The sequence below is a fragment of the Crocodylus siamensis genome, chromosome 1, assembly GCF_052110815.1.
Source record: "Crocodylus siamensis isolate JL-2025a chromosome 1, ASM5211081v1, whole genome shotgun sequence".
NCBI lineage: Eukaryota > Metazoa > Chordata > Crocodylia > Crocodylidae > Crocodylus > Crocodylus siamensis.
In genome coordinates this window covers 415,139,687-415,200,634 of record NC_143395.1, presented here as the reverse complement: position 1 = coordinate 415,200,634, position 60,948 = coordinate 415,139,687, and the positions used below count along the sequence as shown (strand labels likewise).

General features: G+C 49.8%; 1 protein-coding gene across 1 annotated transcript; it reads left to right on the top strand.

Moving 5' to 3' along the window:
• Positions 1–1,215: 1,215 nt before the first annotated feature.
• On the top strand, positions 1,216–46,488 carry MOGAT2 (monoacylglycerol O-acyltransferase 2). The gene is made up of 6 exons (XM_090031780.1): positions 1,216–1,371; positions 15,636–15,814; positions 36,771–36,975; positions 41,798–41,972; positions 42,613–42,812; positions 45,695–46,488. The coding sequence occupies exons 1-6, from the start codon at positions 1,278–1,280 to the stop codon at positions 45,847–45,849; spliced, it is 1,008 nt and encodes a 335-aa protein (XP_089887906.1). The 5' UTR covers positions 1,216–1,277; the 3' UTR covers positions 45,850–46,488.
• Positions 46,489–60,948: the final 14,460 nt, after the last annotated feature.

Sequence of the window (60,948 nt, the reverse complement as noted above, 5' to 3'; positions counted from 1 at the left end):
GAAGGGCACTGGATGCCTGAAAGCTTGCCCACCAGTCCTCCCAACTATACACTTGGTCAAATAAATGACGCCACCAAAAAATCCTTGCCACTCAGACAGTTTTCTGGACCATCACAGCTCCAACCACGCTCCATTTTAATAAGAAGTGGTGAGAAATTCTCTCGTGGTCCTAGGAGCTTTACATATTGGTCCCTCTCTCTCTCTGCTTCCCCAACACATGCACACTTGTGCACATGTGCATACACTCATGCATGCATGTGTGCACACGCACGTATGCATGCATGCCCACGTATCAGATTTACCCAAAGAGCCATGTCTGCATGTGCATGTGTGCGCACACACACACACGCATGCACACTTTCATCCCATGCGTGCTCTGGTGTAAGGGATGGGGTCAGCTCCCCCCCACACAAACACACATAAGATGCTGCCTATTACAACACTGTAGTTGGCTCACCTTAGAGTCCTCTCTGGGCTGTTTAAATTACTCCCTGGGTTATTTGCACACACACACTCATCCCCCCCATACACAAACAATGCACTTAGGATACTTAGGACTAAGGCTTTTTATATCGCGCTTTATATCACAAAATCACTCCATCACAAAGCCCTTCCCTTCTCCCCTTGAAAGGCCATCATCACCCTTGGACTATGGTCCAGCCCTTCTTTAGCGCCCTTGCCTTGTCTTTTCAAAGAAGACCTAAATGGCTGCAGAACAGCACAGCTGGAGGAGGCCTGGGCATGGGTGTCTCTGCTGTACACAGTCTGCCAACACAAGAGACCTTTACAGCCCTGACAATGGCCCTGGCTGTGCTCAGCCCTGCTGTAAGGCAAGAGGGAAAAAAACAAGTATTCCTTAGTTGTGCAAGGAGTATTGTATGAAGCAGAAAGCGAGAAGGTCTGTGGGCACATCTGGATTGTGTGCATGCAGGCTCCAGACACCACATCTCCTAGTAGCAGAAGAGCTGCCAAGACCTCCCAGACATGCACAATGAACCGTCAGGGCCATATCCCCAGAGAAGCCTGCTTCCAACTTCCACCCGGCTGCCTCAAAGTCACTTTAAATCACAACCACCCACACAGCTCAGATAACACCCTTCCCCTCCTTCCTGGAGCAGGCGGGGTTTGCTCACTAGTCTCCCAGCTGTCCAGACGCCTAGGGTGTTGCACAACACACTGTGCTGTGAAGTTGGGTAAAAGCAGGAGGAAGACTTTGCCCTCTGCCACTCTCACTCCAGGTCTGCACTCTGCCTGTCAAGCTGTCTCAGCAGTCCAAAATGAAGATTCAATTTGCCCCTCTCTATATTCCTTTGAAGAGAAGGTTTCAAACTGCTGCAGTACTTCAATGGATCTTCAGCTTCTTGTTCCTAGGTAAGAGACTTTTTTTTCAATATGTGTGAAAAAGATGCTTCTCTGCAGGGGGGAAAGCACTATGCATAGGCACCTTGCAGAACCACCTATTACACAGGTGGGAAGTGGAGGCAAAATAAGAATAGCAAGGTCTCACCAAAGATTTTACAGCTGGCCTTTAGCACGGCTAGATGAGCACTCACACCCCAGTGTTATCAGTGCTTTACCGTGCTACACCCACTGTAGAGCAAGAGCAAGAGCAAGAGCAAGATACTTTTACAGGGAGCAAATGGCATAGGGTCAGGGGAATTTTTCCCTACTAAACTATGCCCCTACCAGACTTGAAACATTCGTGATCTTAAGAAGTCATCATGGAAGGTGAGAGGTGCATGTGCACGCACGCACACACACGCACACATGAAAGAAGAGAAATTCAGAAAATTAGGAAATACAGTTTTAAGAACGGAAGTGATGCTAATCTTCATCTGCACTCAGTGCCCAGATAGCCCAGCACATAGGTGCCATTAGGAACACCTTGCCTGCATGGGTCCTCCTCCCTTTTAGGTGTTTATCCTCTACTAAATGCAAAGACAGAGATTCGCCCTATTTACGGAGACCTGCTTGTGTGGCTCCATCTCATTTGGGGTTCCACTTCATTTAATTAAAACTCTCAAACTAAGCACAGGGACTTTGGGGGCGTTCCCCTGCCTGAGTCCCTGTGCTTGGTCAAGCTCTTGCTTCTAATTTAGCATCTTTTTGCATCTAATTTCTGTGGGAAGGATTACATGTGCTCTTCTCTTAATGTGATACAGGCTTACTGCCCAGTAAAATACTGTGCAGTAAAATACTGTGCAGTAAGCCTTCCCTGGGAGTGTGTTTACACATGCACCCTGTTGGGAGCAAACCTGCTCCCAATGGCCGTGTCCAAATGAGCGTGACTGTGCGGTACTAGTGCCACAGACACTTCTGTGACACCACATACCGCTCATTCAGGTGTTCTCCGCACTGCAAGGAAGCAGCACAGAGAGGTTTTTTTGACTCCTGGATAGCCAGGAGTCAAAACACACGGAGAAAAAAAGCGGACCAGCACACCTAGGGACAGCACTGGCCAGTCGAAAGCAGAGCCGGGCCACCCAGAGTCATGCTGCAGCTGCCAGCCAGGCTCTCAGCAGCAGAATTGCCACTGCTGCAGCCCCAGGAGGCCCCCAGGACCCTAGGTATGGGTGCTGGAGCCAGCCCAGCACTGGCCCCAGCCTCCCCTACCACCCCTAGAGTAACTTGCTGTGCACCACTGTGTTCCCTGCAGACAACTAGCAGTGGCTTGAGCCAGGAGCAGAACAGGTTGCATTGCTGCTAGTTGTCCCTGGGGAACCAAGCATCCACACTATGTGTGGACGCATCCAATGGGAGCAGCCTGGTACGACATTCAGGGGGAGCTCTAGGCCCCCTGGGGTGTTACCTGGCAGGGGCACAGGGGGCCGTTCCCAATGTGGATGGGGTGGGAGAACTCTGTCGGCTGCAGTGGCAGCTGCCTCCTAACCCCGTGCACATTGGGGGGGTCCTGATGTGCATGGGGCCAAAAGACAGCTGCTGTTGCAGCCAGCAGAGCTGTCCAAGCCCCACGCGTATTGGGGGATGCAGCTATCAGTGAGTCCCGTGCCCGGTGGGGCTTCCCCGCCCAGTGGGGGGGGGGGTGGCTGAGACCTGTTTTGCTCCTAGGGCAGCTGCTGGCAAACCCCTAGTGGGGGTTGAGCGGGGAAGCAGACAGCTCCCCAGTCCTGGCTATGCTTGGCTTCTGGCTCCTGTGGGGAGCTGGGAGCCGCACGGTGCCGGGACACTGGGGGTCAGATCCTGGGAGAAGCCGGGAACTGAGCAGCCCCGGCACAGCACATGCTCAGGCAGCATGCCCTTGCAGCATGGAGGACACCAGACTGCGCAATATGTGGCGCCGCAAATGCATTTGCAGTGCTACATACTGTGCGATCACACTCATCTGCACGCACCCTAAGGCTTTCCCTGTTGCTGGTCAAAAATAGACCCAGGCTCAGGGTTAGCTGTAAAAATGGGACCACAGTGCACGATGTTCATGTTGTGAGCATCTACAAAACTGCAGCACAGCCAACCATTGTAGAAGATCCCAGCGTGTGCCACCAGCAGCGGTGCTCTTTTGTTAGACAAACAAAAAAGGGCAGTTTCCAAGGAAACAGTACAGCTCTGGAAAGGAAGCAGTGGAGAGCTCAGGAGCCCGGCAAACTTGCTGGTGCAACGCTCCTCACAGGTTAGATGAGGGTGTGATGAAAATGAGACAGGCGTACTGTTTAATTGAGACCGTGTTTGCCGATGGCGTGAACATGGCCCTGGGAGACCGGACACCTGGGGGCCAAGTCAACAGTGGATACAAAAGAGCTTGACTGTGCTGATTTACACCAGTGCCCAAGAGCTCTTGATTTTGCCCTTGTCCTTCAAGCCAAGCCACTTCACCTGGGATCGTAATCTGGTCAACACAGCGTGTTACCTGGGCTTGGACACTGCTGTTCGGGCAGGGGACACCAGGAGTCAGGAGGCAGCGATCTCCGTGGGAAATCCAGGCCTGCAGACAAAGCGTAGGCTGAGCTTTGTTTGAAATCAGAGCTTCCCAGACCTTAAATGCAGGAGGATGCAAGTGAAAGAGGAACAGGGGAAGACACCTTGGTCAGACCCAGGTCACTCTCCCTTTCAGCATCCCCTCTCTGCCCCTGTGTGACACTGGAGACTGGGCTGGATGGACCCAGTAAATGGCATTGCTTATGTTCTACGTTCTTATGTTTGTGAATGACTTTTTTGAACTCGATGCCCTGGGCCAGATTTGGGCTTCTAATGTGTTGCTGTTCTGGCAGTACACTGCTGCTAATCTGCCCTCCCCAGCTCTGGGGGGAAGGTGCTGAGCTGAGACAGCCATAGCTTGCGGGTATGTTCAGTGCCTGCCAGAGTCCTTCTGTGCTCTAGTCTAACCCGGGGGGTTCTCAACCTTTTTTGTACCAGGACCCATTTGTAAACATCGATGGCCAGTCTCAACCCCAGTAAATAGTTTAAGTAGAAAACAGCCCCTTGGGCCTGCCAGTGCCCCTCACTCCTGACCCATTGCTCCTTGCCCCCAGGCTCCAGCTCCCCAGCTTCCTATATGCTTGCGACCCACCTTTGGGTTGTGCCCCACAGGTTGAAAAACAATGCTTAGGCATCAGCAGCACAAGTTAGAGCAACCCAGAGGCTGTTTCAATCCATACCAGTACCCAGTAGCTGTGGAGTGAAGAGTGGAAAGGTGGCATATACGGGCACTGGTCCTTCTCCCCCATAAAAGCCCTGCACAGGGCACAGCTCTGTGAAACCCAGACAAGGCAGGGTCTGCTCAAACAAGGCCCTCTGCTCCCCAGTTTGTAAAGCAAAGATAATCACAACCTTCCTCCCTGGGAGCGGACAAGTTAACATCTGTCAAGGTATGGAAATCCTCCTGCCCTGAGGCCCTGCACTGTGCTGGGGCATTGACAGCACATTTGTAATGGAGTGAGCTGTTGAGAAGACCTAAGAGAGGATGTGTTCCTCCCTAATTAGCAGGTACACTTTCCATGGATCCAAATCAGGAGTGAGACTCTACCAAAAGCCAACCGAGATGTGTCTGTTTTAGAATGGGTGAATGAACAGAATAAATCCTGGCAACTTCTGCTGGGCGACTGCAGACCCATCCGTAGGGACCAAAACACAGCATGGTCCGTTCCATGGAGAAATCCAGCCTTGACCTTCCTTTTGTCCCAAAGCAGAATGAGGACAATAATGTGGGTTTCCCACAGAATTAAACCAACCATTTTAATTGTTGGTGGGGGGGTGGTAATGGTTTTGGCCAAATAGTTCATTTTTATTTGAGAGAGAAATCAAAATTAAAACGCACTGGAAAATATTGCACATGAATGTTTCGACATTCGATTTCTGCAATAGGCGTCTCCGGAGGGGAAGGCATTGCCACACAAAAACCTTCCGCCTGGTCTGTATGGGGAAATGCTGTTTATTCCCAGGACAGCATGCCTAAGTACCCTCCCGGCTCACCAATTCAGGGTCCAGGCAAGCAGAGCTTGGCAGCATCCTGCTAATGTCAAGACCACAAACGTTCAGGGTTGAGCTGGGAGGTAACAGCTCTCAAGCTGGGCTAGGGACAGAAGTTACGCATAGACCAGTTTAAGTGATCAGAAACTGGTTTAAACCTGTAGCAGAACATAAGTTCAGTGCACATAAACCAGTTTCAAAACAGCCAAAACTGGTTTAAGCTAAACCTGCTTGAATATAATATCAGAATTAACTGATTTGGGAAAAACCAGTTTATGCAACTTCTGTCCCAGACCTTCCTATTTTAAGTGAAATCGGGGTCCCCCAGCTTCCCTGCATGCTTTTCAGTCATGTGAAAGGGAAGGGAGGGCTTTCTTTAGCCCCCCCTGGTGCCTAGCCTGAGCCACTGCAGGCATGTGGCTGCGTTTCTTGATTCAAAAGTGAACGTCTATCCACTTGCAAATCGGTTCAAGCTCTGCAGGCTAGACTAACTTGCAAAGATTGAATCAATTCAGGCTCGGGCTTCTTGAATGCCTGTCCCTAGAAGGGACAGGGACCTGTACAGACCTTTAGCCAGAGAGCTGGGCAGAGGCCACTCAGTTTTGCTGCCTCCGGGTTATGAACCAACAGGGCAGCTGGGAAGTAGGGGGCACTGGGACCCCCTGTTTTTAGACAGGGTGCTGGCTAGCTCAGTGCGTAAGCATGGCTATCTGACCTGCATGGCTGTGCCAGCTCTGGGGGTAAAGTCTGCTGCCACCTCTTTATTCAGAGGATAACATTATTTGCATTGCCCGTCAGCTTACATTTGCTCTTGGCACAGTGGGCACGTGAAGACAGGGAACAGCAGGAGTTTCCTTTGCTTCACACAGCACAGGGATCAGGGGAGAGGAGAAGAGGATCTTAGACACTTGTGAGCAGTTCTAGTCCCACCAAGCTCAGCAGTTTGCACCTCACCCATTAGAGAACTCATTCCACCACCCTCAGCAGAGACCCCAGCTGGGTGGGCTGCCTTAGCTTGGACCGCAAGCCTACTCCAATTCATTGCCTCCCTCTGCCGTCGAGGTAGTGCAGAGCTGACTCCAGGCTGGTCATGAGTCTCTGCCAGTAAGTATTTATCCTTGTTCTGCAGGCCCAGAGAGGACCTGGGTCAAAAATGCATTGGGCTCCTGGGTTTAGCCCCTGTATCTGCAAACTGCCAACACTGCCGTAGACCATGGCTTTGGCTGTCCTTGACAATGCAGATGTGGTGTGGGTCAGTTGTGGGCACTAGACCCAACTGAATGGCATCTTTAGCAGGCTGTTGGTACTGGACTAGGGCAGGAGCACAGCACAAGGCCTGCATGCCCAACTGCCCCATCCCTGTCCTAGACAGGGCCTTGATGACTCTCTACATCTTGGGCCCTCTTCAGAGGGGCAGATTTCACCCTGCAGCCATTAGTCCAAGCTCAGGTGATGGGGAGGGGAAGGGACTGGGACACAATTGGCATTGATGCTTTCCCAAAGTGCCCCTTTGGCACCCAGTTACTATGGCACTGGGCACCTCACAATTGCTTAGGAGGGCAGTGTGTATGGTCATCTCATGTGTATAGAGCCACTGCTCAGCTGGGTGGGACTCGAACTGCTCACAAGGGTCCATCTATCTGAGATCCTCCTGTAGACCAAACAAGGCAGCCCCAACAGGGAACTTCAGTATGCCTTGCTTCTGCTTGCAGTACAGGGGTGTCACTTTAAGAGCATAGTAAGGCTGGCAGGCCAAAATAATCTACTTCCCCATGCATGTGCGCACACACAGACACATACACTTGCACACATGTTATTCTGCATCAACTCCCCTGAATTGCAGGGTCAGCGGGAAACACCGGGCACAAGAGAAGCCCGCGGGAAGCTATATAAAGTTGCCCAAGGCATTTTTTGGTGTTTCATTTCACGCCGCTGCTCCAAGCAGATCTAAGGGATCCATCAGTGCAAGGTGGCCCTTCGGAGCTTCAGCGGCTTGGCAGGGTGATGCACACAGGCTCCCCCGGGGCCTCCAGTCTTCCCGGCCAAAGGCACAACCCTGTGTGCACCCTAGCTACTAACGCACCAGAGGGAGTCTGAAGCAAAACAGCCAGGAGAGACTGTGACTCCTGTTTCATGTATGATTAACTCCTGTTCCTGGCCAGGGTGGTAGAGACAGGAGCCTAGGGATCAAGGGGCATCTTAAGAGTGCCTTGTAGAATCTAAATTAGTCTCTCTCATACCACGTAATTCATTAAGTGTTCCCATTGCCATGCCAAATATAGTTATCCAGGCCCTGTGCTGGGTGCTGGGGCTAATAATGTGCCTACAGTAAGACACTTTTATAGCACCTTCCACCTTAACGCTCAGCAGCTCTGCCCCTCACCTTGATACCCCAGATAGGCATTAGCACCTTTGTTTGAGAGCCGGGGAACGAGAAGCCCGGAGGGAGCTATGTAACTTGCCCAAGGTCACACAGTGAGGCAGAAGCAGAGCCAATGGGTGAGACTGTGCTATGCTTCAGCTCAGGAGGAGGAAAGCTTTAAGGCTATCTTGCCCAGTCTCTTCAGTGCTGGGAGCTCCTACCCCCCCGACAGGTCAAGCTCAGCTGCTCCCACTGTGCCTGCCCCAGCCGAATCCCACTGTGGCAGGACAAGGGGCTTTTGTAGCCTCTGTCTGCCCAAGCCTTTCCCTTGCCATGAAGGGGCTGGAGTAGGGGTGAACACCCCGGGTCCCCTAATTGCTGGGCAATGCTCACTAACCACCCATGCTGCGTCAAACAGAAAAGCCATCTAGCTCAGGGGTGCTCCACCCCCAGCCCACGGGATGAATGCAGCTCATGGAGCCACAGCATCCAGCGCCTGAGGCTCCCCATGGGTGAGGAAATTCAGAGGTGAGGGAGCGGTGGCAATTCATACCATCACTCCTCCCCTACTGCCAAGTCCCCAAGCACTGGGCCACCAGATCCACGTCACGGCTGGCCCCATCGGACATGTGGGGCAAAAAAAGGTTGAGCAGCGCTGATCCAGCTCAGCACCCTGGCTCCAAAAGTGACAAGCAGAAGATACTCTAGAGCAGAGGAGTCAAATTCCTCCTGCCCCCGGGGCTGGATGCAGACCTGGCAGTGGCAGGGCAACCAGTAGTGGTGGGGATGGTGGCGGCAGGGCTAACAACCATGCCCGAGAGGGCCTCATAGCCCTGGATCTTGCAGCAGGCCCCACCTCCAGGTTCCCTGGGCCACCAGTAGCCCCTGTCATTAGGGGTGTACCAAACTTGAGGAGGCAGCTGGCCAATTTTGTGGGCAGATTGCATGATCGGACTGCAATTTTCACAGAGTGGCCAGACACCCCCACCATGAATCTGATTGGCTGAGGGGCCCTGGCAGTCCCGCCCCTCCCTGCACATTGCCAGGTGGCCCGAAACCATGGCTTAATTACTCTGCTTAAATTTGGGGAAGCCATTCATCCATGCATTATTCAACATGGATTACTGGCTTCCCTGGGGCTTCAGCAGGGTAATTAAGCTGCCATTTGGGGCCATCCCCAAGCAGGGAGGCTGCAAGCAGATGCACCTGGGTCCTGGGCCAGCTGTGGCAGGGAGCCTGCAAGTGGCTGCACCAGCATCCACAGAGCCCCAGCCCATTGCTGGTGGCAGGTGCTTTACAGCCCTAGCTGTTTCCCTGCCAGCTGCCCTGATGCATGCACCCGCTGGTGGCAGTGAGCCGGACCCAGGCTCCACGGACCCTGATGCAGTTGCCCATAGGCTTCCCACCTCCAGCTGTGAACCACCCTGCTCTCCCCCTCCGTGCTCCAAGACTGTAGGGTGCACCAGCCTTTTCTTGGCTTGTTGGTAATTTTATTTATTTGTTTTATTTTTTGCAGCAAGCCCACCAAAATTGTGGAGCCTGCTACTTTTCGCAAAGCCCACCTGATTTAATATTTTCCACTTAAAATACACAATCATGATTTTGATAGGTCCCTAGTACCTGTCGTCCTCCACAACATCCTGGGCCAGTGAGTTCCACGGGTCCACCCTGCCCTGTGCAGAACGGTACATCCTTTCGGTTGTCTGAGACTTCAGCAGGGGCTCCCCAGTTCTCCTAGACTAGAGCAAAGGGCCTGATTGCTATGGTTACAACGACGTGAATCTCCATATTGAGCTTTTAATAACGAGCCAGGCGGTGTACTGGCTTCAGGAAGACTTCACGCACTGAATTACAGCAGCTCTATATTCCACTTGCGCTACACCTTGCTAGGGAGGTCTTTGTTCCTGAGATTAATTTATTCACTATTTCATGGTTCCCTCCCTTCTGGACTGTAGGTTGTGGGGCAGAGTTGCAGGAGCGGAGGGGATTATGGCAGCAGGTATTTGCAAATGAAGGTGCAGGTGGAGAGTAAATCATGTACAGCCACTACCACTAAGCAGCATCTGCTTTTCTTGTTCTCCCCCCTCTCTTAAAAACAATGCTAAGCAAATGGAGCAGAGCAGCATTATAATCATGTCCCATTGCCACTTGTGCCTGATGAGCCAGCAGTCCCTAGCTGATTCAGCCCTGCCAGGAGTCCCCAGCACTGCAAAATCCAGGTCGTCTAGTGGGTTCAGAGGACATTTTCTAATGAGCTGCATATGTTGCAGATTCCTGCCCCCTCTACCTCCCCCGCCAACAAAAAAAAATGAGTTAGGCTGTCATGTATTGCAATGGCACTTTCAAAACCTGCAAGCCCTCTGCAAATATGCGCTGCAGGTACAATGAACTAGGTCCTCAGCTAGCTGGGGGAAAAATCAACATAGCACTGTATACATCAGAGCTTCTTGGCTGTTTCCCCTGTGCTTCTTAGACCCTCTAGAGCAGTGCTTTTCAGCCTTTTTTCATTTGTGGAGCCCTACGAAATTTTGAATGGAGGTGCAGACCCCTTTGAATTGTAAGTGTGGGTATTCGTGTACTTCTGATTGATCGTAGTCAGCTTTCATGGACCCACTTAGACACAGTCTGCAAACCCCTGGGGGTCTGCGGACCACAGGTTGAAAACCACTGCTCTACAGAATGTATCAGGCAAGGGGAACACCAGCATTTTCCAGGCCAAGGTTAAATGCTTCCATGTCCCACACAAAGGAGATCTTTTCATGCCAGTAAGGAAGGATGGGTGGACCTGTTAACATGATTCACAAGAGAAGGATGGGCGGATCCTCTTTGGACAAGCCCCAGGCATGTGCAAAAAGGATCCGCTGATCCCATGTGATCCCATCACTGTTTGAAGTTTGCTTCTCTGAAGAGCTCCCCACTGATTTGGACTGGTGTTAGGGTTAGGGTTAGAGAGACCAATAAACAATGACTGTGAGCCTCAGCACTTCTTGGTCAAGTCATGGCAGAGCCTGTTCTCCTAATGCAGTCATTCTCAACCAGGGTGCTGCAGCACCCAGGGTGCCTGGAGATCCTTTCAAGGGTGCCATACCATGTACTGTTAGGTTTGCAAATATAATTCACAAGATAAACCCAGCGATTTCAAATAGGAATCCATAGCTGTGGGCTTGCTGAGTTCTTTGCAACAGAAAAACTGCTCTACTGTTTTACTGTAATCAAAAAAAAGACTGAAAACTAAGAGCTGGCTTTTTCTGTGGGCTGCCACAAGTCTAACAAGATTGACAACCACCGTACTAATGGTTCTCCCAGCCCAGCCAAAAGCCTCTGGACATCTACCAAGATGGGGTATTTCAAGTCCCATCTTCTTCCTGATGCATCTTCTCTGCAGTATTTTCTTTCAGGCAAGACCTCAGCCACAAAGCGATTAGCTTCCTGACTAAAATCCAAAGTTGTCTCGGGTCTCCCCTTTCAGCTGAGTTGCTTTGAAAAAGGCACCAGGAAGCTCTGAAAAGTAGAAGACAGGAGAGGAAGAGAAGAGCACTTGCAAGTGTTAGGTTCCCAATGCAAAAACTATCGCTGTTCCTCGTGGCCAGTCCAGGCCCCTTCTCTACTTACAGGCACGGAGGGAAGGGGATGGGCATCACATGAGTTTATCACGGTCTTTGGGAGCACGTTCCAGTCCAGACTCTGCTCTTGTTTGCATGGACTCTGTTCATGTGCAACCAAAACCAGGATTTAATCAGGAGCTCGGTAACAAGCAGTAACCTTCTTGACTGCCATGGAAACCAGGTTGAGCAGTCCCTCAGTGGGGATGCTTTGTTCAGGGACACAAAGCCAGCTATGCAGAAAATGGAGAGAGATTACAGTATAGTCAGAGCAGAGCCATTTCCCTCCACCTGTGCACTCCCCTCCCAGGCAGACACCACCGGCCGGTTCACTGAGGACCCAGGGATCCATCGCGGCCTTCTAGCACAACACTGCACAAAACCCTCCGAGAAGCAACAGGCTCAGACCAGACACTCAAACCTGCCCTACCCATGGTGGACAAGTAGAGACAGCCAAAAAACCGGAGGCTGAATCAATTCAATCTTCGCAGGTTAGTCTAAGCTGCATAGATTGAACCCAGAAGCAAGTGAACAGACATTCACTTTTGATTCCAGAAATGCAGCCGTGTGCCTGCAGTGGGCCCAGGCCAGAAGCCAGGGGGCGCTAGAGCACACCTCCCTGCTTGGCTGGAGCAGACAGGTTGAGCCAAGGCTAACCTGCCCACCCTTTAAGGGGAGGGGTTGCAGAGGAGGTGCAAAACACCCTGGGATACTGGGGGACTTTGCATTAACAGGAGAGGATTTCTAACAGAAGTTCAAAAGACCAATTTAACTTAAATCAGTTACATCCATCTGGGTTTATCTTAAACAGGTTTTGGCCATTTTGAAACCAGTTTATGCGTGCTGAACTTCTGTTGTGTTACAGATTTGAACCAGTTTCCAATCACTTATACCAGTTTATGTGCAGTTGCTGTCCCTAGCCAGTGGGTCTGGATCACAGTGATGTCTCCTATATGACTAGGTGATAACCCACTTAGAGATCACAGTAACCTAGGACGACTGTCCTAGACAGCGCCAGGTGAAGGAATCCCAGCCAGGCCGAGGTTGGAGCGGTGACACAGTCTAGTGACCTGTCGATATGACTGGAGCCAGGATTTAAACTGGAGCCAGGACTGATTCCAGAGCTGGGATTTAAACCCTAGTGACTGGCATGCAGCATAGCAGCAAGTACCAGTGGCTAGCTTAGATCTAGCAGCAGCAAGGGTGCATAGGCAATATCGCAGGGTGCCCTCTCCTTTATGTGTCTGCCTCAGCAACTCATCTGGGTTGCAGGGGTGGGGAGGAGATGAGTGGAAGAGTAGAAGCATTGGCTACAGTAGCAGCTGCCTTCCCTGTGCAGAGACCAGGCAGGTAAGACTTCCCTTCTCCCCTCCCCACTCTACACAGGTCAGCATACCTGCCCCAGGTGCTGAATGACCTTGCGGTGCCTCTGATACCCTGGTAGTAGGCAAAGACCTGGCTCTGCTATGTTCTCTCTCTAACACATACCATACAACAGGATCGTTGCTTTACTTCCCTACCAGGCGCAGCACCATTTCCACCTCCCAAATTCAGCAGAACAGCCCCTGTAGGGATCGGTTATCCAGATTGTAGCCGTATCGGTCTAGAGGCAAAAGGAATCAAAACTCATAGTAGAGGTGATATCTTTTATTAAACCAACTAGATTTTTGCAGAAAAAAAATTCTTGAATTGCAAACTTTCGGGCACAGGAGAAAAGATTGTAGAAGTTTTCCTGGGTAGAAATGAAAGTTCGTATTTCATAGGAGAGCTGAAAATGTGGTAATTCTCCTGTTTGGAACAGTTCATTTTATATGCAATTTATGCATTTTATATGCTTCTCCTGTGCCTGAAAAAGATATCACCTCTACCACAAGCCCTGATTCCTGTAGGGATCATGTCTTTGTGTCTCCAACTGGGGAAGTGACTTCATTCTGGCCAGCACACAGCTAGCAAGATCGAACCCTAAAAAAAATCTTGTTTTCTCTGCTTACATCCACTGCCACCAAGATGCCTCTAAGGCTTGAAGTCCACGCCCAAACTGAATGCCTGCATCCTACCCAGCAAAACAGGCTGCTGTTTACACAGAAGTGGAATTTAATGAAACCCAGCCCCAGCTCTGCAGCAATCTCCCATTACAAAATGAGAGATGGAGAGCTGAAGAAACATTAATCAGAAAGGGGTAATTGCAAGATTAAAGTCTCACTTTGCTGATCAACAATTGAATCTAGCCAGGAACAATACTGCTTTCTTGTAACATGTACTTTGAGCTTTGCACACTGTAATCATAAAGGGGAAAAAGGGGTAATTAGATATTACACAATTTTGCAGCAGATTAGTTTACATGGCTCACTGGCGCGTTAGGAAGAATGCAGCTGACGGTGTTCTCCGTCTAGTGCTTTCGTACATCGGCTGGTCCCTAGAGTCTCATTTAGCTTTGGGCAAAATGTTCCCCTAGGGTTACAACTGCTTCCTGCACCTGAGTCACAAGAGGTCATTTGCAAAATGAGATCTCCAGGTTTTAAAGGAACACTGCCAGGCGAAAGGTCCTGGATCCTTCCAGCCTGGAGCGCTGTACAATATTCTCACTAAGTGCGGTGTGCTCGCCACCGGTAAGGTTTTGTACGTGGGCTGCTGCCTGGGTATGCTCATCCTTTGTGATGCAATTAAGATGTTGCACATGTGAGCGTTTCTGTCAACCCTAGGAAATTTTGGGACGCCATTTTGACTATCAAGAGGATTATATGACCCGTTGCAAAACACGTGTGCTAATCCAGAGCTACGTATATTCACCCTGGTGGAAACAGTCTGTTTTGTCAGGGCTTATACAGCAGAGGCAGGCAAGGTCTGGCCCACGATGGACTTCATGTCCCAGCAGGCCTTGCCTGTGTTGCTGTGGACAATTTCCGCAGAGACCCCAGGCATTGAATAGTCAAATACTGGCACATGCATAGACGCTGAGTACGTGGGGGCCTGAGGGAAGAGGGTAGGGTGGCCACCTGTCCCTAATTGGGCAACCGTCCTGAAATGGTAACATCAAGTCCTGGTCCCAGGTTGCATAACTCTGGGACAGCATTTTTCCCGGATTTGCAGTATTGTGCAGGCATCCAGATTTTCTGCTCACTGCAGAAAAACGTGGGAAAGGGCAGGCTTCCTCTTGCAGTCCAGCAGATTTCCAGCCTGCAAGGGGCTGTGAGGCGCAGGAGGGTGCCATGTGTACATGTATGCACGCGCACATGCATGTGGCCAGGAATACAGCCCCAGGCAGAGGTGGAGAGCAGCTCCCGCAGCTGCCTGCAAGGAAGTCTATGGGGGGAGCAGATTGAGGGAGGGACTGGGGCAAGGGCTGACCCTGGGGGTGCTGCCCAGCCAGGGTGATGCATGGGGTTTGGGGGGCATCAACATAGCCCCGGCAAAAATAAAAGTTAGCACCTATGGGCACATTATGTGATGGAGCTGGGAGGATACCCATCACTGGAAGGCTTTTATCAGGTTAGACAAATATTTTGGGGGAAGGGGGGGGAGGGGGACAGTCAAAGTAAAGGGTTCCCAAAGTTTTGCCCCTGAAGGGCTATTGCCAAGATGCAGCCCTGGGTGGTGGGCCACACTGGATCTATGACCTTGGGTGGGATGATCTAGCTGGGGATAGTCCTGCTTTGAGCAGGGGGTTGGACTAGATGTGACAGTCTAGACTAGATTTTCTTTGATACTATGACTCTGGGATGCTGTGATTTAACTGGTCAAACAGTACTGCCAGGCTGTGGGCTGCATGAAAGGGGATGTAGGAATCCTGGACTTCAGGGGGTATTCTTGAGACCAAGGAGTTAGACCGGACAATGTCTTCAGGTCCCTTCTAGCCCTATACTTCTAGGACTTTTTAAGCTTGCATAGACCCAGGTTTTAGCCCTTCAGCAGTGCCCCTGGCGCCTGCCCCATTTAGAGCTCCAGGAAACCAGCTGCAAAGGCCCACGGGGCTGGGGTGCTCCCTCCACATCGACCCCTCGCCAGAGGGACTCGGTGATGCAGAGAACCCAGCATCCGTTGCGTCGTGCTAGAGATTTCCCTTTTAACCACAGAATCGAGGCATTAGCCCCAATCTGCTTCCTGAGACCTCTGGCCACGGTGGGGTATCACTTGTGGTCAGCCGGTGTCCAGCAGCGACAGAGAAAATGTTCTGCAAATGCTCTTTCTTTGCCTCGTAACCCCAGCCAGGTCCAGGTCACGTGCTGACCGCCCTGTTTTTGTCTCAGCTCAGTGCTGCATGATCCTCTTCGTCGGCCTCCTCTTCACTCGCTTGTGGCTGGTCAGCATCTTGTATGCAGCGTGGTGGCTGCTGGACTGGGACACGCCGCACAAAGGCGGGAGACGGAATCACTTCATAAGGAAAAGCATCGTCTGGAGATACATGAGGGACTATTTCCCCGTCACCGTAAGTTCACCCCGAGCGGGAGCCCATCTCAACACATGCTGAAGCCAATAGAAAGGCCTCAGTTATTCCCTTAAAGCCTTGAGAGGTGGGACCAGGGCTGCTTAGCACTGGGCCTAACAAGTCAGAAGGAGACTCAGCTGCATCCCAGTGGCTTTGACGGCCGCAGCCCAGGGCACAGGGGAGGAGTGAGGAGCGCCCGGTACTTTTCCTGGTGCTCAGACTTACAAGATCTTGCAACAAAACTTAGCGTGGCATTTTCACAGCCAAGTACTTAAATCAGCCTGGCTTTAGGTGCATGGCATTAGGTGTCTAAGTAATCACTGTGCAGTCCAGAAGAGAGGAGAGACATCTCATTGTCCTGTGTTGCCATTTGTACGGCTAAAGTTTTATCCCGGTGCCTTCTTCTTCCTCGATTTTCCTAAGTTTACAACAGCGTGGTATGGCAAGGCTGGATTAGGTCTCAGGAACTCCTGTGCTTGGATCGTACCGTTCTGTGTGGAGAGGCAGCTGTTAAATTATTGATGTTGCAACAGAGAAGTACCCTGGAGAGTCTCAGGGATTGTGTTACCCCCTCTGGAAATGCAGGTACATGGCATTAACATGCACAGCTGGATTTCAGCTCTGTTCTTTATACCACAGCCCGTGGGTGGATCTAGGATTTTCAAAAGTGGGGTGTAGATGGAGTGGGGCGTCATCTGTGGAGGACTGGAAGAGGGCCAATATTGTGCCCATCTTCAAGAAGGGGAACTGTGAGGACCTGGGAAACTACAGGCCAGTTTGCTTAACTTCTATTACAAGAAAAATCCTAGAAATAGTCATCCAAGAGGCTCTGTTCCCCCGGGCACCACTAGGAATAATGGCCACAAGGAATAATGGCCACAAACTGATTGAGAGCAGGTTCAGGCTTGATATCAGGAGGCATTACTTTATGGTTAGGGCTGCCCAGCTCTGGAATGGGCTCCCAAGGGAGGTGGTGCTCTCCCCTACCTTGGGGGTCTTCAAGAGGAGGTTGGATCGATATCTGGCTGGGGTATTATGATCCCAGCACTTGTTCCTGCCCAGAGCAGGGGGTTAGACTTGATGATCTGTTCAGGTCCCTTCTGACCCTAGAAACTATGAAGTATGGCACATATCTGTCTCCACTTAAACAGAAATTAGTAGCTTTTATTCTAATAGTCTACGGGCCTACTGCTATATTGTCCAGGTTAAGATCAAAGCAAAAACAACTATAACTTTATTGGACTGTCTACTAATTTGCTAGACTCTATATCCAGTTTAAAAACACGCAAGGAAGTAGGCCAAAAAATGGTTAAAATAGTCCAAAGATAGTGTACTGTTAGTTCTCTTGTCATTATAGTTAAATGTACATCCCTCATTCACATTTGTAAAATGCAGTTTGGTCTTCCAAAGCATCTTCACAGTGTCACCAAGACTTCCCCGTCAGGCATCTCTACACCTGAGTTCATATGACTACACCCAAGGTAACGTTTTTGGCTAGAGCTAGAAACAGTCTACAGGGCGGTGAAATAAAAGAGACGCAGTACCAGGAATGGCTACCAGGCAGCAGCACTGCAGAAGGAAGGATACTTTGAAGAGTGGACTGGAGAGACCAGTGAAAAAGAGGGAGGGTCATTAACACCTGTGGAATGAAAGGAGATTAGTAGGAACGAGGTGGATTAGAAAGCACCACGAAGTCAATTGCCTCTGCACTGCCTGAATAGAAATGCCACTGCCCCTCCCAGGCAGTTGGTTTTCAACTTTTAAAGTTTTAAAGTTTGGGTACAGCAGGAGTCAAAGGGGGGGTACAACTACACCACCGCACCCCCCACCCCCAGCTCCACCCCTGCCACAGTCGCAATTTCCATGAATGCCTGGAACCATCTGCAGGGCCCGTCACAAGCATTTAGTCAGACCGAAGTCAGCACGGCAAGGAAAAGCAACATCCTACAGAGTCGGCGAGTGAGTGACTGGCAGAGACCAGCCTAATTGAGAGTCTGGGCACCTACAGGTCATGCAGCCTCTTTAAGAAACCCTTCATGAAGCAAATACTGTGTCTCTACTGGCTCCACACCACTCCCAAGGGACCAATCTCCAGTGGGGTGGCAGGGGACCTCTCTGGCATGTGAGGGGGGGCAGAGCTAATTTTTCAGTAGCAGCTCTAAGAGCAGCAGGGAGCTTATATAGACATACCCAAGCAAAACAGCCTTCAACCCTCACCAAATAATACTGCCTCCTTCCTCGGGAGATCCCTAGAAGCAGGGCAGGCAGCAGAGGCCTCAGGCATGGCCATGCCACCGAAAAGCAGGTCCCCGTTCACTCTCCCACTGCAGATGCCACATCCCACGAAAGGAGCAGCGTTGGCCGCAGAGCGCTGTCAAGGATGTGCCTGGTTCCAGCTGACACCAGTTGGATCTGGGAACACGGCCTCCAGTGTAGCTCATGGAGGCACAAAACACGTCCCCTGACCGCCCCCGGCTACTAAGCCACAGTTCAAAGCACGTGAATCGCCAAGTCTCAGCCTTGTTACAGAGATGGAGACAGGCCTTGGCGTGCAGTGCTTGGCTTCATCAGCACAGTCCTGGCATGCCTCTGTGCAGAGCCAAAAGTAAATACTTGCAGGGACCAGGGATGCTTGTGTTTGGGGCTCGTGAGTTTGGCCATTACCCTGGCAAGACACCCAGGGCCGGCACTGAAAGCAGACCGGTGAGATAATGCCAGATGTAGGTGGGTTTGCCAACCCATCTTTTGTAAAACAGTCCAGAATCGCATCTGGCGTTTCCAAGCTGCGCAGGGGGGTGATGTGTCCCCACAGGCTGCGCCTCCTTGCATTTTAGCATTGGCTCCCCCACACCTGGCATGCTTTGGCTTTGCACTTTCCGTTCATGAACATTTAGTGAATAAGTCCGGCCTGGCCGAGCGCTCTGTGCCAGAATGGCAGCATGGAGCAGTATTTTGTAACCAGCAGGCAAGTGAGATTGGGTTTTTTTCTCCCCTTGTTACTAGCATTGCAATACCAAAAAAGGAGGTGGAAATCAGGGAGGTTCATTTTCTCCAGGACACGGTGATTCTGTGCATCCAAGGCTGGAAGGAGGAAATTATGTCTGTTTTTGCTCTCTGTCCCCAGCGTAGAGGTCAGCAAGGCCGAGCTCCGCAGGGGGAAGGAAACAGCAATAAGACGTGGTCAGCGCTACTTAAGTGGCATGTGGCTCTGTGCTATCAGGGACTGCTCTCCCAAGACCGCTAGGTAACAGCTACGCCTGCTCTTGGTCAGGTGCTCACAGAGTGAAGCAGCTTTGCTGTCACGTAGCCAGTCGGTATCAGATAAAGGGAGGGTGTGCGGTATCTGCAGTATCTTGAATTTGCACCAATTTCAAAGTCCGCCAGGCAGAGAACAGCATATCCCGCCTCTAGCTAATGCAGTTAAACCAGAGTAAGTCTGAGTCAGCCTGTTCAGCTAAGCTTGCTGCCCCGCCTGCCAGCCTTCCTCCTCATATCAAAGGGAGCTTTTCTACCAGTTTTCAGGGAGCCCCAAGCTGACAAATCCTCTTTTCCTTTCCCGCAGCCCAGGCACCAGGGAATCACATTATGCTCGCTCTGGGAGAAGGAGGAGCACAGCCCCTGGAAGCTGGCATTCGCTAAGGCAGAGTTTAAAGACTCTGCTGTTTTAGTGGGGGTTTCCATCGAAGTTGCCTTTGCTGCACATAGAGAGCAACAGGCAACACCAGTTTGTGGGAGGGGGTTTTTTAAGCGGCACCACGAGTGGTGCAGTACCATCGCCTCGCAGTAAAGCAGCTGCTGCCTCAGTTTCCCTGCAGCTGTTATGCTGTGCATGGACTCCTCTTCTTCCTCGAAGGAGCCCCCTTGGATCTCAGTGCTGGGACCTGTCCACTTCCATTTTGGCTCAGGGCTCACAGGCTCCTTTGACATGAGGCAATTTGTGCAGCGTCCCAGGAGAGACGCAGAAACAGTTCCCATGTTCCCATAATGCTTGGCTTTCCAGCTCAAACCACCCCACTTTTCCGCAGTTCCCTGGCTGCCCACGGAGACTTCCTATCTTGTCCCTTTGCCAGACCGACCCAGCCGTTGCTGCTTATATTTTCCAACCCCCCCCCCAAAAAACCACACAATAAATGCTCCCTCTTCTTTATTTGGTCCATCCTGCTTTCTGCAGTGAGCTCTTATATAGCTTTGCTCTATTTCCCAGAATGCATTGCTGCCCAGCCTTACAACTCCCATAGTCATTTTGAGTGAGAGCCAGGATGCTGTGGCTCTAACAAACCAGAGCACCTGGCCTAATACACCGCCTGCCCACTCTGGGATAGCTAGACTTCTGGAAAAGAGCAATTGTATTGTATTGTACAGGCTGGCTAGGAAAAAAAGAACCCTTGGAAAGTTACTATTTGCTTTTATTTCTATACAGATTGGGTTTATCTTGTGGCTGTCATTGTGCTGGGCTTTGAATCCCATTAAAACAGACACAGGGACAGGCCTCTAAATGGGCAGCATGAATGGGAATTCACTTGCACCAGGCCTGATGGTCCCAGAGAAAAAGTGTTATCACAATACGTAGGCCGTTAGGTCTGGTTGTGTCAGGGTTGAGGGTATTTGCAGAGGAGTTTAGATTATGGATTGTATGGGATAGTTTGAATAAGGAGGAGGTTGGACTAAATGTGACCTCTGGAGGTCCCTTCCAGCCCGACTTCTCTCTGTTTCTATAATACTTTGCATTTTTGGGGGGTGTTGGTTATAGCTATGTGGGTCTAAGGACATAAGCAGACACGTTCTTTGGATAAACGTGATATCTTAGGCCAACTAAATAGTGGGAAAATTGTTCTTTGCAAGCTTTCAGGTACAAAGACTCCTCTTCGGGTTTAGGGAGAGTGTGCTGGTGTTCGTGGAAGGGGGGATCTTGACCAGTGATAAAATGTAGCTGGTAAAATGTAGAGCGGTTACCTGGGGGTTTGGGATGGCAACCCTTCCTACCTGTCTTGCACCTATTAAATCCCATTCCCTCTGATCTTCCCTGCCAAGCATTTGCATTTTCACAGACCTGCATTTTGCATATTTCTGTTCCACCCAGGTGAGCACACAAACACCAGCAGACACTCCCTACACCTGAAGAAGGGCGTTTGTGCCGGAAAGTTTGCAGAGAACAAGTTTTCCAACTATTTAGTTGGTCTAATAAAAGAGATCGCATCTACCCAAAGAACTTTGTCTTTCTATAATACTTCATGGGTACTTAAAGTAGGACAGTGGGCTAGTACCTCTGTAGGATGCCAGAATAAAAGGCTGGGGGTGACGGTGGGAAGGGAGAGGGGAATCCTCCTCTCTGTTCCTCTTGAATACGAGCAGAAAGAGCGGAGTCGATTTAATTATATCTCCCTGCATCTCTCTCCAGGCGGCCAGTTTGCTTATTCTCTACTCCATCCCAAGGTGCAGCCTAGGAGATCTGAATTTGTGAGCAGAAAATAGATGTAGAAAATAGATGTGACCAGAAGAGGGCCTCTTGCCTTTAAGTTTTACTCCACGGCAGCATTTCAGTGCCAGTGCTAGGTGATGCTGCTGTTCTCAACATGTCGCGGCAGCTGACGAAGTAGGCTCTTGCCTAAGGAAGGTTGTGCATTTCTGGACGGGTTAGTCCAGAAGGTGCCACTCTGCCCTGCCTTTTGTTTTCTGTGCAACCACTGGACAGTGCAGCAGAGCGATACGCCCCATACAGCACTTGCACGCATATGGCCTCCAGACTGCATACAACCTGTCTGGGCAATCCCAGGGGCCCATCATAATCCTTTATGGAGACAAAGGGTTTGAAAAGCCAGCCGGTGAGTTCTGTGTCCTCACTGCACAGCGATGGGTTGATGTGACCTTGCCCTTGGGTGCGAGGTCCAGGTTTCCACTTGCCAACATGCATTTGATCCGAGTGCAGTGGCAGCCCTCCATTGGAAAGTGCCCATCCGAGCGACCCTCTGTAAAGGGACCGATGGCTTGAAGTTGCAGCAGTTAGATCGGCTGTCGGGAAACACTTCTTCACTGTTTGAGCAGGGCGGCAATGCAATAGGTGCCTCGGGGGGTTATGGGGTCCCCATCATGGGACGTGTTCAAGGACAGTCCCTGGTTGGGGATGATCTGAGCGCAGTGACGACTGTGTCCTACTATAGGTATTTCCCATGCTTCTGGGTGTTGCTGGGGCTGGAGGGGAGTCCTACTCAACCATCCCCTTTTCTGCTACATTTGTCAGGGTTGGGTTTTTTTAAGCCTTCCTCAGAGGCTTTGGGTGTTGGCTGCAGCCAGGGTTGAGGATTGACTGGACTGGGACTTAAAGCCAGAGGTTCCTGGGTACTGGAGGGTCTTGCCCCGCTGCTCAAGGTCTGACTGATCATCCTATTTGGGGTCAGGAAGGCATTTTCTATGGAGGTGTTTGCCTTCCTCTGTAGTGGGAGGCATGGGCCTCTTCCCTGAGATGACTTGAGTGTATATTAGCAACCTTCTCCAGCAGCAGGACGTGGCTGCTGTGGTCCCCCTCCTTCACTTGTGGCAGGTTAAGTTGTGATGTCCTGTGTTGTGTAGTTTTACTAAGAGGTTGGGCAGTGGAGTTGCACGGGATGGTTTGGATAGGGATGATCCTGCCTGCGGCAGGAGGTTGGACTAAATGATCTCTGAAGTCTCTTCCAGCCCTTCTCTGATTTCTGTGGTTTCTGTGAAAGCATACGTGGTACACCTCAGCAGGGGAACTGCATAATAACTATCCCCCCGAACCCCAATTAGGTGCCTGAGTCAAATACCTTATTTGCTCGTGTACAACACACCCGGGAATATAACGCGCCCCTTGTTTCTGGAAGGGAGAATGAAGAAAAAAAGATGTTTCCTTGTAGTAAGCAACTGAGTCACAGCAGGGAGGGAACGGAGCCTGCTCTTTGCTCTGCTCCCTGTGGGTTGCTGCAGATTTTGCTTTTCAAATACAGCCAGGAGGTAGCAGCACCTGCTTCTACTGTATTTCTCATATATAGCGCATACTCCGGTTTCCAGCGTCTGGGGAAAAGGGCATGTATTGTATGCCAGAAATGACAGTAGTTTTATTCCCATTGAGCAAAGCATTTCACTTCCAGGGACAGTATTCTTGACTTGGTTTTGACATTCAAGTGGGCTAAATGTAGTAACAAAACCTTTCCACGTGAAAAATCAAAGGGTCTTAGACCGTATTTCCCCTCCGTTTTTGGCTGAAAGGGGGTGGCAGATTAACCACTAATTAAGGACTTCTTTCAGCTGCCCTCTGCATGCATTTTTTTCTGTGAAAAAAAATAATTCTTTTGCCCCAAATATTTAGCTGCAGCTACAGCCAAATAGTCCCTACAGCACTTGGTTTACAAGCCTTTTCCAAACACAGGTGGGCCAATGCTCACGACTGCAGGGAAGTGCTGTTATCCTGCAGGGAAGTGCTGTTATGGTGGAGATTACTCCATCTCACAAGGTCACAGAAAATGCCACAAAACCTGGGGCTAAGGGCTTTTAGTAAAAAATTAAAGCCTGCATAGAGCTTTCCCCACTCAGCCAATCCCAACCCCAGCAATCACGGAGGATGGGTTTGACCGAGCGAGAAAAGTGGGACTTTTTGCCTTCCGGCCGGATCTGAAACATGGACTTGAAACCTCTTCCCTGCTCAGCCAGACCCTTCTCTGCAATCTCGGCGGAGCGGCTGTGGCTGCACGAAGACACCCGACTTCCCCACTTCTGGCGAGGCACCCAGCGCTGCTTTTCTGTAAGCAGGGAAAGTGGGCACGTGCTCCGGGGGCATGAGGGCCCTTCAAGCCTCAGAGCACGCGCCCAGGGGGTGCAAGCAGCACAGTTTTTATGGAGGCGTGAGCGAGACACAATGGTGGGAAAGCGCCGTTCCCACCCTCCCAGCGCTGCATTTGGCAAGGCGCTGGAGGCAGAAATGGCCGCAGCAGAGCGTTCCCACCTTAATGGACTGAAACAAATGACTCTGCTACTTGCTCCGGCCCCACCTCGGCACGCTGCAGCACCGGCGTATATTGAGTTCATTTAGCGTGACGGGATTAGTCGCCTCTGGAAGATTAAAAGCACCTTCTGATCCTCCCATATCCTGGCAGCAGACCTCACGGGGGTGAACCGTGGGTAAGCCAGCAAGACGAGCCGCCGGTCTGCTCTGCCCAGTGTTATTTTGGGGAGGGAGTGTGAAGGCTCCTGAAAGATAGGGTCCCTGAGCTCGGCGGCTGGAAGGAGGATGGGAGGGAGGGCTGGCGCGTGCCTCCGTTTCCTTGGGGGCGTCCGAGGGAAGGAAAGTCCCCCTCTGCAGCTATAGGTCTGCACAGGACTGGCTACGCTGCCATTCGGGGAACGATGGAGGGGCGCGGGGCTTGCCAAGATACTGCAGGGCAGGCTTCCCCCGCTGGCACCGAGATAGCAGAGTTACCCAGATAGGACTTTTCTTTTAAACCAAGGGCATCGGCCCCTGAGCCCAGGAGGTTGCATCCGTGCTCTGGCCAGTGCACAATTGCTTCTGAGAGCCAGGGGGGGAAATCCATCCGGAAGGCACTGAAAACCCACCCGGTGCAATGCAGACCCCCCGGCTCAGCTGAGAATCGGTCCTCGGGGAATAACAGTTGCCCCCCGTTTCTATCCTGCCCCACTCACGGCTCTCCACACCCAGCATCTCTACCCACCCTACAACCTTCGAGGGTGGCTGGGTGCAGCAAATGCAGCTGGAAGGCAGGTGCAAATGACTGAGGCAGCGGCACAGGGTGGTGAGGAGCACCAGGCCTGCTGCGGCCGACAGACGGACTGCGCTACGCCACATCCATCCACACAACCCCCTTCAGTCGGGGACAGAGCTGTGGTCCTGCCTGGAGCAGCGGTTAGAGCCGAAGTATAAAGGGACAAGCCACAGCCCGGGGATGAAATAGGAGACGGGTGATATCAGTAAAATGGCCATGAACACGGGCTCCGGGGGCCTGATGTGGCCTGTGGGACAGAGGTTGAGCACCACTGCACTACATCAGTGTAAAGACATGGCGATGCAGACACGCTCCCTACCCAGACCGCTCGCATAGTGGTCCGCTGACTAGCGGTGAGAGCAAGAGACTCAGTCCTGGGCTCCAAACCAGCATGGCCATTAAGTCATGGCCAAACCTCACTTCACCGATTAAGAAATGCCTGGGTGAGATAACACTTACCACCTTCACAGCCTTATTTCTTAGAAGGTGGTTAGAGATCTTCAGCATTTTAGAAAGGCAGATACCCAGGGCTAAGTGAGGCCTGGAAAGGTATAACTTTAAGGACACTGCCCTTATAGCCATCCCCTTCTGCCAATTAGTCATTTAAAAAAAAAATCCATCTCTAAACTGGCTGTTTCTGGTGCTGGCACCAGCACTGGTTGAAGCAACAGGAAGCAAGAGCCCTGCTGAGCTCAGATGGGGAAATCCATCTGCAACGTCCTTGTCTTCAGAGTCAGGTCTCTGTAACCGCAGAATAACCCTGACACACTGCAGTAGCAGCCATTTTGCTGGTTTAAATTCCCATTCACAGCTTCCTTTTCTGCTTCCCTCTACCCACTGCTTTTCCTTTGTGCAAAGCTAGAGGAAATGTCTGTTAAACACTGGGGTCATCTAACTGCACGCTCCCTGTTATCTAAGGCAGCTGGCAAGCTCTTAATAGCTTAAAAAACCCCCCAAACCACTAGATTTTGAATTTGCAACTGAGAGCTAACATCTAGCCTGCCGGTCTTCAGAAAGCACAGCTTAATCCCTGAGAGCTGCCATTCAGGATTTTCCAGCCTGTGTCTCACTCATTCTCATAGCTACATACAAAAGCCATGACCTGAGTTACTTAATTGTGTCCCCGAGGCAGCAGTTGGTGCGTTGGGTCCTAACCAAAGCACTTGAGTTTAAAAGAAACCTGCCCATTAATGTCCAGAATCGTTCAACATAGCCTGGACAAAATGCTGGCCTTATTTGTAACTGGGAGCGCTTATACCAGGGTCCACAAAGTTAACCATCAGCTTTTTAATTTCTAAATGCGTTGGCCATTTACTTGACTTTTCTTTGATTGGTAGGAAAAGAAAGAAGGGCCAAAAGTAACATGCAGTCAAGCCTCACAAAGTTTCTCTTTCCCTTCCTGTCAGATCTCTCTGTGTCAAAAGAGCCTGGCCTAATCTGGGCCAAAAGTAACATGCAGTCAAGTCTCACAAAGTTTCTCTTTCCCTTCCTGTCAGATCTCTCTGTGTCAAAAGAGCCTGGCCTAATCTCTCTGGGCTGGATGCTCTGAGTCAGAGGCACCAGACTGATGCATCATGACGGGACGGACCGGGTTGCTCACAGTCACATCCCTCCCCTGCTCAGGGATGAGGCAAGCCTAATCTTAATTCAGTATTGGCATAAACCTGCATTTACTGGCAAGGATTATGTCCATCTTGAAACCTCTATAGAGCTTTGGAAAATATCTAGTCACAGCAAGTGCAGCCATCGCAGAGAACGACAAAGCACTAGTCCTTGAGCATGGAGGATGGGTCTCCAGCACCCCATAGACCCAGACGCGTATATGCAAACCACTTGCTGAGTAGGAACGTAGCATTTCCCAACCTGGATAAGACAAGTGGCCCTTCTTCACCAGTATCAGTCCTTGGCAGCAGCCATTGCCAGCTCCCTGAGACAGATATGCAACCAGTTCTGCAACGAGCCATCGTGAAATAACCACTCCACATAGCAAATGTCCTCTTGACCCCCTCAATGAGAGCCCGGCTTATGCCCTGGAGCATAAATAATAAGACTTTTCAACACTGAAACCCCGGCATATACAGCAGCTAACCAATGTGAGCGCTCGGCGCTCCTGATTCTGTCGGGGGTGTTCACGTGGTCCCCGCTACACTCGCCCCTGAGCAACTCAAGCAGGTGAATGCGTTTATCCTCAAATAATAGTGCGGCCGGGCAGTGCTATAATCCCCCCTTTCCAGATGTGGAACTGAGGCAGGGGACCAGATGTTCCAGCTCAGATCGTCAAAGGATTTAGGCGTCTACCTCTCACGCAACTTCACATCATCCTTGGGTTTATTTGTATTAGAAGAGCTAGGCCCAAAAGGCTGGATCCAAGTCACACAAGATGTCCATGGTCGAGCAGGTCCCTTATAAAGGACGCTGGATAACCCTTCCTTTGGGTCTCGCCCATTTTCTAGAGCTGCCCATGGACAAATGGACGGAGGGGAGTCTAGGACCAGAGAGGGACACTTTACGCAGAACACCAAATGCCAGAGACCAGAGGAAAGCGAGGTAGTTAGTCGTGTTAGTCATCAGGCAGAAGGCAGGGCAGAGGTGCACCTTATAGACTAACTAAAGAAGACGCGTATGGAGCATGCAAGCTTTCGTGAACGGTGACATAGAGATCACGTGAGTCTATGCGTGATCGGCAGCTGCTTCGCCATAGCAGCGTGCTCCTCTGTTTTAGTGCGCTGCCCCGACAAAGTAGCAGCAAAATCTAGCCCTGCATCACACACGTGGTGCAGTATGGGCAATTGCTGCCCTGTGCTTCAGTGCGTCCAAAAGGAAGGACTAATGCATGGCGCTGCAGCAACATGACCATATGGTGACATGTAGACATGCCCAATAAGTGGGAGAAGAGGAGGCAGAGGAAGTGGGGAGGGGGACAGTGCAGGGAGAGACATGCAAGCAAAGAGCCCATAGGACCCATAGGAACAAAGGGACTCGATGATCTCCCGAGGTCCCTTCCAGCCCTAATGTCTATGAAATCTATGAAAGGGGTCCCAAAAGCTGGTCCAGGGGAGAATCCGTAGCCCCCGTGTAAACCAAGCTTAACACCACCAAGTCTGCGGACGGTTTCTTGCTCTGCAATTTCCCCTTCACGCTGGTTTTTACCATCTTGCTGCCTGAGGACAGCAATCCTGAGGTCAGCGATGGAGGGTCCGGGGGGTTTGAAGGGTTCTGGGTCTTCCTGCAGCCGATGTCAGAGTGGCGCTTATTCAGCCTTGCACGTAGCCATCTCCCTGTCTGCCCAATGTAGAGACATGCAGCGGCCCGGGGACAGAGGGAGGGAGATAACCAGAGCTCAGCTGTTCGATAAACCTGATCAGGAAGCAGGACTAGACCCTCATGCTGGTGCCAGTGGGAACAATGGGAGCATGACAACCCCAGGGAAGGGTTTCTGTGACCCCTCCATCTTCCATCTCGGTGAGTGGGCACCTGTCCTGGAAGACTCTTGCCAGGCTGCGTCCCTGAGATAAACTCAGCCCGGAGGAGCAGGTTGTGTGAAATATTAACAGTTCTGGCCTCCTTCCCCATGCGGGATCTGCATCCAGCAGGAAAACATGTTTACGTGCCCGTTTCGGTGCATGCTGCGGGGCCTTTCTCCGTTCAGACTCAAGGTGAAAGGTGGGGTGGTATAAAGGGGAATGATTAACCAGCAAATAGCACCTACTCCACCCGGCTCTGAAGAGCAAAACAAAGAGCTGCTTGCATTTGGGAATGTGAAGGAGCACGTCCAGAAGGCTTGTTTCTCAAGCAAATACAATGCCTTTGGGGTGGGTGGGCTCCAAAGGCCAGGATACTCGCTTTTGACAGGATGCAATACGAGCACGGTGGCCCATTTCTGCTGGTGGATGCAGACAGTTGCAAAGTCCGTGCTCTTAGCAGCCTTCCCTGGGAATCTGGCAGGACTAGTCTGTGCCCACATGCCCCTGTGTGGATGGATGTGCATGCAAGGGGAGTGGGTTGTATTGGCACTGTATGGGCTTTAGAAACAATAAATAAGTGCTAATGAGAATAGATGGGCATAATGAACATGGCCAGCCCAATGTGATTTGGGTGAAGCATCCTCCTTCCTTCCCTGGCTTCTACAAATGGAGCAGGACTCTTTCCTGGTGTGTCTTATTGTTTTGAGGATTTTATGTCTTCTGTTGATTACTAGAAGAAACCCTGGGAAAGGGGCAGGGAACTGAAGGTGACAGGTTGGCCTTTATTGCAGCTGACGAGTGATGAGTTTTTCCCTGTATTTGGGGAAAGCAAGAGCAGAAGTGGAAATGAAGGTGAGTACAGTGATAGACTAAGCCTGAGCACGAGAGAGAGTCAGGCAATGTAGCGGTCTTCTACCAGCAGTGTCTGCTGGTCCATTGAATAGTCTCCTTAGGAGACTTGCTGATGCCTAGTGACTAGAGTAAATAATAATGGCACTGAATTGCTGAGGGGTGAAGAGCATCTTAGGTAGCAATCAGGAGAAGAGGACCTCGCCTCTGGTTTTGCAGCTGTGTTGATCTGCGACCTACTCGGTCTGGCCCCGGTCCTTAAATTGCTGAGCTGTTTTGAGGTGGAGAGGGACACTCATTGCCGGGGGTCACACGCGTCGTTCCTTCTGCAGGCCAAGCTCATTGCAAAACCCCTGGGATCCTTGCGTCCTCCTCTTCTCCTTACAAGCCTCCTGGTTTCACCCTTATGTGACCTGTTTCAGGGCCACCCACTAATGCCATTGCCCTCTCCCTCATGCCAGGGGCTCCGTCTACACTCGGCCAGAAGCACCGTGTCCCTCACTGTCCTCTGTCCTCCATTCTCTCTTTGGGCTTTGCACAGCCCCGTTTCTATCCCCTCTCAAGAGCTCTCTCCATCCCCCCATGCTAAGGGCAAGACAAAATCCGAGCTGTTTTGCCCTCCGGCCCCCACACATTCACAAAGCTAACCAGGACATTCGCGATTGACCTTCTCGTAGGCTGCAAGAGAAGTCATTCAGGATGAACCCAGCAGAGAGAGGCCACCATGCCGAGCGCCAGGCCACGCTTTGCCCTGCCAACAACCTTCAACTCAAACACCTCACAGCAGGGACAGCTGTGCTCAGTCCTACCCCAGCGATCAGTCTTTGTCGGCTCCTCTCCCAAAAGTGTCACCCGTGTTAATGGCAGAGGTCTGGGCTATACTTCAAAGCTTTGTCAGCCAAGCTGTGCCGGTTCAGAGTGAAAATGCTCCAAAATATAAGCCTCAGTTATATGGGGGAGGGAAGAAGAAGACCGTTCCTGTCACTCCGCACCTTAAATAACCAGGCTAAGGTTGCCACCCCTCCCAGACTGGCTGGGAGTCTGCCCGAATCGGCACTGATCTCTCGGTGACTATTGAAAGCCATCCGGGAGATGGATATTGTGAACGGGACGAGCGTACGATTACATTATGTTGGTAAAAAAGAAAAATCTCCTGGAATAGCTGCAGGCAAATTTGGCAACCTTAACGCAGGTGCTCAAAGTCGCTGCAACCTTTGAGGTGTCCACGAAGATGACATTGCGCAGCAGCCAGGCCATATCATGCAACTCCCCTCCCAGTGTGTACACGTTGTGCCCACGACCCAGGTATAGCCAGGAGCTCAGGAAGAGCCTGAGCTCTGAGTAAGAGAAGAAAAGTGACTGAACGAAAAGGAAAAGGAAAAAAAAAAAAAGACTCAGGATTGAATCATCTAGTTATTGTACTTACGAGATCCCGGGGGGAAGAGGAAGGATGGTTGATGGTGACGGCACTAAACCTGGGTTTAAATCCCCATGGAGTTTCTGTGCCTCGGTTTCCCATGTCTAAATGGGAGATATAATAGCACCACCTTGCTTCACAGATTGGGGGACAGGGCAGGAGGATAATTGCACTGAGCATCGTGATGTGCTCACAGCCTCCGGTGAGAGGGGATAGATAGTTGGGCAGCTATAGGGGTCAGAGCAGAAAGTAGGGTCTCACCCATGCTGCGGGCTCCAGTAATAAAACTGACCCAAATGAGCAGAGATGCTTTGAACGCGGGCCTCTGGCTTCTCCACTGACTTGGGCTAGGTAGATGCTTAACGTCGGCGTGAAGAAACGGCCCATCCCTCTCCAGAGCGCAGAACTGGTTGCTCCAGATCCCTCACGCGCCATCGGGATGTACGTGCATAGTAAGGTCTGTGTCCTCACAGTCGAAAGCAGCTGCTCGACAGACAGAGGGGATCTCTTTTTCCTACAACTTGGAAGCAGAACCTGGGAACCAAGGTGCCCGCGGGCATACAATTAGTCTATGCAAAGCCAGGGCTTAAACCCCAGTCCTAGCAAATGCCTAATTATAAGACCAGCCTACCTTTCTGGCTCCTGTGCCTTTTGCCCGCTGTGCAATGTGAACAAAGGGGCCTTGGATGATGTTCACAGATTCACCAAGGTTTAGGGCTAGAAGGGACCCCGTGAGATCATCAGGCCCACCCCCACCCCTGCTCTGGGCAGGAAAGACTTCCTATACGGTGGGGCTGTAGAAAAGATTCACCTGGTTGTACTTCACCATCCCTCTGGGGTCTGAGCAGGTTGGCAAGTCTCTTTCCCAGCAGCTCTTGCCTCTGCGCCCAGTAGCTCCTTTTCAAGTACCAACTGCTGGGACAAAACCATGTAGGTATATCCAGATAAGGAACCTGATTTGGGGGTGTCTAGTGCTGGCACGGCGGTAGATGGGGCAGGGAGGCAGGCCGGAGAACTGAGGTGCTAGAGAAAGCGCAGCTCGGGATAGAAATAGGGTTGTGCTATATCAAGTATGTGGATGCAGGGGACTTTTGTGTGACCAGGACACATGCCCCGTTGACTTTTACACCCACGTAAACAAAGAACGGACAGACAAGTAAGGCAAATAGGGCTATTACTAGCTTTCCTGTCATTTGATGGCAAGGCGCAGTAATAGCAGCCGACAATCTGCTCTCCTAGGCTAATCCACTTGTCCGTCCATTCTGGATCCTGGTGTGTTTTACATGGCTGTACAAACCCTGTAAGCGTGATGTGTATCCAGGCTCTAAAAATGACTCCGTCTATGGCCGGCGCGCCCAGCTAGGAGTGCCCCGACAGCTTGGGCAGGATTGTGCTGGCAGAAGCATCATGCACAAGCTCACTCCCCTTGTTGGGACTGCAGAAGTGTGAAACCAGAACAGGCAGGGCTAGAGGTGTGAAGAGTGGGTAATATGGGGGTTGTCATGTGATGGATCGAGCTGGTCGGCCTTAGACAAAGAGCAAAGTCCTAGATCTGAGTGTGGGAAGGGGAAGTGAATCCAGCTGAAAAAGTGTTGACTCCTGAGTTGAGATACTAAGCTGCTACGATGGCTGTGGTCCCCACTGGTGTTGTGAGCTGCAGACCCCAAGTTTCCCATTTTATACAGGCAACATTTGAGGCCTCCCATACTAGGAGAGGCTGCATGGAAGATGCAGCCACATGCAAGGGAGGACAACGGTTGCTTGCTCTTGCTCACAATGCGGCACAAGGGGAGGAGAGCTTGGTTTTGCCCGTGGGGTGCTGTCACCGATGCTGAAGAGACAGGCGTTGTCAAGTGTTATCGGTGTCATTGCTATTGTCCTCATTGGGTGTTATTGCTATGTTGTCAGGGTTGAAGTCGCGGGAACCGCGGTGTCGACAGTCACAGCCAGGAGATCCCAGCACTAATCTCGGCTTAAAGATCAACCCCAGGCTCAGTTCAGTGACAAAGATGCAGCCAGGTGTATCATCTGCAAGCACAGCACTAACACGCTTTGGCCTAGCTAGTACTTCAGGCCAGGGGTTAAGGCAGTTGTACCGGTGACGAGGAAGTTAGCACAACACCATGCACCCTAGGCCACTACAAAGCTCCTGTACGTTCCAACCCTCCTGTTATACAATGATCAGAACAAATGATGCACTGCATTCAATCTGTATCTTGAATATCTTAGACTGTCCTGTACCATGGGCTTGTTTCATGCCCTGTCCCAGGGCCTGTTTCAGCCCTGTCATTCTGGTCCTAGCCTGTCCTACACCTTGTACAGCCAACTCCCCTTCCCATCTTCTGGCAGGAATAAGGAGTCCTAGGAACTGTGGCCTGTGTCTTATTATCCCCTCTTCTGTAAGGATTAAAAGTGAGGGGCCTACATTGCAAAATTCCCAGGGCTAATACTGAAAGTCCAGGAGCGGGGGGGGGTTCGTGATATTTTCCCCATGTACAGGAGGGGAGACTGAGGTCACACACAACCAGCTTTCTAAGTGCTCACCATCCATTACTGGGGCCAAGTTTTCAATATGGACCATATTTTCAAAGGGACTTACAATCAGCATAAGCCTGTGTAACACTTATGGGGTGCACATTACATGTTCATTAATGCGCTTTTGCTAACATGCATTAAATTTAGTACCTCCATTGTGAGGTACTAGAAAAAAAGTGCACTCGCCTATTTTAATGTGCATTAGTGAGATTGTACGTTTTTTTGTGATGGTTTAAAATAAACTAATATGCATTAAAGCACACGTGTAGACACAGCCATGGGCACCCAAAACACTGAGGTCTTCTGAAAACCAGGCCTCGAGCTGCAGCAGAACCGGTTTAGGAACCCAGATCTCTCAGCCCCGTTTTAATCACTGGACAAAAGTGCCTCTGTTAGCCGCTGCTTACTTCCTTACAAGTCCTTTTCTGATTCAGCTGAAAATGATATTCTTCACTTCCTGCCCTAAACCACCCCGTATTCAACAGCCTCTGAGTATCCCTGAAGAGGTGACTTGGTTTCAGTGATACCTAAATGGTTCTTCCATCTTGTTTGCTTGCCCATTTATAAATTATACAAGGCTGAAAGGTCTTATGCAAGTGGACCTTATAGTTAGGAAATGCTGATGTAAAACAAGATTGCTCAAGATGGAATGAATCATGGAAATGCTCCTGACCACTTAAGTCACCCGTCCAGTCCATTTTCTTGCTAACCACCTGTGCTCCGATGCACCGAGGGGACTTGGGTTCATCAAGGTCTCCTCATTAGGAGAGGGCGCATGAACGGGCACATGTGTACTGTCAATAGCATTTCATGACAAATGGAAAATAAGCCGCGAGGATTAAAAAAACTCGTGACCGACCTGCCGCTGTCACCGATCCTTTCTAGGAAAACCAACAAATTAATCAGCTGCCCCTACATTAGCACCACGGATCAGGGTGGTCAGAGGCAGCAGGGGGTCACAGTTAGATCTGATACTGTCTTATGCACAAGGCCCATCAAGAGGGGAAGTGAGAGAGGGCTTTAAAACAGATGGAAATGTAAAATTTGCCTGCGCCTGACAGCTCGTCAGGCTAACATGGGTAGGCGAGCGCACCGGTTTCGACAGCCAAAGACACAGAATCATAGCACAGTAGGGCTCAGAGGGACCTTGGGAAGTCAACTAGTCCAGCCTCTCGCTCAAGGCAGAATCAGCCCTATCTAAACCATCTAAGACAAGTGCTTGTCTCACCTGTTCCTAAACAGATACAAACGACCTTGTTATTCAACACCTGTTATCCCAAAAACATTTAAGAACACCTTAACCTGCCGCAGGTAAAGCAAGGGGATGAGGCCACTGTCAATGGCCTGCTGCTGCAAGGACAGGAAATTGTTGTTAAAATACCATATTTACTCAAATACAGGATGAAGTCTTCCCCCGCCCCCATGTCAGCATGGGGCAAAAACCCTTTGGCTTACATTCACATACAAGGAAACCTCCTTAAATATGATATGCTGCCTATTGTTGAGTTGCTGCTAAAAGCAGCATGTGCTCAGTAATGGAAGCTAACTACTGTATGATGTTGCTTAAATGCTGCCAACACTGAACATGACGATAAAACACATCGCTCAAATGGGGCAAAAAGGCTGCTTTTTTTGTACAAAATATATGTGTGTGTGTGTGTGTGTGTACACACAATACATATTAAATATACATTATATATATTTAACATATATATTATATATTTATGTAATGCCTACACCTCTACCAACCTGCCTTGTGATTTGCTAGTCCAAAACACACCTTTACAATTACACCATTTTCATTCCCATTATAACTGCACTGCACAGCCGTGTACCTGCACCCTTGCATGACCATCAACATCGCTTTCACCCATCACAATTATGGAAAGAACTGCCTCAGTGCCCTCCTCCAACTCCCCCACCACTTTCCTCAGGCCTTTCATGTGTCATTATACTTGTTATCATCATTATACTTGTCATCATTTTCATCATTATTGTCTTTATCATCATTGTTGCTCACCTCAGGGTACCCACGTCTGAACAGTCTATGCCAGTCCCCTATCTTCCATATAATGTTTGCTATCTCTTCTCCATCATCTTCTACTGTATTCCTATAGTCCTAGTACATCTCACTCAGTCCCATTTTGACACCGCCCTTGACTAAGGGGTTCACATATCTGTTTTATGAGCAGGCTTCTAGTTTTCTACAGGGTATTCCTGAAGCAGGAGATAAGCTGGTCAAAGCAGACTGTCAGAGTACCTTGCTGCTTGGTCAAATGTAAGAATAGGTTAGTGCAGCCTATTTGAATAAAATATATGATAGTGCCCATTGAGAGCAGTCCCCCTTAGTGCTGACTCTTTTTGAAGTCATGGTGAGCCACTACATTGCATACATTTCAATTTCCTTTTCATTCATTCCCACAGCTGAAATGTATCTTTCTCTCCTATTTCCAATGATCCTGTTTCTTCACCAGCCTTAAATGCAAACATCATTTAACGGGGACCCAAAGAGTTCACCCAGAATACCTCTGTTGACCCTTCTCTCAGTCTGTTGCATATAGTGTGGCCCCACACTCCATGAGGTGAAGCCAGACCATGTTGCCCTGTGCCTCACCTGCATATCAATTGTTGGAGGATCCCAGGACTCATGACAAGAACACCCAATACCATTCATGAGGGGGGCCCAATTAGCACATGGACCCTTTGTGAGGGGGTATCTGCAGTACCCACACATACTGAGGAGTGCTGAGCTGTGGGGTCACCATGGCTTGAAACTGTTGGCTCTGCTGGGTCCCAGCTCAATTTACCATGTGGTAAATAATGAGTGTTTTGGATTTGGATTAATGTCATGCATAGTGTGTGTTCAATGTAAGTAAGTGCCAAACTGCTGCTCAAACGTGTGTTTATGGAGTACCTGTGCTAATACTTACAGCAGTTTTAAAAATAGTAGAATGCATCAATTTTGAGTAAACTAAATCTATGGGTACTATATGCAAATTTCTACAGCTATGTTTATTTCAAGGTCAGTTTTTTTTAAGTTGTTTTTCACTTCCATGTGCTCAGGGAGAGCAGGGTCTGACAGTAAGGATAAGGGGAGTGGCTACAGGGGGAAGAGGTTGAGGGGCAGAGGTCAAACGGACTACCTGACCCCCCCAGATTTATTTTCTTTGCTGTAGCAGCAGGAGGGGGACAAATTCAAGGCAAACCTCCAGTAATTTGATTCTATACCTGAACATTTTTATCAAATGTATACATTTTCCATATATAGAATCTAATTATTGGGGGGTTGTCTTATAATCAGGGTTATCTTATATTCGAGGAAATACAGTACGCTCGAGAAATCCATGCTGAGCTGACCAGGGGGTACTATTTCCACTCAATCCCACATGCGGTCAGTCTGACCCTGAGTGGAGGGGTAAGACCTTCTCACCAGGAGCCTCCAGGTTTTTGAGTCCTAGCATGAACATTAGCTGCAGCTAACACTTAGAGCTAATGAAGAATTTGAAAAAAAAAAAACAACCCTAGCCCCTGTAGCAACCAGAGGGGGGAAAAAAATCCTTCCTGGCCCCATGTCTTAAACAGCAAAGCCCAGAAGCAACTAGCAAAGCCCCCAAACCCAGACTGTTCAAGGAAGCTAGTATTGCCTGAAATTCCTGCAGGGATGTCTTTGAGTGATGGATTTGCCTAATGAATTTTGCCCCGCTCTGCGGCTCTAGACAGGCTCTGCAGTCAGGTGTTCCCTAAGCAGGAGCTAAGCGGGAGTGCGGGGAAGGGGTAGGCAATGCTTTTACATCTAGGTTCTCTTGCTCAAATCTGGAGGCCGCGTGTCCGGCTGCCCCAAGCAGATCACCCATATGAGAACCACGCAGGCAGCCTCCTCACTCCAGTAGCAGCTCGATTGCATGCCAAACCCCCACCGCAGGCATGTTATATCTTCCCATTTCCCATTTCACTTCTAGCTGGTGAAAACAGCGGATCTGGACCCTAGGAAGAACTACTTGGTCGGCTTCCATCCCCACGGCGTCCTGGTGGCCGGTGCCTTCCTGAATTTCTGCACGGAGGCAACTGGGTTTTCGAAGCTGTTCCCGGGACTCACTTCTCACCTAATGATGCTGACTCTCTGGTTCAGAGTCCCCTTCTTCAGGGATTACCTGATGAGTGGAGGTAAGCAGGGCGGCTGCCTGGGCACACGGCAGGACTAAGTCCTGGAGCGCCGCTGCAGCTAGAATGCTTGCAGCAAATGGGACCTACACTTTTTGGGAGCGGGGAGTGAAAAGCTCGAGGCTTTAACAGTCGCACATCAACTGCTTGCTGTCAGATGTTCTTTACTGTACCGTAGGGGTGGATCCAGGGTTTGGTAAAGGGGGGTGACCCTGCTCCCAGCCTCTCCCCACCCTGGGGCAGGCAGACTGCAGTGCAGAAGCAACAGCCAGGGTCTTTTTTTAAGTCCCTCAAGCAGTTACGACTCTCCCCCCACATCTTCCCCTCCATGCTTAGCTGCACATGGCCTTTCCTTCCCATTCCCCACTCCCCTGCCTGCTGCTGTCTCCAACTGACCTGGGAGCAGTGGAGGAGGCTCCAGAGCCACTCCTGCCCTGCTTCAGTGGGGCTGCTTGGAGAGCCAAGCTCTGCTGGAGACAGCAGCAGTGGCTGGGGATAGGTTTCCTTCCCCAACACCAGTTCCCAGGCTGGAAGGGAGTGGACACAGAGGGGAAACCCACCCACTGCTGCTGCTGTCCCTAGCTCCCCACAGACCTGGACGCAGTGAGCAGGAGCAGCTCTGGAGGTAGCTGGAGACAGTGGTGGGCAGGGGAAGGGGAGGGACGGAGAGAGGAAGTACTGCTGAGCACAGAGGGGAAGCAGGGCTGGATTTTTACCTGATTCAGGGACTTTGAAAAGTCATTGGCTGCTGCCTCTGGGGCATTGTCAACTGAAAGGGGGATAGATCCCCTCTGGATCCTGCCCTGAGCATAAGCAGATGCGCAACCAGGGAGTAGAGGTGACATAAAAATCCAAGCCTCTTGATCTTGAATGTGGAGCCCTTCTGTCTCCACTCTGTCTTCTTAACACTTCCCCTCTTTCCTCATTTAACAGTTTTTCATCATTATTTAGATTACTCTTAGTGTCAGGAGACTTCAGTCAAGATCGGAGCCTCTTTGTGCTGGGCACTGTACAAATACATAGCTGTGCTTTGAAGTGCTCCCCTTCTACTGGACATCATAATCTAAGAGGGAGCCTTCAGACCCAAGATGAGAAACTAGCAGTTTAAGTGACTTGCCAAAGGTCACACAGGGAATCTGTGGCAGAGGTGAGATTTGAACCCAGATCTCTTGGGGGGGGTGCATTTGAATACTTCAGCTGCAGGATCCTCCTTCCTCCCTCAGCATTTCTGATGGCATGCTACAGTAAAAAAAGTTTATTTTATCACCAACACACATAAACAGCACCCATTGCATTTTCAAAGCAGAGAATCAAGTCTGATCTCAGAAGAACAACTCAATCTCCCACATACTGGATGGAGCATTTAATTCGTTCATGTCTAAATAACAGGCAGGTTAGAACTTGCTGTTGCTATTATGAAAGGAGAAGAAAAGTGTCTCCTCTTATAATGCTGCTGCGGCAGCTAACTGCTGCCAGGGACACAGGATGCAAATAGCAAGTCATCCTGCTAGAGAGGCAGTGGCCAATACACCGATCTCATGGATGAAAATAATATTCTGGATGCTGGATAGGGAGCAAGCAATGGAAAACTATTAACTGGGGAAATGGAAACGGAGGGTGGATAGGTGAGATTCTCCAGGGGAACTGTGGGAGTTAGGCATGGGCATTTTTACACATATCAGTGCCCATTTTTTTACACAGAAAACGGCAACAGTGCGCTTTTGAACTAAAACACAGAGAAGGTGATTTTTAGTTCAAAAGTTCACTGCGCCCATTTTCTCTGTGCTGACGTGCGTTTTGCCACTTACACAACTGCAAGCGATGCAGCGCCAGGCGCGCCAGCTGGCATGCAGAGCATACTCGATTAATCTATCTGAAAATGTAAATGTGTGGGTATATGAAAACGTACGTGTACAAATGCCCCCTGTTCCCACTCACATTCAAGGAGCCTCAGGCACTTAACTGCCTTAGGTTTGTTCGTTAGGCTTAAGCACTTGCCCAAGATGCATTGTGAACCAGTGGCGGAGACAAGACTAGGATGCAGGCCCCCTGACTCCCACCCCGGGGCCTTACCACTGCCGAATCTCCATCTTTTAACGAGATGCAGGAGACAGATGCTGAGGATACACCAGGGCAGGCACAGGATACAGAGTAGGTCAAGGCAGCACTTGCCGTTCCATGAAATCACTTGCAGCCGGATGCGGCTCTCATTGAAGTCAATGGTCAATCTCTCTTCTACTTCAATAAGACAGCTCCCTTCACACCACCAGCCAAGTGTAGCAACTGGTCTCAGTCCTGTCTCAGTCCTTTCTTCCTCAAACATGATGCCCCCATTCCTCCTTATTCATCACCAGCAGCCCAGGGGTCTTTTAGGCCCTAATGCAGCAAAACACTGCAGCCAGTGATTCTCAGATGAAGTGCCAGGGCATCCTGGGGCACCTTGATATCCTTTCAAGGGTGCCGCACAGTGTTAGCATGGTTACTTGTCCAAACGTGATTTGCAAGATCAGCCCAGCTCTCTCAAATAGGAATCCATAGTGTTTAAGCCATTCTGCCTCGCCGTGGGTTTTCTGAGCTCTTTGCAAAGGAAGACTTGCTCTGTTATTTTTCTGCAGTCAAAAAACCCAAGGGAAAGCCAAGAGCTGGCATTTTGTGAGAGGGGCCCTCAGCCTAACAAAGGGTGCCTGGGGTCTAACAGGGTTAAAAACCCCGACTTAAACGTTGCTTGACTCTGCGCACGCAGGTGGTCTCATGGAGGTCAGCAGTGGTGTTTGTGGCATTGAGGGAGATAGAGACACTTGCAGCCATAGTTTGGGTTAATACGATTCCTCCGAGGGTTTGTCCAAACTTTATTATAGCCCCAGCTAGGACAGCCTGTTCAGTGGGTGTGGAGGACCAGGCCTCTGTGATCATGCTGCATTATTCGCATGCTTAAAGCTCCACCGAAGGCTTTCTCTGGGAGTGGGCTTTTCATTCCCAAGTGCCGCCCCAGTTCCCATCCATCAGCTTGCAGCTGCGCCCTTGCAGGCCTGGGGCAAAGGCCTCCGCAGCGCACCCGACACCATCTAGGGCCCAGCAGAATGAGCTGGCAGGAGAAGCAGCCAGGTTATGAAGCAAGGAAACATATGGGGGAGAAATTCAGCTGTGGTTCAGGAGGCCACAACAGCCCCAACACTATCTGAGCATGGCCTCTTTAGCGTTGGTTGCTGTTGCCTGTTCTTCAAGGTATTAATCATCGGAGGACCAGTGCCCCCTTCTCCGTGATGCCTCTGCTTTTAGAGCAGCCTCCTTGACCATGATGGCCAAACACTTTCTCCATTCTCAAACCCTTCCTGATATCCCATCTCCTCAGGGAGACCTAAACCCTCCGCTCCTGGCTGCCGTGGCTATGCTGCCTGAGTGGCTATGCTGTTTGTCTACACCACACAGCACTCACAGCAGTGACTCCAGTCTAGGTGGGATCGTCACAGCAAGAAACGTGTCTTGTCTACATTCAGTAGCCAGAGACATCACTCATTTCAGTTCCCAATTTCCCCACATCCCACACAAAAGCAGTGCCCCATGCATCTCCTGTGAAAAAATTATTTGGATCAGCAATAAAGAGTCATGACACTGGGCATGTCTACACGTGCATTAATGCACCATAATTACAGCGCCTCAAGTTTAGCACCTGTAATAGCAGGTACTAAACATGTTGTAATAGGAGCAATTGCGCAGTTGTGCCCGCACATCTTTTTTACATGATGCGAATGCATAGTAGACTAATTTCACTGATTAGCATGGCTTTCGCCATGGTGTGCAAATGCGCAGTAGAATTAGCCTAGTGCATTTCTAGTATCTTGTGTAGACATGCCCGCTGTGTTTAGAAGAGTTATTGACACCAAAAAAATAAATAAAAAAAAGGATCCCACTGAATTTTAAGTCTCTGTCATGTATATTTTTGATGTGCCCTTCATTTTAAGTCACTGTCACAGAGTGAACCTTGGAGCAGAACAGCAGTTTTGGATGAAGAGCTTATTCACTCGAAAATGCAGGCTCAGGCAGAGCAAAACTAGTTGCCAAATTCAGCACAGATCCTCAGGGTTTCAGTAAACAGAAACCTAGACCAGAGCTCGAAAAAAATTCACAAAGGTGTTGCCATTTTCAGAATGATACCCTGTGGTTTTTTGGTTTGTTTTTGCTTTGAGCTGCTTTTTTGAGTGCAAATCTGCATAAATTTAGTCTTAAAAACAGAAAATCTTTAGAATCAAAACATAATGTTTCCTTCAAACTGAAAAGGATTTTTTTTTTTTTGCCAAGGTCCAGGGGCAAGGAAATGATAACATTTTCTTGGAGAGTTGACATTAAACTAAATGTTTTGGTTCAGCCACTGAACCAAAAAGTAAATGATTTGCCGGATTCTAATGAGGCTGACTGCAAATTCCCTTAAAGGGGCCAGCTCTTTTAGGGCTGGACAAGGTTGGATAAATTCTGGTGGCGTAGAAACGTGGAGCAGGAGGAAGTAACCTTCAGGCACATGGAGGGGATCTAGACAAACACAAGTAGAGAGAGGTGGTTAGCTGTGCTAGTCTAGAGGTACTAGGCTGTGTTAGTCTAGAGGTGGTTGTCTGTGTTAGTCTAGAGGTGGTAGGTTGTGTTGGTCTAGAGGTGGTAGGTTGTGTTGGTCTAGAGGTGGTTGGCTGTGCTAGTCTAGAGATGGTAGGTTGTGTTGGTCTAGAGGTGGTTGGCTGTGCTAGTCTAGGTGAGTAGTAATGATTTAGTGGCTTGCCTACAATCACCGAGGGGTTGAGAGTTAAATGTCTTTTCTTGTTGTGTGCCCACATAGGCTTAATCGCATCAGACAAGGAGAGCGCTTCCTCTGTGCTGAGGAAACCAGGAGGAGGAAACATACTGGTCATCGTTGTGGGAGGTGCGCAAGAGGCCCTGGATGCGCGACCTGGAGCCTTCACGCTGCTGCTGAAAAACAGAAAGGGATTTGTTCGCTTGGCCATCGAGCATGGGTAATGCAGAGAGCAATGCCGGTCTGCTCACCCGCGCACCACGGAGAGGGTTTGTGGACGAACGTCGGGGCTCCTCGGCTCTGCAGAGCCTCTCCCTTCTGCGTCCATGGCCCCGGGAGGGAAGGACATCTGTCCACAGGGCTAATTCCCTCCTATGTCCATGGCAGGAGGGCAATGAAGAGCTGGCCCAAGGGTACCGTGATTCCCATGGAGGCTGGTACCTCGAAGGACCAACTCCAAAGCCCACTGAGGTCAGGGGTGTCTCTCCATTGAGAGCAGTAGCTCAGGCCCATTGCTTTTGCTTCAGGTTGGCCTGGTGTCCACAGAGTGGTCCTCTCCCCAGATAGCCACAGCAAGGAGTGACAGGGATTGCTCTGGGCCAGGTTAAACCTCCTTTGCTAAACAGGAAGAAGGACTGACTCCTGCCCGTGGACTTATCATCCCGGGATGTCTCTGTGTCTGCCCTGAAAACATGGCCCCCAGCCTCCACTTTATCTCCTGTCCAAGGGCAGGGTGGGACCCGGATAGCAGGTTTTTGCCAATGAACCGAAAGACAGCCGCATCCCTCGTGATTTCCTCTGGGAATCTAAGCCTCACTCCGCTGGGTGAGTGACCCGGTTTCCCCATCCTCCCTCGGCAGAGTTTCGCTCATCCCGGCGTTTTCGTTCGGTGAGAACGAGCTCTTCGACCAAGTCGACAACCCCAAGGGCTCCTGGCTGAGGAACGTGCAGCACCGTCTTCAGAAAGTCATGGGCATCTCTCTCCCGCTCTTCCATGCCCGGGGCGTATTCCAGTACAGCTTCGGGCTGATCCCATACCGGAGGCCCATCTTCACTGTGGGTAAGTCCATCCTCATCGCGGGTATGTCAGAAGCTATTACCAGACGCAGTGCTGCCTGGGGCTGAATTGTGCCTTTAGTGACAGCCCTGTTCCAGCAGCTCCCTCGTAGGCCACGCTTGGCATTGGCAATTTGCTGCCAGCCAGGACAAGCTGAATTCAACAGCTGAAGTCAGTCATAGGCAGTGACAAAGGCACCACCCAGGGGGCAAAGTGATGAAATCAGTGCCCTGTTGTGAAAGAAATTACAAAACAAGCTTGACTATACAACCCAGGTGTAGCTGCTGCCTGCATGAGTCTGCAGGCAGTCTAAAACAGAGGTGGGCAAAATACAGCCCATGGGCCGAATCCGGCCTGCCGAGTGATTATGTCCAGCCTGCGGTGGGTCCCTTGGCTCCTCTGGGCAGGGGGCAGCCTGAGCCATGGCACGTGCCGCTGGTCCTGCTGCCCTCGGACTCGGAGAGCACAGCCCACCCCATCCCCGTGCACGGCTCTTGGGCACGCCAGGAGGGTAGCCTGGCCAGAGCCCAGTGCAGAGCCACAATCTGCTCCCCACATGTCCCCACGACAAGCTAGAGACCTGCCTGCCTGCTCCTTCCCGTGCCCCGGTGGTGGGTGCAGGCTGGCCAGGGCCACATAGGATCAATTGGCATCTCCCCGGCCCCCTCTCCCACCCCCACCATGCTGGGGGCTGGGGGTAAAGCATCCCTCCCCAGCACTGAAGCTCCTTAAGTGGCCCTCCAGTGCAAATAATTTCCCACCCCTGCCCTAAAACAACAGCCCCAGGAGGTATGACCCAGTAGCTTTGACCCATCCAGGGTAAAAACTGATGAATTTATGTCACCAAAGTCTTTTATTCTGGGATCCCAGAGCGCTACAATCCCATTGCCTCAGCCTAAGTACCTGTGAAGGATGGAGATAACACTTTTTCCCAGGCGGCTGGGGCTAATCGGAGGTAATTGCCGTGGTGTGTGTCAAAGCAAACCCTTGCCGGTTTTCACCCCCAGTGCAGCCTATTGTGCCTGCCATTCCTCAGTCTAATTAAGGCGCTGTCTGCAAAGGCCACAGCTGACCCCAGCTGATTGGGTTTGACAGCCTGCAATTACTCCTAACTGTTTTACAGGCTGTTTGGATTCTCTCAGTGGTTTTACAGGCACTCAGACACATTACCAGGGCCTTTAATTAGAGAGCCGCAACCTAAGACAACAGATACGCACTGCAGCTTGACAAACTCGATGAAAGTGGGAAATCGAGATGACAACAGATAACCCCAAGGCTTCCCCGCTCACAGAGAGGTGCCCTCTCCTATGCAGGGTCCTTCCTGGGGAGGGAAGGGGGAACGGGGAGGAGTGGTTTGTATACTCGAGCCAAGTCATTGTGGTACTAGAGCAGTGATTTGGGGGCAGCTTCAACCCCCTGGAATGGGCCTGATTCTCAGAGAGAGAAGTGCTCAACGCTTTCCGAAAACCAGGGCCTCGATGTAAGGTGCCCAACACCAGAAGTGCCAGAGGTTGGCATCAGGGCCTCACTTGCAGTTGGGCCCAGGCACTTGCCTTCCTCTCAGGGCTCCTTGGGAATGGCTTTGAAGATTCAAGCCAAGGCATCATGCAGGTGGGAGGATCTTTGTTGGCACAAGGCATCCGCAGCTCTGCACTGGGTGTGATCGGAGACTTTGGGACAACTCGGGGCTTTTCTTCTTGGTTCATAACAGTTAAATTAGTCCTGCGGTGCCCAGTCCTGGTGACAGTGGTGTCGGTCTGGGCAGCTTGTCTGGAGCCCCGTGGCCATACCTCTGTCTAAAGCCAACCGGCTTGCTGGCATCTTGCCTTTCACGCTGATTTTATTTGGTTTTTGCACAGTGCTTTCCCCTAGTAGATCTTAAAGTGCTTTGCAAAGGAGTTCAGTGATACCACCCCGCTGCAGATGGGGAAACTAAGGCAAGGACAGGGGAAGAGACCTGCCCCAAATGATTTAGCAAGCCAAGAGCAGGGCTGTGAAGTGAACCCTAATCCCCTAAAATGCCCCATGCGCTAGGCATACAGGTTGTAGCCGTGTTGGTCTAAGGCCATAGGCAGACAAGGTTCTTTGGGTAAACTTGATATCTTTGATTAGACCAGCTAAATAGTTGGAAAATGTTTTCTCTGCAAGCTTTCGGAAGAGCACACATCAACTGCAGATGTTTCCTCCACCTGATAAAGGGCTTTTCAACCCAAAAGCTTGCTACAACATTTTTTTTCCCAACAAAAAATTGATCTAATAGAATAGCTCAGATTTACCTAACAGACCTTGTCTGCCATACACTAGGCCACACTTACTCCCGGTTTCATCTCGATACCCAGCTACATCCTCAAACTGCATCCCTGAATCCCTGGTCCGCGTGGGCTGAGGCTGTGGATAAAAGGGGGACACCTTTGGCACCTAGGATGTGGTGTCTGCTAAGGATGAATGAGTGATCAGGGCATGAGATCTGGCACTGGCTTCGGAGGTGTGGTGCGGCGAATAGCACTTGGAGTGACTCGACACCCGTACACCGCACACCAGTCACAGCAATGACCACAGTATAGGTGAGATCTTTATAGCAAGGAACATGTTTTATCTACGTTCAGTAGGTGCCTCTCAAATGAGGCCTGTTTTGAGGGACAGCTCTCAGGTCGGGGATGTCCTACACCATGTAGCAGCCCCAGCTCGGCTGCTACTCGGGCAGGGCTCACCTCCTTGTCTGCCGCTGAAAATGGGTGTTGAAATGGCTGTTTGGCACACATACGAGGGCGAGCTCTCCCCCAGCAATCGTGACCCTCCAGCCACTGCTTGCGCAATGCCACCACCCAGGATACGATACCGGCTAGTCGCACTGCTGCTCTAATGTGTGGGTGTTTGTTTTCCAGTCGGGAAACCAATCCACGTGGAGAAGAAGCAGAATCCGTCCCAAGAAGAAGTCAACCAGTTACACCAGACGTACATCGGAGAACTGTGCAAGCTCTTTGAGGAGCATAAAGCCAAATACAATGTCCCGAAGGAAAAGCACCTGGAGTTTATATAAGCCAGTGCTTAAATGGAGCTGAGCCCAAGCCAAAAGCCACCTCTTTATTTCCCCGGTGCCTGGGAGTGCTTGGACCTTGACATTTGGGTTCAGTTAATGGTAAAGACCAAATCCAGTTGCAGAGCTGGGAGTTAGGTTTCCCCAACATTTGTCTACCATTGGATGCAGAAATTTTAATCTGGGCCCATCTCTCATTTATATCTGCGCTGCCTGGCACTTTTTGCAGATTATAATGTTATAGTCTTTTGGAAGAGATCCTTGCATTTTAAAAAAATGCAATATTAAGAGTTCTCTCTAGCAAACTCCCCTTTCTCATCCCGCTGGAGACCTTGATCAACTTCCCTGTTGTTCCCAGACAGCAGGGGATTATTCAGACTTTCCCTTGCCGTGGGTATCACTGTTGCAAGGTAGCTATGAAAGTGTTCAAGCTTACACATCCAGAAGACGATATCCTTCATGCCTCTTAGGACGAGCTCACCTGTTCAGCTTCAGCAGAGCTACTCAGCATTTATACCAGGGCAACAGGCAGGAGCCAGCCACTCAAGGAATAAGTCAGCCCACTCACTGAATATGGGATATCAACTGAGAAACTGCTGTGATTGTTTTTTAAAATATAATATTTTCCAGATAAATAAATGAGTGCTGATCTTTTCATGTGGTGCTGTGTTTTCCAGTCCCTCTGAGTTGTGCTTTCCCGTCTGAGCTTTCTTGTTCATTAGGAGGTTTTGAATCTCAGGATCATGGCCAGGTGCCATCTGCAACAAAGAGAACCGCCACTGTCCCTTAAATCCTGCATCCCCCTGGTATTTAAGAGATGAGAGCCAGCATGAAGTGTAGGATGTGTTTCAAAGGGTTTGAGGTCCCCGCACACGCGGCTTCTGATGCTTGTGGAGTTACGAGCACTCACCGATTTGCACGTGGCCTGTATTTCAGCACACCGTGCACCACCATTCAAGGACTCCCGTGCACTTTATGAACAACTGTGATCCTTGCAAAACCCTAGCAAAGGGAGATCATTACACGCTTGGGTGACTGTCTCCACAACCTGTCCTCTGCAGCCATAAGGGTAAATTGAGCCCCAATGTGGTAGATACCCTAAGGGTCTCAAATAGTGGGCAACCCCACCCCACCAAAGAACAGCAGGAAACACTGGTGATCAGCCAGTGGAAAGAAATCAGGCTGGAAAAGACATGTCCCCAGTCACCCACCAGATCGCTGGGAATAAAACCCAGAAGTCCTGGCTCCATTTCTACCAACCTGACCATTAAAGAGCACCTATGCAAAGGGGCAGCTCAGAACATGGCCCATTACATCCCTCTCCCCTCCCCACTTCATCCTTCAGCATTTGCTGGCTAAAATATTGGCAGATGCTAAAATAAGGAGGCTGAAATGTTCAAGCATCCTTTAGAATGAAACACATTGAAACTTCAAGACCACATCTCTTGCACCAATCCTGCAGTCCTGTAGATGTTTAAAGGCCTGTGCCAATGTAACAGGCTGGACAATTTGCCTTGGTGTGTATGAAGGAAGTGGTGTTGTAGCTTTAAACCTGAAGTTGCTTCTTAAGAAAGGACATGGGAAGAAGATAATAGAAGATAGAGATGATCTGGGGCATGAAATGTCTCCTAAGGGCACACGTGGCAGGTAATCAGAACTTTATATAGGTGCTTCTCTTTATTAAACTCAGTTCATAATTATATATATATATATATATATATATATATAACTTATATATTACAATATATGTATGTATATATTTATACATTATATTTAATAATGTTATTAAACTCTATGCTTAATGGGATTGAACTATGTGGAAATTATATGCTGAAGAACAAGAAGTAATCTTTCGCTATCCAAAAGCAATCTATCAAGGTCAGGGGTGGGCAAACTGCAGCCCGCGGGCTGGATGTGGCCCATCAGGCCATTCTATCCGGCCCACAGAGCCCCTAAAAAACTTAGAAAATTAATACTGATCTGCTCCTGGCTGCCTGCCATGCAGCCCTCGATGGCTTGCCACAACTCGGTAAGCAGCCCTCCGCCCAAAATAATTGCCCGCCCCGATCAAGGTTGTTTTACATTGCCTATTGCTTTCTAGAAGGTTTTTATACTCATCTCCTCTCCCTGTCTCGCCCTTTCTCACTCCCTCCATCTTCACGTCGAATCTGCGTGGAGCGCCATGAGAATTCCCCCAAAGACTTTCAGTGTGATTTTCACTAATGTACCGACAAGCCCTTCCTTCAACACAGTAGAAAAACACACTGATCAAAATTCACTGCTCCGCCTTCTGTGTGACTCAAACTTAAACCTGGAGCCTTTTGAGTGTGCACAACTCTCCTCCTTGCAGTGCACCTGCAACAAGAAAAAAAAAATCAGGAAGCTTCCTAAACCAACCTGAACACTCCTAATCCCACATCTAATCCAGGCCAATAAAAGCAGGTCATGTGCCACTGTTTCTTGCACGGTTTCTATCAATAGCTCCCTTGCTTTGGCTTGAAATGAGGTTACAGGTGCCCATGGCAACAAAAAATTTCATGCATGGCTATTGCCTGAGCTGCCACTGTACTTCAAGTATCCAAAGGGTGATTATAAAGAGGGTGGAGATGGGGTTTTCTCTGTGGTTGTAGGGGACAGGACTAAGGGAAATGGCCTCAAGCGGCAGCAGAGGACATTCAGATTATAGTTTCATAGTCTGTAGGGCTGGAAGGGACCTGAGCAGATCATCTAGTCCGACCCCCTGCCATGGCAGGAAAGAGCACTGGGGTCAAACGACCCCAGCAAGGTGTTCATCTAGTCTCCTCTTAAAGAACCTTAAAGTCCTAAAGACTTGAAGGTGTCTCAAGGTGGGCTTTGGCTTCCTCAACCATGACTGGCACATCACGACGAGAGACATGCTTGGATGGGATGGGCTCCACCTTTCCCCTAAAGGTAAGCGTGTGTTTTCTTCTAGGTTGGTGGACCTCCTCCAGTGGCTTTAAATTAGGCTCGTGGGGGGAAGGGGAAGACGAGGTTGGAGGAATCATCAGACTTCCAGACCAAGCAATGCCCACAAGTACAGCCCAGCCTAGACCAACGAGTGAAACGTACACACAGGAAAGCGCCAGGGGCCAGGGCAATGCTGTGATTAGGGGGCCAGTGCACACATCCACAGGAAGCCTCAAATGCCTCTACACAAATGCTTATAGCATGGGGAACAAGCAGGAAGAACTCACCCTCCTGCTAGCTGACACCAGCCTGGACATAGTGGGGATCACTGAAACGTGGTGGGACTCAACGCACGACTGGGTGGTGAATGTCAAGGGCTATCGGCTGTACAGGAGGAACAGGACAGGACAGGGAGGAAAGGTGGGGGCGTGGCACTCTACATTAAGGAGGAATACCCATCCTCATCAATTAATAAAGAATCAGAGGAAGGGCACTCTGAAGTGCTTTGGGTTAGAGTACAAGGCAGTCGAGGGGAAAGAGACTTAACGGTGGGAGTCTACTACAGACCTCCCAGCCAGGGGGAAGAGCTAGACCAGGAATTCTTGGGTCAGCTCACAGAGGTGGTGAAGGCTAAAGATGTGGTAGTCACAGGGGACCTGAACCTCCCGGACATCTGCTGGGAAGAGCAGTCAGCCAGGTCTGACCGCTCACATAGGTCCCTAGCCCAAATACAGGACCTCCATCGAACCCAGGAGGTGCACAACCCCACCAGGGAGACGCCTTGTGGGACCTGGTGCTGGCCATGGGAGATGACCTGCTGGGGGGGCTGCGGGTGCTCGACCAGCCGGGCGACAGCGATCATCGCCTGCTGGGAGTCACCATCCAGCGCAAGGTGGCAAAGGCCTGCAGCAAGGCAGCAACCCTAGATTTCAGGAGGGCAAACGTCACCAAGCTAAGGAGAATAGTCAGGGAGGCAATGAGGTCCCGGGGGGGGGGAGCCGGGTGTCCAAGGAGAGTGGTCGCTCCTCAAGGAGACGATCCTCCAAGCCCAAAGGGAGGTAATCCCAACATGGATCAAAGGGAGCAGGAGGGCACACAGGCCCCCATGGCTCACCAAAAGAATCCGGGAACGTCTCCTTGCTAAAAGGGAGGCACACACCCAATGGAAAGGAGGGGACATCATCAGGGAGGATTATACTGCAGTTGCTCGGGGATGTAGGGGGGCAGTCAGGAAGGCCAAGGCAGAGATGGAACTGGGACTAGCTTCCCGGATTAAGGACAACAAGAAGTCCTTCTTTAAATACATAGGGGGCAGAAAGCCATTAGGTTAGGGACAGAAGTTACACATAGATCGGTTTAAGTGATCAGAAACTGGTTGAAACCTGTAACAACAGAAGCTCAGTGCACATAAACCAGTTTCAAACTGCTGAAACTGGTTTAAGATAAACCTGGTTGAATTCAGTATCAGACTTAACTGATTTGAGTCGAACCAGTTTATGAAACCTGCCTGTTTCAAGTTAAATCACAGTCCCCCAGCATCCCTCCCCTCTGTCCTCTGGAGCAGCGAGGGTTGGCTGACAAGGGGGGAGCCCAGCTGGGGACGTGGTCCAGCCTGCAGGGGGGACTGCCCCCACCAACAAACTCCGGCTGGAGCCAGGGACGGGGTTTAAACACCCTTTTCTCCACTCAAACTTACTTCTGGCTGTTATTGTGGACTACAAATCCCAGAGGCACCCGGAAGCAGGAAGAGGAAGTGATGAGCAACCCTGCAGAGTCCTGCTGCTGTAATTCTGGACTGTAAATCCCAGACGCCTCTGGGGCAGGAAGTGAATACACAGCCAGAGAGCTGTGCTCTAGCACCCTCCAGCTTCTGTAGCCTTGTGGCTATATTTCCTGAATCAAAGGTAAATGTCTGCTCATTTCTGTTTTGGTTTAATCTGTGCAGCTCAGACTAACCTGCAAAGACTGAATCAATTCAGCCTCGGGCTTCTTGATTGTCTGTACCTATCCTAAGGGGCTGGAAACAATGCGCAGGTCATCTCACGAGTTTGCTACCAGCCAGCAATTGGAACAGAGTAAAGAGAGCATATCTTGTGTTTCTGGCTCTTTGGAGCATTAAAAACCCTCTGGAAAATAAGTCAAAATGCAAATAATGAGAAACACTTGGCACCAGAGATAAGCCTGAACCCTCACCCCCTCCCCAACTCTAGCTACATTTAGCTCTGAACTTTGTGCTTTGGGACTGTTTCTGAAACACATGTGCTAGAAAATGCAACTCTTCCTCCCAAACTATAGCCAAAGGCAAATCTGTGCAACATATTCCATAAGCTCATGTCATGGGTCACCCCAAAATACCCAGCTTTTTGGAGCTAGGATTTCAGAACTCATTTTTCAACTTCCACGCTATCCCCCTGCTGTTTTTGTTTAATTTGTGGCACAATCATGAATAAAGAAAAGGGACCATCCCAGTGCCTAATTGCCAGCAAAGCTGACACAGGACTGCCCACACACTGGTGCACAGGTTTCTCACTGCGAAAGTAAGAAACCCAGGAGTCCTGCTTTAATGGTCTCTGGCTGCTTTTCTGTCTGTCTGCCTTCCTGATTTACCTAGCAAGTCTCATAAGAGGAGCTCTAAGTTGGATTTGCCTTGCTTAGCAGGTTCAAATGATAAGGAAACACTAAAACAAGTGATGAATACAAAACCCTGACTCATTCCAAACCTGAAGGAAAGCCAAAGAAAACAGTATTTTGTACTCCTGCAGTGCCTGTCATACAGATGCTGTCAGCTGTTTCATAGTCATTTGTGAATTATGGTTAAGAGTGGTTGATTTTTCCATCAAGAAGACTAGAAAAACCTTGGCTTTGTCAGGCAAGAAACAACTCAACTTCACAGTGTTTGCTGAAAGCAACATTCAAATCACAATTTTCCCCACACTGTTTCTACTCCTTTAGCATATTGTAAAACAGTGCTTTCATTCAAATAGCAAAACACCCAAATCCACCTGCACTGCTGATATAGTTTTGATTCTATATTGTACTTTAACAATTTACAATGGCTCTCAATTTCCTTTGTGCCTTTGGAGTTTGTTTTTGAGTGCCTTAATATTTGGGCACCTATCTTAAAACCACTTGGTGACAAGCTGATTTCTGGACGGTGCTAAAAATGTGAAATGGATAAAATGACTATTTTTTTAGATTTCCTCTCAATACGTCTTGATAAAAAAATGCTCTGGGAAAGAAATGGCTTTAGGTAAGACTTTAGCAGTAGCATCATACAACTATAAGCATAAGGAATGGTCGAACAATCAGAAGAGACCAATGACAGTGTATACATCATCCTAAAACACTTTGAACCCAGTTTAAAGAAATACTGGGTGTGTCTACATGTGCGTTAATGTGCTTTTATTAATGTGCATTAAATCTAGAATCTGCATCCTGAGGTAGCAGGAAAATGTGCATTATTCTGTCTAAATGTGCATTAGCTAAAGAGCACAGGGCACCTATATACAATTAAAGAGGCTGTTCTGACATGCTGTAATTACGATTAATCAAGTCTGCTGATGCAAGGTAATTACTGTGCTGCAGCAGCCTCTGGCATCTCATGTATCAGGGTCCCCTACAAAATGGTGGTGGAGGTCCTTTATCTAAAGCTTGTGAAATGAGCTTTAGAAAAAGCACCCCCACCTCAATTCTGCAGTGTGGGGATGCTGATAATTGAAACACTCTGGGCACTTTAATTAGGGAGGCTCTTGGAGCTGCTCTAATTAAAGCATCTCCCCCTCACTCCCAGACAACATGTGTAAACACCCACAGTTTTTAGTGACACAATGCACATTAGCCTATTTTAATGTACATTAAATAAATAGCAGAGTTTTTAAAGTGACACTTTAATGCGTGTTAAAATAGGCTAATGTACATTAACCCTCTGGGTTAAAATCCGTGGGGAACATGGCACAGGAGACACAATGGTGGGAGTCAACTACAGACCTCCCACAAAAAGTCAAGAGCTTGACAAGGAGTTCGTCCGGGAACTGGCTGAGGCCGCATGCTCCAGGACCATGGTTGTCATGTGTGACTTCAATTACCCACACATCTCGTGGGAGGATCACTCAGCAAAATCTGAGCGGTTGCAAAGCTTCCTCTCGTGCGTGGATGACCTCTATGGGACTCAAGAAGTCTACAGGCCAACAAGAGGCAAAGCACTGCTCGACCTGGTACTGGCTACTGGGGATGACCTAACTGTCAACCTAGTGATCGATGGGAAGCTGGGTGACAGCAACCATGAGCTGATCACCTTCACCATCCGCTGTAAAACTGGCAAGTCAGTCAGCAATACGGAAGTCCTTGACTTCAGGAAAGCTGACTTTGACAAGCTCAGGAGGCTTGTCAGTGAGGCCCTAAGGGACCACGACCCTGGGGAGAGGGGAGTTCAAGAAGAGTGGTTGCTCCTCAAGGGAGCGATCCTCAATGCAGAAGCTAAGTGTATTCCATCATCTCGGAGGAAAGACAGCAAGAGGGCACTGCAGCCCCCCTGGCTCTCCAGGGACGTAGCAGACCTCCTGAGGCTAAAAAGAAAGGCCTACGAAGGATGGAGGATGGGATTCACCTCCAAGAAGGATTATTCTGCACTGGTCCAGTCCTTCAGGGAGCAAACCAGGAAAGCCAAGGCTGCAACTGAACTCCAACTAGCTTCAAGCATCAAGGACAACAAAAAATCATTTTTCAGATATGTGGGGAGCCGGAGGAAAAGCAAGGGCAACATTGGACCCCTGCTGAACCACATGGGGCAACTGACACCCAGGAAAAAGCCAACCTATTAAATGGGTACTTTGCATCAGGCTTTCATCAGTCCCATGGGATGCCCATGCCCACCACAGGACAAGGCGGTGAGGGAGATCCCCTGCCCTCCATTAATGCTGACCTCGTGAAGGAACACCTTGAGAGGCTGGATACCTTCAAGTCAGCCGGCCCTGACAATCTGCACCCCAGGGTACTCAGGGAGCTGGCAAGTATCATAGCCCAGCCCCTGGCACGGGTCTTTGAGAGCTCCTGGCGCTCTGGTGTAGTGCGCGAAGACTGGAAGAAGGCCAATGTGGTGCCGATCTTCAAGAAAGGGAGGAAAGTGGATCCAGCTAACTATAGGCCCGTCAGCCTGACTTCTATCCCTGGGAAAGTCTTAGAAAAGTTTATTAAAGAGGCCATCCTTAATGGACTGGCTGATGCCAACATCCTAAGGGATAGCCAGCACGGGTTTGTTGCGGGTAGGTCTTGCTTGACCAATCTCATTTCCTTCTACGACCAGGTGACCTATCACCTTGACAAGGGAGAAAAGATTGATGTCATATATCTTGACTTCAAAAAAGCCTTCGATCTGGTATCACATGATCACCTCTTGGTGAAACTGGCCAACTGTGGCCTTGGGTCCGCCACGATCCACTGGCTGGGAAATTGGCTCTGTGGACCCAGAGGGTAGTAACTGATGGCAGTCAATCATAGTTTCATGGTTTCTAGGGTCGGAAGGGACCTGAGCAGATCATCTAGTCCGACCCCCTGCCATGGCAGGAAAGAGTACTGGGGTCAAATGACCCCAGCAAGATGTTCATCCAACCTCCTCTTAAACACCCCCAGGGTAGGAGCCTGCACCACTTCTCTTGGAAGCTGGTTCCAGACCCTAGCCGCCCTGACTGTGAAGTCGCGCCTCCTGATATCTAACCTAAATCTATCCTCTGCCAACTTGTGACCGTTATTCCTGGTCACTCCTGGCGGTGCTCAGGGAAACAGTGCCCCAATGCCCGCTGATCCCCCCTGACTAGTTTATAACAGGCCACAAGATCCCCCCTCAGCCTTCTCTTGTGGAGGCTGAACAGGTTCAGGTCCCGTCGCCTCTCTTCGTAGGGCCTGCCCTGCTGCCCCGACCATGCGAGTGGCCTCCTCTGGACCCTCTCCATGCTGTCCACATCCCTCCTGAAGTGCGGTGCCCAGAACTGGACGCAGTACTCCAGCTGCGGCCTGACCAGTGCCGCATAGAGGGGGAGGGTCACCTTCTTGGCCCTGCTTGAGATGCATCTGTGGATGCATGCCAAGGTGCGGTTGACCTTTCTTACTGCCTCTCCACACTGCCGGCCCATGTTCATCTTGGAGTCGATGATGACTCCCAGATCCCTTTCCGCCTCCGTGCTAACAAGAGGGGAATTTCCCAACCTGTAGGTATGGTGCCGGTTGTTCCTCCCGAGGTGCATCACCTTGTACTGATCTGTGTCCTGGTGTCATGGTGTCCTGCGACCAGTGGGGTCCTCCAAGGCTCTGTCCTTGGACCCATATTGTTCAACATCTCCATTAATGATGTGGACACTGGAGTCAGGAGCGGACTGGCCAAGTTCACTGATGAAACCAAAGTTTGGGGCAAAGCATCCACGCCAGAAGACAGGCGAGAGATCCAGGCTGACCTGGACAGGCTCAGCAAATGGGCGGACGAGAACCTGATGGTGTTTAACACCGAAAAATGCAAGGCCTTCCACCTTGGGAAGAAAAACCTGCAGCATTCCTATAGGCTCAGCAGTGCTACACTGGCTAGTACTACGGAAGAAAGAGACTTGGGGGTCATCATTGACCACAAGATGAACATGAGCCTCCAATGCGATGCTGTGGCTAGTAAAGCAACCAAAACACTGGCTTGCATCCATAGATGCTTCTCAAGCAAATCCCAGGACATCATTCTCCCCTTGTATTCAGCCTTGCTGAGGCCGCAGCTGGAGTACTGTGTCCGGTTTTGGGCTCCACAATTCAAAAAGGATGTGGAGAAGCTTGAGAGAGTCCAGAGGAGAGCCACGTGCATGATCAGAGGTCAGGAAAACAGATCTTACGATGACAGGCTGAGAGCCATGGGACTCTTTAGCCTGGAAAAGCATAGGCTCAGGGGTGATCTGATGGCCACCTGTAAGTTTATCGGGGTGACCACCAGGATCTGGGGGAACATTTGTTCACCAGAGCGCCCCAAGGGATGATGAGATCAAATCGTGATAAACTACTACAAGACCATTTCAGGCTGGACATAAGGAAGAATTTCTTTCCCCAAGGTCTGGAACAGTCTGCCAGCAGAGGTGGTTCAAGCACCTACACTGAACACCTTCAAGAGCAAATTGGATGCTTATCTTGCTGGAATCCTCTGATCCCAGCTGACTTCCCGCCCTTTGGGCAGGGGGGGCTGGATTCGATGTTCTTCCAAGGTCACTTCCAGCCCGAATGTCTACAAAATCTATGAACTATAAGCATAAGAAATGTCCAAACAGTCAGAAGAGACCAATGACAGTGCATACATCATCCTTAAACACTTTGAACCTAGTTTAAAGAAATACTGGGTGTGTCTACACATGCTTTACTGTGTTTTAGTTAATGTGCATTAAATCTAGAACCTGCATCCTGAGGTAGCAGGAAAATGTGCATTATTCTGTCTAAATGTGCATTAACTAAAGAGCGCAGGGCACCTATACACAATCAGAGAGCCTGCTCTGACATGCTATAATTACGATTAATCGAGTCTGCTGGTGCAAGGTAATTACTGTGCTGCAGCAGCCTCTGCTATCTCATGTATCAGGGTCCCCTACAAAATGGTGATGGAGGTCCTTTATCTAAAGGTCGTGAAATGAACTTTAAAAAAGCACCCCCACCACAATTCTGCAGTGCAGGGACGCTGATACGTGAAACACTCTGGGGACTTTAATTAGGGAGGCTCTTGGAGCTGCTCTAATTAAAGCACCTCCCCCCTACTGCTGGAGCACTTGTGTAAACACCCACAGTTTTTAGTGACACTTAATGCACATTAGCCTATTTTAATGTGCATTAGCTAAATAGCAGAGTTTTTAAAGTGACACTTTAATGCGTGTTAAAATAGGCTAATGTGCATTAAACCGCGCGTATAGATGTGCCCAACTGAGACCTACAACTCAGAATGAAGAAGACCAATGAAGTGGCCAACATTTCTGTAAAAATCAGGCTGTTGTAAGTAAGCATTCACATACAGTCGATGTTGACTCTCAGGGTCAAGAATGCTACCTGAATCCTAGTTCTCTGAGGCGAAAAACCAGGGGGGTAAGCATAGCATGTGACACACATCTGAGCAAAACAGCTTGAAATTGCTCATTCACAATGTATTGTGTATGAACAAACTGCACACTGAGCACGGTGTGTAAAAAAAAAAAAAAAAAGTATTGAGCAATTTATTTCAATCCACAAGGGCATCTTGGGAAACCATGATTTGCTCATGGATCACTCACGAACAGAGAAAAATATAAAATTCAATGAGTAAATTGTTGTGAATTATTCTCCCACTCCTGGTGATTAATATTTCAAAAAAACCCAACTTGTTTTGAGAAAAGCCTTTCCCTATCGCATTATCAGGGACAGTAATCGGTTGGTCACTGGTAACAAATGATTAATGGGCAGGTGTTCATGGGGAATAACAATAACAAGGAATTTGCCTCCACATCTAGCTGCCCTTTGAACACAATGAATAGTCCTGGGTTGCCAAAAGCAGGTAAACAGAGGTACAGCCGTCTGCTGCTGCCCGGAGAAGACTGTGCTACTTCAAGATTGTCTGACATGACAGCCAAAAGCCAAGCACCTATACCCTGAAAAGTCAGGATCTGAAGGTGTCCCAAGTTGGGAGGCCTACAAATTTAGGAAACCAAGATCAGCAGCTTCTCCTGCAAATCTCAGCTTAAAACCCATTGTTTCCATGCCATGACAGCTGGGGAGAAGTGTTTCTTTCCCATGCTGGAGCAGAGAGCCAGACTGGGTAGGACTGGACCAGAAGAAATCTCATGAGGTTTAACAAAGACAATGGCAAAGTCCTGCATTTAGGACAGAGCTATCCCATGCACCGGTGCAGGCTGGGGGTGACTGGCTGGGCAGCAGCTCTGCAGAAAAGGACCTGGGGGTGACAGTGGGCATTAAGATGGGTATGAGGGAGCAGTGTGCCCTCGTTGCTGAGAAGGCTAATGGCATCCTGGGTTGCAATATTGGTAGGAGCATTGCCAGCAGATTGAGAGAAGTGAGTATTCTCCTCTATTCAGCACTGGTGAGGCCACATCTGGATTACTGGGACCAGTTTTGGGCCCCCCACTACAGAAAGGATGTGGACACATTGGAGAGAGTCCAGTGGAGGGCAATGAAAATGGTTTGGGTGTTGGGGGACATGACTTGTGGGGAAAGACTCAGATAAGTGGGCTTATTTAGTCTGGAGAACAGCAACACTGGGAGAAGATTTGATAGCAGCCTCCAACTCCCTGCAGGGGGTGCAAAGAGGATGGAGCTGGGCTGTTCTTAGTGGGGGCAGGTGACAGGACAAGGAGCAATGGGCTCAAGTTGCAGCAAGGGAAGCTTAGGTTAGATATTAGGAAAAACTTTCTCACTAGGAGGGTAGTAAAACACTGGAACAGGTTACCCAGAGACCTGGTGGCATCTCCATCCTTGGAGGTTTTTAAGACTTGGCAAAACAAAGCCTTGGCTGGGAAGATGTAGTGGGGGCTGGTCCTGCTTTGAGCAGAGGGGTGAACTAGGTGTGACCTCCTGAAGTTTCTTCCAACCCTCATTTCCTATGGTTTGGTGATCCAATATTGTGGTTTAGGTCATGATACATTAAAAAATTGTATTTTGCATATATGGTAGCATCTTTCTCCCCAACATCTCAAATATACTTCACAAATTTTAACTGAGGCGGTTTTTAATTGAGAGGTCCTAGGGCTTTCCCAAGGCTACTGAATGGGTCAGTGGTGGAGACAGGAATGGACTATGGAGCTCTTAGCTGTCTGTCCTGAGTTTTTTTCCAACAGATGAAACCATATCTCTTTTGCAGAGTGGCATTAAATGATTTAACCCTTTACACAATGCAAGAGAGAAGGCATCTTTTGCACTTGTTATTGAATTCCACTCTCTTTATATCAGCCTGTTTCTCCAATAAATATATAATATAAATTATGATGATTTCCATTTCTACTGCATAAGAATATTTATTTAATTTTGTAATTATACACTGCTCTCCAACTCCTCTAGGAACAGGACAAGAAATAATGGGCTTAAATTGTTTCATTTTAACCATGGAAAAATGTGGGTTTTCGATAACTTTTTTAAAACTGAAAATTAAGGATCTTGTTTTTATCAGAGAAAACAAAGACCCCTGGTGATGACTTTTGGCAAGGGATAGGTTTTGAATGAGACACCCACAGGTAAAGTGAGGCACAGTCTGGATTAACAATGAGGCTGTCAAGTGCTGGCCTAAATGGGTGTGTATCTAGCAAAATTGGGCTCCTGCAATTTATTCTGTGTGTGTGTGTGTGTGTGTGTGTGTGTGTGTGTGTGTTTAGATATGTATATATGTACACACACAGACACAGAGAATAAATTGCAAATAAATTGTAACTATATATTCTCTCTATATAAAATTATTTATATTTATATAGTTATATAGTTATTTATTTATACATATAGCAAAATTGGGCTTCAGTGTGTATGTGCATGTATGTATGTATATATGCACACAGAAAGAATACATTATAAATATATATTCTACATCTATATTTATTCCATCTCTCTCCCCTCCCCCTCCTTCTCATCCTCTCACCCTCTCTCCTCTCTTGCCCTCTTCCCCCCCCATATATACATATACACACCCACCCCACACACAATAAAATATACATAAAAAAGAAATCCCCCTTAGGCAGATGCTTGCCCTCAAGAGTGTTCAATTTAAAAAGCATTAAAAAACAATTGGCTTAAAATGTCTAAGCCCAGACCCTTTTCTGGTGTCACTGAACGGAGCTCCCCTGAAGTCCCCAAGCTATAGTGGCTGAAGACCAAGTGGCCTAAAGAGATGATATGAAAAAGAAACCAAGCCACGCGATGTCACGGAAAGGCATTCACACTCAAGGGCAAGTGTGAACGTTTTTTGGACAGACATTATGAGGAGCTTAGAGGTCACGTCTCAGATGCGCCAAGAAAATGCCTACCCACCTCAGATAGCTCAACCAGGTGGACGCGTATTGTGGGTTCAAGGCAAGGGACGCCTAAAAGCCAGACATGGCTTGGATCTTTGTTATCCAGAGAGCCTAGGGGGGAGGGCGGCCCCGTTCTGCTAGGGCCGCATGAATACACGGCAAGGACGGGCCCTGTCCCAAACTGCTTCCAATCAGAGTAGATGAGACAGACGGGGATAGGGGAAAGGAAGGTTCATCACCTCCATGCCACCGATGGGGATGTAAAAGTGCATCTCCACTGCAGCAACTGCAGCTCATGTGAACGTGCCCAAGATAACATTACACAAGCCAGCTCGGGTACTGGGAGCAGCCTGGGAGCAGCGCACCGCCAAGCCCAGGCTAGCCCCCTAGTACAGTCTCTGGTAGATTCGCCAATGCTGTCAGTTTAAAACTAGCTCTGGTACAGCTACACCACACTGCAGCAATTACAGCCGCTTCCAGCCGTCCTTTCCTTTCTCCCGGCCTTGTGACAAAGTATTTGGCAGGGTCATTGGAGTCTGACAGGACCATGCTGTGCGCGTGTCTACTAGGGCCTTAAGCTTGCAATTTCCGGACAGTCAGCTGCCCACCTCAGCACCCGCACCACCCCAGTCCATACTTCCAGCAGGGACTGCAGTATAGACATATTATGAGGCACAGAGACTCATTGTCTCGCCCCACATCTGGATGTCTGCAGATCGGAGAACTGGAGCTGGTGCCCCAAGTCCCAGGGTCTTTGCTGTAGGGCCATCCTTCATCTTGATGCAGACAGAGATGAGAGGTAGGGGAGACTAAGGTTGGGCATTGGATACATGTTTTTGGCCCATCTCTCAGAGGCTGACCCTTGGGCAAGCAGGGGGAGCAAGGTGTACCTCTGGGGCCACATACCCACCTTGTCCTGAGATGAACTGTGCAGTGATAGCTCCCTGTGATTCAAAAGGGACCTGGGACCATCAAGAAGATGGGGCAGATCAGGACCTTTTCCAGGATGGAGGCTCAGCACTGAAGCATATTTCTCTTCCACACACTCTACTCAGTAGCAGCAAGTACACACCATCCCAGGATCAAGCCTCTCTGGCTATTAATGAACAGAAGTGCTTAAACCTAATGACTCTCTGGAGAGAAACCTGCGGCTAATGCTCTCCGCGGCAGCATAACGTCCAGG

Bases quoted from the DNA above. Each gene is read 5' to 3' on its own strand.
- MOGAT2 (XM_090031780.1), top strand. From the start codon at position 1,278: ATGAAGATTCAATTTGCCCCTCTCTATATTCCTTTGAAGAGAAGGTTT. The intron at 1,372-15,635 runs GTAAGAGACTTT...TTTTTGTCTCAG, and splicing joins CTTCAGCTTCTTGTTCCTAG to CTCAGTGCTGCATGATCCTC. The intron at 42,813-45,694 runs GTAAGTCCATCC...TTTGTTTTCCAG, and splicing joins GAGGCCCATCTTCACTGTGG to TCGGGAAACCAATCCACGTG.